At 34.2% G+C, this 72,089-nt stretch overlaps 5 protein-coding genes across 7 annotated transcripts; 2 read left to right on the top strand and 3 right to left on the bottom strand.

The window, feature by feature from the left end:
- Positions 1 to 18,364: 18,364 nt before the first annotated feature.
- Positions 18,365 to 18,802, bottom strand: LOC139483199 (uncharacterized). Its single transcript, XM_071267231.1, has one exon. The coding sequence runs from the start codon at positions 18,800 to 18,802 to the stop codon at positions 18,365 to 18,367; it is 438 nt and encodes a 145-aa protein (XP_071123332.1).
- A 1,837-nt stretch (positions 18,803 to 20,639) lies between these two features.
- LOC139483198 (uncharacterized) lies at positions 20,640 to 20,990 on the bottom strand. The gene has a single exon (XM_071267230.1). The coding sequence runs from the start codon at positions 20,988 to 20,990 to the stop codon at positions 20,640 to 20,642; it is 351 nt and encodes a 116-aa protein (XP_071123331.1).
- Positions 20,991 to 25,462: 4,472 nt separating this feature from the next.
- Positions 25,463 to 25,903, bottom strand: LOC139483197 (uncharacterized). The gene has a single exon (XM_071267229.1). It carries the CDS (start codon positions 25,901 to 25,903, stop codon positions 25,463 to 25,465), a length of 441 nt encoding a protein of 146 aa, XP_071123330.1.
- Positions 25,904 to 31,156: 5,253 nt separating this feature from the next.
- LOC139481733 (alpha-L-fucosidase-like) lies at positions 31,157 to 43,774 on the top strand. Its single transcript, XM_071265221.1, has 8 exons — positions 31,157 to 31,692; positions 33,687 to 33,793; positions 34,894 to 35,024; positions 36,354 to 36,487; positions 36,900 to 36,997; positions 37,674 to 37,806; positions 41,004 to 41,174; positions 43,206 to 43,774. Exons 1-8 carry the CDS (start codon positions 31,337 to 31,339, stop codon positions 43,465 to 43,467), a joined length of 1,392 nt encoding a protein of 463 aa, XP_071121322.1. The 5' UTR covers positions 31,157 to 31,336; the 3' UTR covers positions 43,468 to 43,774.
- Positions 43,775 to 47,006: 3,232 nt separating this feature from the next.
- Positions 47,007 to 54,160, top strand: LOC139481732 (transmembrane protein 45B-like). Of its 3 annotated transcripts, XR_011654674.1 has the most exons (3): positions 47,011 to 47,109; positions 50,587 to 50,781; positions 51,999 to 54,160. XR_011654674.1 is itself a non-coding variant. In XM_071265219.1 (2 exons), exon 2 carries the CDS (start codon positions 52,008 to 52,010, stop codon positions 52,773 to 52,775), a length of 768 nt encoding a protein of 255 aa, XP_071121320.1. In that variant the 5' UTR covers positions 47,007 to 47,109; positions 51,999 to 52,007; the 3' UTR covers positions 52,776 to 54,087. The 3 variants fall into 3 exon arrangements, 2 of the variants coding, with proteins under 2 accessions (XP_071121320.1, XP_071121321.1); XM_071265219.1 differs by lacking the exon at positions 50,587 to 50,781 and having other exon boundaries at positions 47,007 to 47,109; positions 51,999 to 54,087; XM_071265220.1 differs by lacking the exon at positions 47,011 to 47,109 and having other exon boundaries at positions 50,644 to 50,781; positions 51,999 to 54,087.
- The last annotated feature ends 17,929 nt before the right edge of the window (positions 54,161 to 72,089 follow it).

The following is a 72,089-nucleotide window of genomic DNA, read 5'->3' as shown; positions in this document are numbered from 1 at the left end:
CGGTCCAATCTATATAAAAAACTAGAAACGAGAAACACTTATGAACCACACCAACAAACGACAACTACTGAACATCAGTATAACTTAGAAAAGAATAACAGTAGTAAACACAAGACATATTTCAAGTGATGACACTAGCGTCGGTGCAACAATCATCTACACAGAAAAGGGAACAAGACGATTACAGTGTATCACTGATTGAGGATATTTACGGAGACAGATCCATTTTACAGTATACATAGCAAAACATTTCACAGCTTTGACATATTTTTGGCATCTTTAAACATTTCTTTAAAAAAACAAAAGATATAAAGTGTGCATGTGTAAACACCATTAATCTTAAATGTGTCTGAAAATTAATTGCGTCATAGTTAAGCCAATAAAATGGTTTTCAGTGTTTTGAGGTGTGGCGATATTTATGTTGGGGAACATACATCCTTTATAACATTATATCAACTTGAGCATAGTTAATCTTATAACACAGCACTATTTAACTTAGATTGGTTTGTATAAAAGAGGGACGAAAGATACCAAAGGGACATATATAGTATAACTTGCTAATCGGTTTGACTTTTAAAAAGCTTACCTATGCTTTGTTTTACCAAAATATGAGAGCTTACTTCTTACGAATCAAAAATAAGTGCACAATCACTTGCTATTGAAACGGGGTGATACACAGTTTACATAAAGCACTAGCAACTGAAATTTTCTGTAAATTTTGCGGAGATAACGCAGAATATTGTGCGCATTTCCTTTTATAATGTCTCCAATATAAAAACCTTCGGGAGAATTTATGTTTAAGTTTTCAAAAATTGGTTAAAGTTAATGGTATCAAATCAGTATCATATTTAATTAATCAAAACAAAATGGCTGATGCCAACCAAATTTGTAAATATATGAGACAAGCATTTGAATATAATAAAAAGGAGATGTCAGATGTGGTGTGATTGGCAATAAGACAACTATCCACCAAAGTTCAAATGAAGTGGATATAAGTACATTGTAATTACAGGCAACCGTACGGTCATTAAATTAACAATGAGAAAACCACAATTTAAAGTTAAAAACAATGCTTAGTGTCAGTAAGTCTACCATAAATAAATGAAGAACTATACAAAAATAGACTTGTAGTTATATATACAGGATATAATAAATTTTCTCTTATTTTGCATTATGTTTTATTAACATTATTTGTCATGTTGCATATGTCATGTTTGTTGAAGTACACTTGGAATACGCAATGCCATCTCTTTTTTTAATATGTGCTTAATCCAATGAAATATTTTATTTGATCTAAGATGACCAACCGAAAATAAGTAAATCTGACATGAATTTTGTAAAGTATAGTGCTGTTTTGCAAAAACTGAAAGTTTTCTTCAAAACACTGCAAAGTGATTGACTAATTGAATAGCGCAAAACTTCCTTAGGACGTGATCATCATTATGACGTTACGTCATGTCATATAAATAACGTTATTTTTTGAAAAAAATAAACATCTGTACTTTATGTTTCGTAATTATTTAATTATTTGAGTTAACATGCTGTTATACAAGTCTGAATAACAATTTACTGTTTTGGGTATTTTTTACTGAAATTGACCCGTTTCTGGACAATGTTTTGAAATTTAGCTACGCACTAAGAGGGTTAAGTTCATTTTCCCTTTCTAATTCCTTAAACTGTCGATGTCTTACCGCCTGGACTACGTCAACTTCCAAGCAAGGACTGTCTGAAGCTCATAAACTCAACAATCAGGGAAATTCCTAACACTTTTCTTTATAAACAATATTTGTTACATATTTTTTTAAATTTTTTTATCGATTTCAGTATAAAGACAATATACATAGAATCTATAGTGTCTTGAAATATAAAATTTATTTGTATATGGCACGATAAAACCTCGCATTTCCCCCGTTTCTAAGACTCATACAAATAAATTTCATATTCTAACATGACGTCCTTCAAACGCTTTGAGTACACACCCGTGGTAAAATATGAATATATTGCCAGTGCTGTTCCGATTGTACTCCCACGTCATATGCTTTTTTATGAATGAGATACCCGACGTCATAGAACAATGACGTTAGAATGTAAGCATTTTACGGGAAAATACACGCTTGTGAATCCGAAAATCATCACAAGGAAACATACACACATGATGCTAAAATGTGGCAAAAGCCCTTTATTGTACATCATATAAGACATATAAATAAATTATCATTCAAGTTCATCCAAAACTGTCTAAATACATTATTTTAAATAGTTTAAGCATGTCACTAATGCAGTTTGCTCCGTTCTTTTACGCTAGTTTATTAGTGCGTTTATTTATGGGAACGACAAATATTTGCCTACACCTAGAGCGCTTCGATCCAAAAGAATTGCCGTATGTGTCCTATCAGAATCGAAATAATTCATGGGGGCTTGAATATATCTAGATTTTACCACGGGTTGTCCCTTTATGCCGATATTTTACCCCTCGCTATCGCTCAGGGGTAAAATATTTGTCATAAAGGGCCAACCCGTGGTAAAATCACGATATATTCAAGCCCCCATGAATTATTTCTTAATTTCAAGACACTATACGTATATTGTCTATATTATAAGTTATCTACGTTCATATCCGTAGATATGGATATTTTAACACCGTGAAGTACCCCAGTACACCATAAGGCGTAGCCGAAGGGTGTACAGGGTACTGAAGGGTGTTAAAATATCCATATCTACGGATATGAACGTAGATAACGAATTTATCCCCGGTCTTAGTTCGAATCGGGCGAGTTTTATGAAAATTCGGGTACAAAGTGTAACGTGAAAACAACGTTTTTTTCATTATCTAAAAAAGTTTAATTGAAATTTGGAAATTTTACATATTTTTTACGGGGTGTAGGGTACTACCTGTGGTAGAACCCTACAGGTAGTCAAATATAAGACTTTTTTTTATAACGGAGACAGAGAAACTGGATTGAGTCAAATTTGGCGCTCAATGTTGTGAGAGTGACGTCATAGATGGTATGCCGTCAACGTGGGTCATTTGCATAGCTAGGTCAGTAGTCCCATTCCTTGAAAATGTGGCAGTCAAGTGATGCATTTAATAAAATGAGTGTAAATGATTGGCATAATAGGACAATATCGTTAATGAATTAAATATTTAATTACAAACATCATGGATAATCTACAGAATTCAATATTTCGCAAGGAGCTATAATGGAACTAAGGAAAACTTGCGTGAAGTTCCCCGGGGTAATGGTTAGCAACGTCCGGGGATATGGGTTAGCAACACCCAGGGGCTATGGGTTTTGTAACGACGTGCGTTAACCAATCAAAATCCTAGATATATATACTAAGCCGGGGATAAATGTATATGTAAGCGTAACACAACGTCGTCGACTTCTTTTTACGTTTATGTGATTGACCATAAATACGTGTTTCTTTGTTTTTGTTTAGAGTAAGAAATAGAAACAGGGAATGTGTCAAAGAAACAACAACCCGACCAAAAATGTACAAAACAATCAACGGCCAACAAAGGGTCTTCAACACAGTGAAAATTCCCGTATCCAGAGGCGAACTTGAGAAAGACCCGAAACACTATAATTGATGTATTGGTCGGGGAAAATGTTTGTTTGTATGTGAACAACACAACTTTTTTTCTTTTTTTCTATAAATATGATCAGTATGTGACAAACAATTATTTTAATTCCTTCATTGTTGATTTATATTGTATGAAAAAAAACGAAAGCAAGAATCGGGAGCTAGCTTGTTTGGAACGTATCGCTTATCGCACATGTATTTACAATTTCTTTTTCACTTTAACATGTATTAAGGACATTCCAAGGATATGTACTTCTTAATCTATATTTATTTCTTTTGTGAATAAATCAAAAGATTATAATTTGCCATAGTAAACTTTATTACATTATCTATGCTCAACTTTCCATTTCATCTAGTACAGATAGTATGTCCAGATGCACGGTTTCGGGAAGAGTAAGTGCAAATCGAGAATTCACTCTTAACTGTTGTGTAACAGATGCCTCTGGTACAATTGCCTTTTTTCATCTAATTAATTTATATGACAGTTCTGATCTATTTAAGTCTGATTTGAAGTACTGTCCTCGAATGATTTTGGTGTTTTTTCTAAAAGAAACACCCCAATCTTCAACTTCACTTGTTCTTAGTTTTTCAGGTCAAGAAGATGCGCGCAACAAATAAAACTCGACATTATTGTCATCAGTATAAAGAGCGAGTACTGTTCCCTCTACAATCAAGTCGGACATTGTATATTCATTGTCGTTTTCGTCGTCGTCGTCTATAGTACCTTTGTCATCAGGTCTAATAGGCACGACCTCTTTGCGACCAATGGCGTTGTTTGTACACATGTTATAATTAAGAAATAATTCATGGAAGCCATAGATTATTGGAAATTTACACATGGCCTGGGCCGTGATATTCGAATTTAATCCTGAGCGTTAGCGAGGGATAAAATCAACGAATATCACGGCCCAGGCCATGTGTAAATTTCCAATAATCTATGGCTTCCATGAATTATTTCGATTCTAATAGGACAAATACGATCATTAAAAACCTGAAGCGAGGGTGGGGAAAGCTGTGTGTGTGGCTGTTCTGTTTTACTCCCTGTTAGATAAAGCTCAAACATTCTAATAAATCCGTAGCTTGCATAGATTATTTCGTGAACAACCGCTAAAATAAAAATCTGTTTCATTCTAAAAACCAACAATTGTCATTTTGATTTACATGTTTTTCTCGTAAGTTACCGTCAAATCCAAAGTTGACATTTCGTAACCAAGGAGCCGCCATGTTGACTTGCTGAAATCAGTAAATATGCGAATAATGCACTTGAATAGAAAATCAAACAAAACCTACCTTGATAATCAATTTTAATACAATAGTTAACAACATTTCAAAGGTTCACATAACAGAAAACTTTCTACTCTAGCGTTTTCATTTGTATGACGTCATGTTTTGAAATGACTTAAATGCGGCAAAACATTAATAGACTTTCGCGGAATTTTATTTTATTTCTATTTTGTTGGTTTCTCCGGGGTCTTGTGCATTACTTCTTTTTATTATGCATCCGAATAAGAATAAAAGTGATTTTTTCTTTTTTAATTCCAATTTTTAAAACAATAAAATCGGCAAAGGGTTTGCAAATAGGTTTCAATACATGTGGATTTACGTGGGAAGTATATTGTAACAGCCATTATTATGTACACCACGGAGTCTGCGCTAAGTATAGATATATCGAGAATTGTATCACAGTGTTGTTTACAAAGCGAAAGAAGCACGTCATATTAGAATTTCCATTCACACATACTTCACACGAATAACATGACATATACCTAGCTGTTAGTTTTTCCGGTTCTGAATTTAAAACTTGGTGTAAACATTTTATACCCGGGATAGGTTTATATGCTTTAATTGAATCACAATTAATTATATCTACAAAGCGAAATATTCCCCTACTACAATAATGTGACTTCGTATCCTTTAGGTTTTTTTTTTTACAGTAGTTAAAAAAATCATGCGCATTTTGAACAACGGCGCTGCCTCGCAAAACTGCCAAATCGAAGTGATTTAAAAGAAAAACCTCCAGCAGCGTCCTAAGGCCCCTTTGCGTGACTTGTTTCAAAATTGTTCCTTATAAATAGATCGTAATTATTTTCAACACAAATATTTCGCAATGTACCGAAACAATTGCGAGATTTATATTGCACGGGAACCCGTCCGTAAATTCGTGAAAAACATTCACATTGTAACTAATCGAATCAAGATATTATTTAACCAAAGACTGAACTTTACTAGTAAAACACTGGTCATGTTTTTCATCAGAACTGATTACGAAGAAAATGTTCGGTTACGATGCAGGGATCATCGGGAAAACTTTCAACACCATCAAGCTCTAAAACAGGATGTCTATACATTTGTGTAAATGATTGAAACATGAATCGTGACTTCTGTTCTCTGAAAATATGTCGATTGCACCTCCACCCTTTCCTTACATGCATAGTTTTATGAATAGTCATGAATCACAATACAATTATTTTGGGGTAAATTTTCCTTTAGAGATTTGAATTTTTGCCAGTATGCGCGAAATTGATGACCTGCAAAATTATCTAAAACATGTTTAAAGTGTGCAAAAGTTTCAGACGGCTTTGAGCATTTTCGTACTAATGTGAGTTTTCTTTTATTATGCACTGTTATATACTCATATTTTTCCAACTTACAGTTGGAGCCTCTGGGTGGTCACTAAGATCCTGATCGGAGAAATCAAGTAAGCGCACACCACATTTGGTGCATTTTTATTAAGACAGGCTTTATTAAAACAGTCATTTGTTGTGTCTTTGCCACACAAAGTAGCAACCGCTATGTCGGTAAGATGCTCATATACGGGGAACTTATTTTTTTCTTCTTCCGATAATTGCGGGTGAATATGTTTCTTTCTAAACTCCATACACTTCAGAAATAAGGACTTAGCCTCGACATGATAACGACAGCAACACGTGAGTCTGTCCATTGGAGAAGCTGCTCTAACGAAAAATGTTTTCAAACGTTCAAAAGTTCTTTGGTTCATTTGATCTCAGGATATTTAATTTTGAATTCATGAAATATTTTTTTTGGGTTTTATCCAAAAAATTTGTATAAAATTGAGAAAGGAAATGGGAAATGTGTCAAAGCGACCACAACCCGACCATAGAGCAGACAATTTTTAGAATTGTTTTGTCTGTTTTATTTGGGGACGGCCGGGAATTGTTGGGGTGCAACCAAAAGTCATATGCCATTTTCTTTTTATTTCATGGGAAATTGCGTCTTTTCTGGTTTTCCATTGAATATATTTCCAACCTCTTCTGAACTTAAAATTTTGGCTCTCACATTTTTTCCGCCGGAAATTCGTTTTACAGGAAGTCTCATTTTTTTGGCTAATAAAACTTTTTTCTTTTCATTTTGAACATTTGAACCATTTGTAGACGCCGTTATGATGCTGATTGCAGTTCTTGCACCCTCTAGTTCTTAATAACTTGGTTTTGTCGACATTTTCACGTAAATCGTGGATAACCGACTTTCCTAGATGTATGTCGTTTTATCTTCTGGCGTTACAACAACATTCATTTTTTCCAAAATTGTCTGTGATTTTTTACTGCTTCAATAAGAAGCCATTACTATAGTTCTTTGGTTCGGCGTTAATGGTAAAGATTGTTTTAATTTTTTTAAGGCGCGACTTTTTTCCGTTCTATTGGCGAAAGTATTCCAATATAGGAATACTGATTTGCTCAATTACGGCAGTTTCCTTCGCAGATTTGCGATAGGATTGTTTTCTTTTTGTTTCCTTTTCTCTTTTCTTCGTTTTATTGTAGAATTTGTCATTGAAAGTGTTTGATTTGGCTGTTTTGTTTCATTACTTAGTTTCTTTTTCAAATAATAATTTTTGTTTTTTTACCTTCATTTTCTCAATTTTCTTTGCTTTCCAGAGTTTTATTCTATCTGCGGCAGAAATCTTTACTTCTGTAAATAAAAGTTTATAGGGTCTCGGTCAAAGTTACATCTATTAATACAAATATCAACTGAAAGTATTTAAATATAACAAATATTCATACCAAAAACAAAAACAAAAACAAAAGAGTTTAAGTGATCAGTTCCACGGTTTAATTCTGAATCAGTATGATACGATCACATTAAAAAAGAGGGACGGAAGATACCAAAGGGACAGTCAAACTCATAAATCTAAAACAAACTGACAACGCCATGGCTAAAAATGAAAAAGACAAACAAACAACAGCACACATGACACAACATAGAAAACTAAAGAATAAACAACACGAACCCCACCAAAAAACTGGGGGTGATCTCAGGTGCTCCGGAAGGGTAAGCAGATCCTGCTCCACATGCGGCACCCGTCGTGTTGCTTATGTGATAACAAATCCGGTAAATGGTCTAATTCGGTAGGTCACATTCATGAAAGGGAAGGGGATTGTAGTTACGACGTAAGTAACATATCCGATATCATTTGTGAAACGGTTATTCCATAACGGTCAACCAACTCGTGATGGCGTCCGCAAAATTTACGAAGGTTAATCTGGTTTATCTGGGAAAGTGGCGGATATCCAGTTGAATTAAACAAGAAATTAAACTCTTTGACAGAGCAGAGAAAGTAAAAAAGCAAAATGGTGTATTTAAATTGTTTACATCTGTTTCTATAGGCTTTAAAAGTTTAATAAAGGAGCATATAACTTTATCTTTATGGAGCTTCGAGATATTTGTAAACTTTTAAATTATAGACAAATTTTCATTAAACAGTCTAGTGTAGCCGGTTCAATTCAAAGTGGATCTTTTTGTGCATAAGTATAAATTCCGCCGAAAAAAAAATCCAAAGAAAGATAATAGATTTATCTTTCTTAAACATTAATTTGCATCTCTGCACCCAAAGGTAGTTTTTTTAAGGGGGGATCCTATAAATGGACAATACTTGCATCGAAAAGATACTGTCTTGAAACGTATAAAACAAAAATATTTGCTACATCATCTCGCTTCAGATTCTATTATTTTTATATGATTACGCTGCAGGTTGATTTAAAACATTAAAACTTCAAAGTACTTAAAAATGAAATATTCTGGTCAATTACCGTACTGAGTCATAACAGCAGAATAGGTGTGTTTGCATAACATTTTTTTTTACTAAAAGTACTTGACGACAGACTTTACAACTGGATCTTAAAAATGCATCTAAAATGGGGACTAACTGTGCACCACTTATTGCGGACCTGTTTTTGTATTGTTATGAGTTACAATTTATGACAAAAATAAGCAAAGACCCATCGAAACAACATCTGATAAACAAATTTAATAATACTTTTAGATATTTGGATGATATTTTGGCTCTCAATAATGACGACTTCAGTATGTATATTAATGAAATTTATCCTGTTGAACTTACTTTAAATAAAGCTAATATTAACAATGACCACTGCCCTTTTCTCGATCTTGATATCTATATCACTAATGGAAAGCTGAATACTAAAATTTATGATAAAAGGGATGATTTTTCATTTCCTATCGTTAATTATCCGTTTTTAGATGGTGACGTTCCCTTGTCACCATCTTACGGTGTTTATATATCTCAACTTGTACGATTCGCTCGTGTATGTAACAATGTTTTCGATTTTAACGAGAGAAATTTATGTATTACTGAAAAATTATTACACCAGGGTTTTCGATATCACAAACTAGTCAAAACATTTACTAAATTTTATCATCGGTATAAAGACTTCATTCGTAAATATAGCTCAACATGCAGACTTCTAATACGTTCAGGTATTTCACATCCAATTTTTTATGGTAATATTCTTTATAAAGCACAAAGGTGTCAGTATTCACCTCAGAAACTTACAAAACCTTTGAATAGACTTATTAAGAAGGGATATAATTACGATACTGTTGTCAAGTCATTAAAGATTGCATATTTTGGCGTTAATATTGAGTCACTGATAAGGTCTTTGCATCGGAACTAAACACATTTATTCTAAAAACAGTTGTTGGCATGACACGGGTTATGTTCTTCTCATATATGTTATGATGGTATGATACTAAACCCCTAACGGGAAGGATTGTGCCTGATGTTCATATGATGAAATCATAATCTTTCAGTCAGTTTAATTGAAGTCTGGAGCTGGCATGTCAGTTAACTGCTAGTAGTCTGTTGTTATTTATGTATTATTGTCATTTTGTTCATTTTCTTTGGTTACATCTTCTGACATCAGACTCGGATTTCTCTTGAACTGAATTTTAATGTGCGTATTGTTATGCGTTTACTTTACTACATTGGTTAGAGGTATAGGGGGAGGGTTGAGATCTCACAAACATGTTTAACCCCGCCGCATTTTTGCGCCTGTCCCAAGTCAGGAGCCTCTGGCCTTTGTTAGTCTTGTATTATTTTAATTTTAGTTTCTTGTGTACAATTTGGAAATTAGTATGGCGTTCATTATCACTGGACAAGTATATATTTGTTTAGGGGCCAGCTGAAGGACGCCTCCGGGTGCGGGAATTTCTCGCTACATTGAAGACCTGTTGGTGACCCTCTGCTGTTGTTTTTTATTTGGTCGGGTTGTTGTCTCTTTGACACATTCCCCATTTCCATTCTCAATTTTATAACTTCAAAAAAACTTCATTTGTTGTGTGTGCTATCTGTCCGTCTGTCTGGATTAGGGTACATTGTTTGTCTAACTATCTTCTCCTACGGTTTTGAAGATACAGTCAGCTTTAATATTTTGTAAGATGTTCAAATATAGAAAGGAGATGTGCATGGCCACAGGATTTTATTTTATTTACAAATTTTCTGGACAAGACAGGCAGTTGAACTATTGGTTATTTGTTGTACTACATGTAGCTGCATAAACAGATAATGGTTTGTCCTCCTTCAGTTACATCAACAAAGTGTTAAATTTATATTTCCTATGGTCAGGCGGGGGCATCATTTGTGTCTTATAGATAGCTTAACAATTTGAAGTTGTATGCCCACATCTCACTGTCTGTCTAATCTAAAATATGTGGAACTATACTCGTTGATATGGCAGAGCAGAAAGTCGAATGGGGCCATCATGGGGGTCTTGCCAATATCTAGTTTGCGGAAAAAACAAAGTTTTCACAGCAATTCCAACTGTCATACAGCCAAAGAGTTAACCAATTAGAAATCCTCAATGTTGCAACATTACAGACAGGAATTTAATGAGGATATTATCAAAATCGCCATACACTGTCACAATACGAGAGAGGGGCGAAAGATACCAGAGGGACATTATCCTTCTCCAAAACGTGAGAAAGTAGAAGGGCAAAAAAAGCGCTCACTATTCATTGCAACCAAATGTTTGTTAACAGTAATATATTTTCCTTCGCCTAAAAAGGGAATACAAAACAAAAGACAAAACGTGCACTCCGTAGTCCATCAAAATTACAACCACAGACCTTAAATGTGATCTTATTATACTGATTCGGAATTAAACCGTGGAACTGATCACTTAAACTCTTACTTTGTACACTGATCATTTCTTGACAAAAGAAATATTATTGCGTTCAGCTCGCAAAAATGTCAAAAATATACATCGACGCTAGTTTATATGAATGAATTAGTAAATTTGTATATTTTTCTGCGTTTCGTAGTATAGTAGAAAAATAATGTATTGCACGGTTCATCAAGACTAAGTGTAGTCACGTGTTCAGAATGACCAATGGTCAAGGTTTTTTATGGTTTGGCGCCAAATGTATTGTCCGTGTTAAGGTCTTCATTCTAGCCGTGGACGTTCGATAGTAAACAACACAATGGACGAGCCGGCGATTAAACAGTTAATAGCAAACGAGGTGCATAACGCTGTCCAGAGTTCTCAGAATTCCATGCTTTCCAGAATCGACAATCTGATGAGTAACAAGCTAGGTTCTTTTGAAAGTTCCATGAAAGAATCCCAGAGGCAGCTGTCCGATAGCCAAATTGCAAAGATAGAAGAATTGACAACAGACAATTACGAGTTCAAACGGAAGAGTAATAAAGAACAGCACAAGATCAACACCAAAATTATCAAGAAGATGAAAGAAGCCCAATCTAACCTTCAAGACAGTCCAATGCGAAACGATCAGATAGATTCAGCAACCCAAAGAATTGGTGAAGGTATAGATTTGCTAACACATAGGCAAAAACTTGTGAAGATGGCTGATCAATCAGAAAGCGGGTGGAAGACGGTAGAGGAATACCAGACGAACAGTCTAGCAGATAATTCCGAAGACGAGAAAAGAATACGCAGAGCTGATGTTAGAGCTGCACAGAAAATGAAGGCAGAGAGAAAGACTAAGAAGAGTAGATTTACCCCCATTTCGCACCCCACATCAACCAGATCGAGTGCACCCATACCTGTTCAGACATCATTACCTGTACACAGACCAGGGAAATGTTACGAATGTGGAAAATCAGGTCATTGGCGTAAAGATCACGCTGCAATGAAGCAGAGCTTTGATAAGATAAGTATTGACTTTGAATATTTATCAGATTGTCAAGATTTCGAAGAATTCGGTATTTCCGATTCTGAAAATATAAAGTATGATTGTTTAAACAAGTCTAGATTTCTAAACGAAAACAACATGTCGATAAGTAAACAAGTAGATAATAGATCGCCGATAGGCATGCTTAAAAAGGCTTATAATCATTGGACAAAATCAGGTGCTAATGATCACGTATTAGACGTGATCAAGAACGGGTATAAACTACCTTTTTACACTGTACCAAGCATTTGTTTTTTGAAAAACAACAGATCGGCATTAGATAATCCTGAATTTGTACATAGTGAGATAGAAAAATTAATTAGTTTAGGTTGTGTGTCAAAAGTAGATCTCATACCAAAAGTAGTAAATCCTTTGACAGTAGCTAAAAATAAGGATAAGTTGAGATTAGTTTTAGACGCCAGGCATGTAAATCCGCACTTGCATACATTTAGATTTAAGTATGAAGATGCAAGTGATGCAGCAAATTTGTTTAACAAGCAAGATTATCTGTTTTCATATGATTTAAAATCCGCATACCATCATATTGAGATATTTTCTGAACATAAAACATATCTTGGATTTGCGTGGGAAATTTCAGGAAAGATTTCCTATTATGTTTTTAATGTATTGCCATTTGGTATTTCAACAGCTGGTTACATTTTCACTAAAGTTACTAGACCGGTAGTACAGTATTTTAGACAAAAAGGTATAAAAATCATCATGTATTTAGATGATGGCATAGGTGGAGGGGAAAATTATGAGAAAGCATTAGAAATAAGTAATCAAGTGCACACAGAATTGCAAATGTTTGGGTTTCTTATAGCAGAACAAAAATGCAATTGGCAACCTTCTCAGACAGTTAAATGGTTAGGTTTAATATGGGACATGTGTGTTGGTAAGGTTTATGCGTCACCTGAACGATTAGATAAACTGAGAAATTTTTTAAAACACTTTCTCGAGAAAATTTCTTCAGGAAACTGCTTCTTTAAAGCGAGGCTAGTGGCTTCATTAGTAGGTCAGATAATTTCTATGCAAGCAGCTATGGGTAGTGTGGTTAGATTGAGAACTAGGAGTCTTTATGAATGCATAATGCAAAAAACTAGTTGGGATTCGCCAGTTTTAATTAAAGAAATGGCATTTGATGAAGTCGTTTTCTGGAAGGAAAACGTAGAGTTCCTCAATGGTAAGGAACTGTTAGACGAGAAAGTCTGCACCAGTGTGGTGTACACCGATGCCTCTGGTATAGGCTTCGGTGGGTATATAGTAGAGTATGAAGAAAGCGAAGCAATAGGTTCATGGAAACCTGATGAACAAGTAAAAAGTTCAACTTGGCGTGAACTTGAGGCAGTTTATAGAATGCTTATGTCGAAATTGACCTATTTGAAGGGTCAAAAAGTTCTATGGAGAACTGACAATCAGAACGTTGTACACATATTATGTAAAGGTAGTGTCAAGTCAGATCTACAAACAATCGCAATAAATATTGCAGACATATGTACTAGGGAAAAAAATTCAGTTAAGCCCACAATGGATACCCAGAACTGATAACGTAAAAGCTGATTTATTCAGTAAAACGTCAGATTGTGATGACTGGGAAATCAAAGAATATATTTTCAACCATTTTGATAAAAAGTGGGGTAGATATTCAATAGACAGATTCGCGTCAGATTACAATAAAAAATGCATACGCTTTAATTCAAAACATTGGTGCACAGGTACCGAAGGTATTGATGCGTTTAATTATACATGGGCAGGAGAGAACAATTGGATTGTTCCACCTCCTAGTTTGATTGCAAAATGTATTTTAAAGATACTACAAGAACACGTTACATGTACATTAGTAATTCCCAAATGGACCTCAGCAGCCTTTTGGCCAATGTTGGTGACTGAGGGGGGGGGGAAACTGAAAACTTTTATTGTAGAGTCAGAAGGTTTCTCCTCAAATCATATTTTACGAGGAAGGGAAAAACACGGTATTTGTGGTATGTACAAATCTGTATTTGACATGATGGCATTAAAAATTTGTTTTTAATTCGTTTAAAAACACATGTGTATAGAACATAACAGCTGTTACGAATTGGAACAATTATTTTATGCAACGAAATAGATATTTATGGTTTAATTTATTTTGACAGGGATTCAACTAGGACAAACAATAGAAGACGAAATATTGGCAGCTGGTGTGACGTCAGATAACTTTTCAACTTTAGCCGATCGAATGGTACATTTTTTATTACATTCTAGAAGTGACAATACAACTAAATTATATCATGGTGCTTTTCGGAGATTCGAGAAATTCATCATTTCTGAAGGCGGAGTGGCAATTCCAGCAGAACCTATTCACGTGTCATTGTATTTAACCAAACTTTTAGACAGTGGTTCTTCGCACAGTGTTTTACAAACTGCTTTTTATGCTATTAAGTGGGCGCATAATATAAACAATTTCGATGATCCGACAGATAATAATTTCGCCAAACATTTGTTAGAATCCTCAAAAAGACAAGAGCATAGTCCAAAAGTTAAGAAAGATATTATTGACTCAGCTAATATAGTTAAGCTTTGTGAAAAGTATACTTATAATGAGGACATAGGTGTAATTAGAGATTTAGTTATGATAGTGCTTGGTTACTCTGGGTTTTTACGATTTAGTGAAATCAGTAATATAAAGTACAAAGATGTTAAATTTTGTGAGTCACATATCGATATTACTATAGAAAAGAGTAAAACCGACCAATACAGATTAGGTGACTCGATAGTTATTGCCAAAGGTCAATCCGCAGCATGTCCTTTTATTTTACTAAAAAAGTATTTAAATTTAGCTAAGATTAGTTCGTCAGATGAATTCCTATTCAGACCTATTTTTAGATCAGGCAGATATTATAGTTTGATATATAAAAACAAACCACTTAGTTACACTAGGGCCAGAGAATGTATTGTCAATCGTTTGAAAGAAGTTTGTAAAAATTTGAATATTGGTTTGCATTCACTGAGAGCTAGTGGTGCTACAAAAGCAGCGAATTCCAATGTAAGCGACAGGTGTTGGAAACGTCATGGTCGTTGGAAAAGCGACTCGGCTAAAGACGGGTATGTCGCTGATTCATTAGAACATAGATTAGAAGTGACCAAGCATTTAGGTATTTGATTTTTTAGGAAAAAATGTTTTTTCTAGTGTTTTGTACTAACTATTCTGCGCCCGTTCTCTGTGGATTTCTATAGTTCGTCCGTACGGCAAATGCAATATATATATTTGTTGAGTTATTATTTAGATTTATATAGTTTGAAGTATAGTTCAATTTGTATTTGGTATACTGGTCAGTCAACATTGAGTATGTTTGGTATATATAGTTTGGTATAGTAAATACGTATATTTTTCTGCGTTTCGTAGTATAGTAGAAAAATAATGTATTGCACGGTTCATCAAGACTAAGTGTAGTCACGTGTTCAGAATGACCAATGGTCAAGGTTTTTTATGGTTTGGCGCCAAATGTATTGTCCGTGTTAAGGTCTTCATTCTAGCCGTGGACGTTCGATAGTAAACCACAAATTACAAGTGTATATATTTATATATAAGAATGTTATAAGCAGTGGCTGTTTATTTTTGTATTTGGTTTTTTAAGCGCTGGACTTGACGCTTTCTCTGGAAGTGGTGTCGGCATTACCTCGAGTCACAGGTTTCCATGAATTAAGTTATTTTTTATGGTTTTTCCTGGGTGGCATTCATCACTAATGACGGAGATGAAGATTCAAAGAATAGAATCTTTTATATTGTTTATGAAATAGACAAATCTGTTAGTCTAATGTATCATTTTGGATTGATGTAGTGTAATAAATATGTATCGTCACATAATGTCAGATTATATCATATTAAAAGCCGGCTAGTTCGTCCGTACGGCAAATGCAATATATATATTTGTTGAGTTATTATTTAGATTTATATAGTTTGAAGTATAGTTCAATTTGTATTTGGTATACTGGTCAGTCAACATTGAGTATGTTTGGTATATATAGTTTGGTATAGTAAATACGGGTAAGTTTCTGTACACGATTGGTGAAGATAAGACACGCACATGGATTTACAGTGATTTTACGGTCATATCGTGTACACCATCCCAAACAATCGTCAGCAGGTGAAATAGAATGTGAATGTTCTCTATGAAACCAACAGTGAAATATAACTTTATAGGCATCAAAATATTCGCACGCAAAATATGCATACGATAAGGGGGCTCCTTGGTGTGAACACGATGATATGTACTTCATTTAAAGTTTACATCCAAGCGAACTATAATAATTTGACGGGCGCAATTTTTCCGTGAAACTGATCATGACGAAGTCACGTGTTTCGCGACCGTGGCGGTGATACTATGGGAAAACCAGAAGCCACTAGTCAAAGGTACACAGACAATACCACGACAAAAGAGAAACCGAGGACAAGACAACCTACTGTAACAATAAAAAATATTTTACAGAGAAAACTAAAAGTTGAGCAACACGAGCCCCATAAAACTCCGAAGGACTAATCAGTCCATTCTTGCTCTTTGCAACCGTCGTTGAAACTAACCATGATACAATGTAGTCAGTATATTTCTATGAAGTTATTACTTTAGGCCAACAAAGACTTCAAAATGGCCACCAAGTTAAAGGGGACAATGTAGATAAAAGACAAATACGAATTAAGAGTTAACTAAAGCAGGTATTGTTGTGTATAACAACTTTGTTAAGAATCGCCGTGATATCATATAAATGGTTTATTCCCCATTGTCCCACTTTTTAAAATTTTAGAGTTCTGATAGTCCCACATTATTTTATGAAGTAAAATGTTCTTAGATAAACAAGGTTACTATTGTTTGTTTTGCTAAATAAACAAGAACTAATTATTGTACATTTAATATGAAATTTAAAAAAGTATAAAAAAAAAGTTTTTTAAATCATTAGATAAATGCACTTTTTTTTATTAAAAAAATATATTGAATCTGATATATGAAATATATCTACAATATTATTTTTACGTTATTTATAGGGATGTCAAAAGACAAAGTAGACAATATACATGTATGTATCATCTGTTCCTTAGGAGCTCGTATTTTTTTTATAATACGACTTGTCCATTTATTGGCAACAACAATATTGGACTTCAGGTACTTGTGCTTATTCGTGTTGCTCAGTCTTACTTTTTCTGTGTTTTGTTTTTGCACTATCGTTTATCTGAACTTCTTTTTTTTAGCCATGCCGTTGTCAGTTTATTTTCGACCTACTGGTTTGAATGTCGCTCTCGTTTATATCTTTAAATTGTAAATTAAACAATTATAGTTCAGTTTCAAATACAGAGTGATTAAATTAATTTAAATGTACATCTCATACCAATTACGTTTGTGATTAACAAACAAAGATAAGTGTTTACGGCTTGTGATGAGTTTTAAAATTATTAATCAATGAAAGTGTTGATCCGTTTACAAACACCGTTACAAATATCTCTAATCAGTTCCGTAGGGTTCACCGCAGGTCACTTTCATTTTGTTCTTGTTTAGAAATATGATCGGGTCAACAATTTCAGACGAAAGACTGTTTGACTTTCTATTTTTTGTTACAATTAATGCATATGAAAAAATTACCTCGGAAGGAAAGGACGTTGCTGGTATTGCTATAACAAAACGTAGCCTCAAGATAAATATTTTATGTCGTTAATTAATTTTATTTAGTATTACGAATGGGGTGTTTTAAATGAACTAAAGTGAGTGGGAATGTTTAGAGAAATATCTCAAGATGTATAACAGTCAAACGAGTATCCGAGTACTAAAACTGTACTCGAGTACTCGGCCTTCCGATCGAGTACCCGAGTACTCGACTACTCGTTGCCATCCCTAGTTATTTATAAAACAAATGTCAATACCTTAATTTTAAGTACTTTTTCTCTGTAAAGTAATTATATATATATAGAAATAATGCATGCAATTTAAAAAAATAAAATCATTGACATTCTACACTCTACTCGTTGATAAAGATGTTTCCATTTTTACTAGGAAAGTCAGAGGTCATTTATACAACATTCTCTGCACCGTCAGATGCACCTAAAGACAACAACATTTTTTATTGATAACAAAGCTGCTGTCTAGAATTTTTCCAGATCAGCCTTTCCAAGAATCACTATTAATTAAAGGTTGTTTTTCCAATATTCCGATTGTTTTTGCAGTCAACAGCACATGTTATTTACATACAGTACTGGTGGAATTACTGCGAACACCGCCAATGTCCTCAGCCGAGGCCATCCGTCATCATGTGTTTCGACCCCTAGCTCGGTACACTCTCAGGATGGGGGGTCCACAGTGGTGATCAATCACTGCGCATTGGTGGTGGGTTTCCAGCTACTACTATCTCTCTTCATCCATATCCAGCAAGATGCTTTCTCTGTTGCTTGGCCCAGTTTCTTGATTGCTGCTCTTCTATTCTGGCCAGTCACTCCAACTGCAGAAAACATTCTCCACACTGACTGTGCAGGGAAGCCTCTGCAGCCAACCTCAACAGGAAAGTTCCATGTCTGGCATCCTCTATCTCTGCACTCTGCCAACAGTCCATCATATTTTGCCCTCTTTCTTTCATTTGCTTCGCCACATCTCTCCTCCCAGGGAACTGTCAACTCTATGATTACTACCTTTTTACTGCTTGTAGACCAAAGTACCATGTCTGGTCTTAGGTTAGTTGGTACAATATCAGGAAATTGCATCTTCTTTCCTAGATCAACTTCTAATTGCCAATCCTTCGCCTGATTAAGCATTCCTGATAATATGTTCTTTTTACTTTTCTGGCCTACTTCACCCTCCTTCACAAACTGGATTTTGATAGGTTTGTCTCTAATGTGTTTTGCATCTTTCCTCTGTTTCTCTATCACTTCAGCAAGTTCCCGGAGTACTTGGTTGTGTCACCATGTATATCTCCCCTGTGTAAGAGCGATATTGCACCCTGAAATTTTATATTATATATTGTAGAGTTCCTCCGTTTCCGCACAAGGGACAGTCTGGTGTTTCTGAAAGTTTCCACCTGTGCAGATTTGAAGGTGTTGGTAACACATCATACACTGATCTCAGGAGGAACTGCAGTTGGTATTGCGGATATCGCCATATATCTGACCATGTAAGGGATCGTTGTTCCAAATCCCATCTCGACCAAGCACCTTGGCTCCCTAATTTTACTGTCTTTGCTTGTCTGTTTTCTTCTTCTCTAGATTTTATCTCTCTTTGGACAAGACTTCGTCTTTCTTGGGTGTTAGCGTTCTTCCAGTAGCAACTTTTTGATGTACCAAGGCCCTGTCGTCCTACTGCCACTGTTCCAACAATATCTTTACGTCTCAATCTATTCTCTGCCTCTGAAACTGCTTTTGATGCTGACCATTTTCGTCCTGTTCTTACTTGGACACCTGCTGTTCTTACTTTGTCATCTCTAGATTCTTTCAGTGTCATCACAAGGCGACTTTTGCTAACTTTGAATTCTTCCACTAGAGATGTAAATGGTAGCTGCAACTTTGCGGTCCTGCTGTACAGTCCTACAGTTGTAAAACTTGGAGGGACACCTAACCATTTCCTAAGATGTCTGTTGATGGTTCTTTCAAGCTTCTCAACTGTTGTCAATGTTATTTCATACAGAATAAGTGGCCATGATATCCTTGGCAGGAGTCCATGTTGGTATATCCATGCCTGTAATTTCCCTGGTAGACCTGTCTTGTCGATGTTCCTCATTCCCTCTGAAACCTGTTGTTCAATTCTCTTGATATTGTTTTTATCACTTTGAGAGTCATCATACCATTTTCCTAAGCACTTGATGGGATTGTCTATTATTGATGGAATGACTTCTCCTTGCACCTTCAGTTCGACTTGGTGTGTTCTCTTCCCTTTCCTTATAATTAGAGCTCTAGACTTCTTTGGCTTGAAAGACATTCTTGCCCATGTTACTGTCTCTTCCAAGGCCTTTAATACCCATCTAGCCTGGACATGGGTATCTGTAGTGATGGTTAAATCGTCCATGAACCCTCTATTTGTTGGTTGCCTGATGTCAGTTGATGTTTTCGGGCCTCTAGTTTCTCTTTCTCCAGATTTAATAATCATATTCATTCCCATGACAAACAAGATAACTGAGATAGTACATCCAGTAACTATTCCTTTTTGTAGTTTCTGCCATGTTGTTGTAAATGTGCTTGTTGTAAATCGCAGCTCAATCCCACTGAGATAACTTCTTATAACTTTCTTAAAGTGGTCGGGAATATGGTAATGGTCTAGTGATTGTTGTATCAGCATGTGAGGAACAGTACCATAGGCATTGGCCAAATCTAGCCATACTACTGTAAGATCTTTCTTGTTCACTTTGGCCTCTTGAATAAGTTGTGAAATGATGCTTGTATGTTCAATACATCCCGAGAATCCTGGTATTCCGCCCTTCTGTACTGAAGTGTCTACATAGTTGTTATCTGTCATATATGATGTCATCCTTCTAACCATAATAGAGAAGAAGATCTTTCCTTCTACATTTAGGAGGGAAATTGTCCGAAATTGTTCGATGTCCTCCGATTTTTTTTCTTTTGGAATAAACCATCCCTCTGCTTTCTGCCAACATGATGGTATCTACCCTTTGCTCCAAACTACTTTCAGTAGCCTCCACAGGTGTTTCAAAATTTTTGGGCACTTCTTATATACCTTGTACAGGATGCCATTTGGTCCTGGTGATGATGCAGACCTGGCTTTCTTCACTACATCTGACACTTCTTTCCATGATGGTTCCTTAGTGTTCATTGGTATTTCTGGTTCTGGTACATTTTCTATCCTATCGCAGTTACCTAGATGTTCCCACTGCCTTTCGTCGCTGTGTGTCTCGGATAGATGTTTTTCCACTTCCTCTTTCGTGCTTGTTACTGAACCTGCCTTTGTTACGTCCAGTGTTGCTTTGGTAAACTTGTAGGGGTTGGCAACAAACATTGCTCTCTTCTTCCCTCTTTCTCTCTTGCTTTTCTGAATCTTTCTGCTCTTTGTAGATTGTTTCTTCTTTCCCTCAGTATTGATCTTAACTCATTCAATCCTTCTTTTTCCTCCTCATTTGCTCTTCTTTACTGTTTTGTGACATCATTTATTTCGGTTCTGAGTGTTTGTATTTCTTGTTGACGTCTGTTATGTTTCATGTTACCCTGAGTGCTTTCTCTGGTTTTGGTGTTACTAACTCCAAATCTATCTTGTCCTACTGCATATACAATAGTTGACAATGCTGATATCTTTCTTTGTACGTCTCCAGTAAGTGTGTTATCCAAGATCTTGTCTAGGTCTTCATTAAAGATCTCCCATCTCCTATCATCTGTTGGTGGCCATTGTATCTTTTCTTTCCTGCTGTCTGCTGAAGGTGTCGATATTCTCTGCTGGTTTTGATTCCCTTGCTCCTCCTCAATGTTGATCTGAGTAGCTTCATTAGGTAAGAGGTCCTCAGCATTGTGGTGTGCTTCCTGGCTGTGGTCCTCCGTCGTCTCATCAGTGTTAACTGTGCGTTCCCTTTGCTGCTTCCCAGATCCACACTTAGTTCTTGCCTGGTGTATCTTCAAACCTTTTAAGTTCTTGCAAACCTTCCCACAATGACACTTAGTTTCTGCCGTTGTTCCAGTCAAAGTCCGTTGGATTAGCCGAGTTGTTACCGTTTTGTCCTGCTCAATGGGTCTCTCATCCTCCCCCCTCTCGGAAGACTCTAGGGGTATTGCTCTTTATTTTGTTCTGTAGCTTGGTATGGTGTTCCTTCACAGGAACAGTGTGTTGGGATGCCAACCCTTCACACCCTGGTTTCAGTCTTCCCTGAATGCCATCTGTCTCTCCAGACGTCACCATTCTATTCTTGGTTGTCAACCAGTCTTTCCCAGCAGTCACTGGTAGGTCCAGGTTACAAGTTACTCACATACAGTACTCGTGGAATTACTGCAAACACCGCCAATGTCCTCAGCCGAGGCCATCCGTCATCATGTGTTTCGACCCCTGGCTCGATACACTCTCAGGATGGGGGGTCCACAGTGGTGATCAATCACTGCGCATTGTTGGTGGGTTTCCAGCTACTAATATCTTTCTTCATCCATATCCAGCAAGATGCTTTCTCTGCTGCTTGGCCCAGTTTCTTGATTGCTGCTCTTCTATTCTGGCCAGTCACTCCAACTGCCGAAAACATTCTCCACACTGACTGTGCAGGGAAGCCTCTGCAGCCAACCTCAACAGGAAAGTTCCATGTCTGCCATCCTCTATCTCTGCACTCTGCCAACAGTCCATCATATTTTGCCCTCTTTCTTTCATTTGCTTCGCCACATCTCTCCTCCCAGGGAACTGTCAACTCTATGATTACTACCTTTTTACTGCTTGTAGACCAAAGTACCATGTCTGTTCTTAGGTTAGTTGGTACAATATCAGGAAATTGCATCTTCTTTCCTAGATCAACTTCTAATTGCCAATCCTTCGCCTGATTAAGCATTCCTGATAATATGTTCTTTTTAATTTTCTGGCCTACTTCACCCTCCTTCACAAACTGGATCTTGATAGGTTTGTCTCTAATGTGTTTTGCATCTTTCCTCTGTTTCTCTATCACTTCAGCAAGTTCCCGGAGTACTTGGTTGTGTCGCCATGTATATCTCCCCTGTGTAAGAGCGATATTGCACCCTGAAAGAACATGTTGTAGAGTTCCTCCGTTTCCGCACAAGGGACAGTCTGGTGTTTCTGAAAGTTTCCACCTGTGCAGATTTGAAGGTGTTGGTAACACATCATACACTGATCTCAGAAGGAACTGCAGTTGGTATTACGGATATCGCCATATATCTGATCATGTAAGGGATCGTTGTTCCAAATCCCATCTCGACCAAGCACCTTGGCTCCCTAATTCTACTGTCTTTGCTTGTCTGTTTTCTTCTTCTCTAGATTTTATCTCTTTTATCTCTTTTATCTCACTTGTCTCTGAAAAAAATGTCCTAATTACCTTAACATAACACGTGTTATATTAAGGTATATAGGGGGAAAAATTCTTAGACAAATGCCTGTGGTCAACAGGACTCTTCACCAACTTTAAAGAAAAACCAAACTTCCATCAAAAATAAGATGTGGTATGATTACCAATGAGGCAACTCTTCCAAGGAGACCAAATGAAACAAATTAACAACTATACGGCCTTCAACAATAAACAAAGGCATTACTGCATAGCTATACAAGCCCCAAAATTACAAATGTAAATAAATTCAAACGATAAAACTAATGGAATCATTTATGTACAAAATTAAATAATGAATGAAAAACAAACGACAACCACTGAATTACAGGCTCCTGACTTGGGGTAGACACATACATAATGTGGTGGGGTTAAACTTTTTGAAGGCACTTACCCTCCCAATGGGACAGTGTTTTAATAGTACAACATAAGAATAAACGTGGACGGCTACTAATACATCACCACAAGGCAACACAGACACTAAGATCTGAGAGTATTCGCAGTTACTGAAAGCTAGTTTAAATCCAATAAAAACAAATTAAAAACAAATCTGCATCTAAGACTAAAATTTTATGACTTTTATATTATATTCCATGTTTGATAATACTTCAATTGTACCTTCTATGTGAAAAAAATAAAATATGTAAATATTATTATTTGTTCATGTTTTTTTTCATATTTTATAAGTTACATTGATAAGTAACCTTTAATTAAATGCAATACACTATAAAAACAAATTAATCACTAACATAACAATTCCCAATTGTCCCACAATTAAACTTCCCAATTGTCCCACAAAATTTCATTACTTTTTTACCTGTAATTTCAAAAAGTGGGACAATCGGGAAGACACCATATAAATTGGTTTATTCCCCATTGTCCCACTTTTTAAAATTTTAGAGTTCTGATAGTCCCACATTATTTTATGAAGTAAAATGTTCTTAGATAAACAAGGTTACTATTGTTTGTTTTGCTAAATAAACAAGAACTAATTATTGTACATTTAATATGAAATTTAAAAAAGTATAAAAAAAAAGTTTTTTAAATCATTAGATAAATGCACTTTTTTTTATTAAAAAAATATATTGAATCTGATATATGAAATATATCTACAATATTATTTTTACGTTATTTATAGGGATGTCAAAAGACAAAGTAGACAATATACATGTATGTATCATCTGTTCCTTAGGAGCTCGTATTTTTTTTATAATACGACTTGTCCATTTATTGGCAACAACAATATTGGACTTCAGGTACTTGTGCTTATTCGTGTTGCTCAGTCTTACTTTTTCTGTGTTTTGTTTTTGCACTATCGTTTATCTGAACTTCTTTTTTTTAGCCATGCCGTTGTCAGTTTATTTTCGACCTACTGGTTTGAATGTCGCTCTCGTTTATATCTTTAAATTGTAAATTAAACAATTATAGTTCAGTTTCAAATACAGAGTGATTAAATTAATTTAAATGTACATCTCATACCAATTACGTTTGTGATTAACAAACAAAGATAAGTGTTTACGGCTTGTGATGAGTTTTAAAATTATTAATCAATGAAAGTGTTGATCCGTTTACAAACACCGTTACAAATATCTCTAATCAGTTCCGTAGGGTTCACCGCAGGTCACTTTCATTTTGTTCTTGTTTAGAAATATGATCGGGTCAACAATTTCAGACGAAAGACTGTTTGACTTTCTATTTTTTGTTACAATTAATGCATATGAAAAAATTACCTCGGAAGGAAAGGACGTTGCTGGTATTGCTATAACAAAACGTAGCCTCAAGATAAATATTTTATGTCGTTAATTAATTTTATTTAGTATTACGAATGGGGTGTTTTAAATGAACTAAAGTGAGTGGGAATGTTTAGAGAAATATCTCAAGATGTATAACAGTCAAACGAGTATCCGAGTACTAAAACTGTACTCGAGTACTCGGCCTTCCGATCGAGTACCCGAGTACTCGACTACTCGTTGCCATCCCTAGTTATTTATAAAACAAATGTCAATACCTTAATTTTAAGTACTTTTTCTCTGTAAAGTAATTATATATATATAGAAATAATGCATGCAATTTAAAAAAATAAAATCATTGACATTCTACACTCTACTCGTTGATAAAGATGTTTCCATTTTTACTAGGAAAGTCAGAGGTCATTTATACAACATTCTCTGCACCGTCAGATGCACCTAAAGACAACAACATTTTTTATTGATAACAAAGCTGCTGTCTAGAATTTTTCCAGATCAGCCTTTCCAAGAATCACTATTAATTAAAGGTTGTTTTTCCAATATTCCGATTGTTTTTGCAGTCAACAGCACATGTTATTTACATACAGTACTGGTGGAATTACTGCGAACACCGCCAATGTCCTCAGCCGAGGCCATCCGTCATCATGTGTTTCGACCCCTAGCTCGGTACACTCTCAGGATGGGGGGTCCACAGTGGTGATCAATCACTGCGCATTGGTGGTGGGTTTCCAGCTACTACTATCTCTCTTCATCCATATCCAGCAAGATGCTTTCTCTGTTGCTTGGCCCAGTTTCTTGATTGCTGCTCTTCTATTCTGGCCAGTCACTCCAACTGCAGAAAACATTCTCCACACTGACTGTGCAGGGAAGCCTCTGCAGCCAACCTCAACAGGAAAGTTCCATGTCTGGCATCCTCTATCTCTGCACTCTGCCAACAGTCCATCATATTTTGCCCTCTTTCTTTCATTTGCTTCGCCACATCTCTCCTCCCAGGGAACTGTCAACTCTATGATTACTACCTTTTTACTGCTTGTAGACCAAAGTACCATGTCTGGTCTTAGGTTAGTTGGTACAATATCAGGAAATTGCATCTTCTTTCCTAGATCAACTTCTAATTGCCAATCCTTCGCCTGATTAAGCAACATGAACCCTGCCCTCCCTAAAACTCCGAAGGACTAAGCGGTCCATTTCCACGCGTTACACCCGTCTTGTAACTTATTGCAAGTAAACATTCGTTGATAAGCTGCATTTGTGTAGAATAATGAATAAATGCGCTTTTTAGAATTTAACATATCCTTATATGAACAAAGAAGTTAACAAGATACTAAAAAGGGGAGATAAGACCAATGAGTCAATGACGCAAAGAAAAACAAACTCGCAACAACATGACCACGAAAACCGACGAAAACAAAAACAACAACACATTACACGGAATGGTGAAGATTGCAATGCAAACCCATCAAGTCTTAAAGTCATAAGAAACGAGTGACCGGTGAAAAATAATGTTCTTCCAATTCTTGAACCAATGCAATGCATACAAACATCATAAACTTAGTCTTCTGTGCACGAATTTATCATTTTTTTCGTGTAAATTTCGTATAATCGTTATTTTTTTTTTCAATCGGTCAGTGTTGTTGTGAAAATATGGCAGGTAATTAAAGTTCGTGTTTTGAAGCCGAAGTTTAACGATTGTCACCTGTTTGTCAACAATCAACCAAAAATCAACAAAAAAGCATGGAATTGAGCACGTGTTTAACATGTAAATTCAGATAATAGTTTATTGACATCCATGCGTATTGTGATCACCGGATTTTTATGATATGGGTCAAACTGAGGTCACTTTGCATACGGAAAATATGTCGGGGGGAATTGCTTCCTGGAAGGAAGGAAGCAATTAAAATAAAGTAAACTTCTTCTAAATATGAATAAATAAAAGAATTTTCTTCCGAAAAAAGTATATATACATAAGTTTTACAATGAAAACAATCCATTGAGTTATAAAAAAACGTATGCATTATTATTTTTGATTTGAGGTTTCTTATGACTTTAAGTAACATGAAACGTTTTTCGGCCAGCAATAACCCTTACCGTTTGGCTTTATGTAAAGTCGGGTTGCATATATACACAATAACAAAGAACATGATCTCTTAAGATGTATAGATAAACAGCCACATCCAGACAGAAATGAATCGTTAGATCCTATGTATCGTGCAGAGATAATGCCAGGCTCTCTGTACGCTGAAGAACACCCTGCGAGTTGTCCGTTGGTGGCATGTTCCAAGGTCTGTTGTTATCCAATGCACACCCTCATTTGTGGCAGTTCTAATTTCCCGCCCTTCACTTTGGTTGATCCTTACCTCATAAATCAATAATAAAAAAATGTAATTCGGCCTCGTCCTGAACATGCATAAAATGTTAATCACTGATAATTCAAACGTATAAATCTATGTTTAATGGAAAAACAAATATCGACTGTTTGCTTTACTAAAACAATCAATAATTGTTTTTTTTTTAGTAAACATAGTTCAATACGAGTCAGTGAATTATGTGAAACTTTTTACATTTCTTCCTTTTCCGTCTACGCGTACTCACGGCCGACACTCGGCTAACCGAGATATTGGTCGGTTAATCTATATTGAGTATGTGGCTATATCGGCGGTGGGTCTGTTAATCGGGTTGGCTAAAGTCTGTTAATCAGGTGTTATCGAGGAAATCATTGGAAATTCTGCATGTTTCATTGTATAACTTTTTAAATATATGTTTATAAAAAAAAATTTCATGTCTAACAAAACAATTCAATGTACTGAATCCAGTGGTGTAATTATTATTTTTCTAGCTTCGATGTACGATCTATAAAATGAAAAGGCGTGTTACTCATCAACAAATTTATACACATTTTACACACACAAAATGTACACAAAAAGACACGTTGGTTGAATTTACTTGCATGCGATATTTTGAACATCGAACAAAGACAGGCATTATGTTTGTCAACCAAATTGATATCATTGTGTGAAAAATCTACACAAAAATCTGTATTTTGGTGACATAAATCAATCTTTATTTAAAACTTGGTCTGTTAATGGGTCGGATGTATAAAACCCGGTCTGTTAATTGGTCTGTTAAGAGTTATGAATGGCAAAAAAAGTATAATTTTATTGCTGTATGGGGTGTTATCGGATCAAATGGGTAGGCTCAAGACGAGTGGCTAAAATATACGGAAACAACACATGAGCAATGAAACATAATATATACGGAAACACTGACATGAACAATGAATTTAGGCCATGAATATTGAAAACTGATATACAAAAGTGTAATATTAAAGTATTATCATACATCATGTTAAAATGCCATATTTTGATTGCCTAATACGAAGGTGTTAATTTACTCTATCACATGGCTGAGCGGGTGACAATTTTTTGAAATGTCACCCTCTCGGCTAGACCAATCAAAAATCGGCAGTTTAAACGACAATGAATTGAATCTACATCAGATGACAGTTGTATGTTGTGCTATTTAAGATTGCAAGATATTGTATAGAGTCTTAAATAAAAATCAGTTTTACATGTCTTTAAATTCCTTTACCTAGGAATATGTGCATTGCATTGTGTTGTCCAAATTCATGATCTTCCATAATGTCGAAGGTTTTTTTCTAACCTTTTTCATACCATTCAATATTCATTTGGGACCACCCCCAAATTTTTTTCTGGATCCGCCACTGAAGTTATTTTATAGACAATGCTTAAAGTTCTAATTTACTATACAACGAAGCGTGGAACGACTCAAACTTATTTCTTTTACAATTGTTGGAAAAACGTATTTCACTTGTTAATATTTTTACTTTAAAACCTATAAATCATTGTGTGTTATGCTTATTGTTGATATTAAACGCATTCGTTCACCATCGATGGCCGTTTCAACTGGTGATGTACATTTCATCATGTTCATTGTGATGTATATTTCTCAACCATATATGAGGCCTTTTGAAAGGGGTATTTACCCAAAATTTAAATAAAATAAATAACAATAACAAAATAACAACAATTGAAAATATTTTTTTTCTTGATAGCAGAGATTTTTTCCCGTTTCGGGCCTAATCCTTGTATCGTTTATATGTCAAGTCAATGCACTACTATTGTCTATTTACTTCACTTCCGATGATTTTTCAAATATCCGTTACGCTGTCAAGTACGTGACTACATAGAAAATACTTTATAATAAAACTCGTCTGTTAAAGAAAATGATGATAGGACATTCATTATAATAAATCAAATATCACATAGCTGAGAGGGTGATAGAGCAGATCGGTATCCCTCGAAAAAACATTGTCAACCTTGTCTTCGCCGCGGTTGACAATGTTTTCTCGTTACCCAATCTGCTCTATCATCCTCTCAGCTATGTGTTATTTATATCTTATCACATATTTGTTACGGATACGGATAAATTTTTAAGATTTACCTGTTATGTTTCATTAAATTGTTATAATTGAACTTTTTCCCCCTCTTTTCTGCAACACTTAAATATGTGATAAATAGCTTAAAGATTATAACATGTTTTTCCATATTTGCCCTGGTATCATCCCACGACCCATATCGGCCCACGGCTAAAGCCTCGAGGCCGATATGGGAGTCTCGGGATGATACCAGGGCTAATATAGAAAAGGGCATGTTATAATCTATACATATTGATTTCATCCAAGAATGGTCGCATATATCATGTGGATTATGTTTAGGTTGTCATGAATGACACTCATTTGTATCTAAATTGGTATTAACCAGTATATAAATCAGAGATAAACGTCGTAATGTAACTAAACATCAGTAAGTAAAATATATTGGGATGCTAGAATATATAAAGAATAAAGAAATAATAATGAGTAAGTAGAGAAAAGTAACAGACAATTTAAAGAATATAGAAATAAACAACACCCCCAATCCGGACCCTCATTGTATACACGAGAATCTGGATGGAAACACAGAATATATAGAATAATAGATAAGGACAGTAGGAAGTGATGCATTAATAAAAAAAGATAGAAAAAAAAATAATAACTGTTTGAGAATAAAGACATGAAACACCCCTGGGTGTTGAAACATTAACGGATTGCTCTGTACTCATATTGGTAATAAATGCTAAAAGTTTACATGCGGACAACTGCAGTTCTCCTCTGCACTTATGTAGAAAGGAACTAAACGGAATAAAATGAATTAAAACTTAAGATAACCAAATGTAGCTGCATTCGCTCCTTTCCATTTACTTCTTTAGACTGATTTGTAATCAACAGATGATTCAGTAATAGAAGAAAAGAACCAATCGGATGATGTTGACGATTTAGAGTTTAACGTCCAGTGACAAATACCATGTGCATATGAGAACGACAACACGTTATATGTACCCTGTGTTGTATTAGAAAGACACTTTCGGACGGATTTGAGAACGTGCTACTTTGAACAGACACAAAAATTAAGGCTGAAGAAAACGTTAATAATAGATTCATGCATATTCCAGCAGGCAATCCGTATACATATATTGAAGTGACACACCCCTTAATAAAATGCAAAGGAAGTCAAAATAAAAATGTTCTTACTAGAAGGATACTGTTGCAGCGTATTGTCATTTTTGTTTACCCAAGAGCATCTCATTCTTAACTTTTTCAAAGTGAAAATATAAAGGTAGCACAACTATTGTCGTGGCTAAATAACTCTTAACTGACACAATTTCAATTGTCCAACCCATTAACAGACTTTATTCCCATAATGTTCACTAAAACGTGGTATTACTCACGTTATATTACAATTATGAAATATTTACTAATTTCAATTTATATTTTAGAACCAAAGTACGATTTTGTGTCCTTTAAATGATATCTAAATTGTTTTTTTCGCCTTTCATTACAAAAATTGCTATGCGTATAAGCATAAAAACTACATACTTGCGCGACGCCTTTTAGTTTTACTGAAAACTGCGCAGACTATGAAATGTTTTTACAGTTGGAAAATGTTCTATGATATATATCATTTTGTCAGACACTTTTCTTTTTTTGATTTGATTCTTATAATGTACCTAAAATCTGTATATTAAATAGATTTTAATATTAAAATTGTGCGTTTTACTCTTAACAGACGTATAACCAACCCGATTAACAGACCAACCGCCGATATAGCCGCATACTCAATATAGATTAACCGACCTATCTCTCGGTTAGCCGAGTGTCGGCCGTGGTACTGTATATTAAATATATTGTAAAATATGTTATACATTGTACTTCTTATATGTGCATAATACCCGATTTAGCACTCTCAAAGCAAAGTTTCAAATTTACCTGATGTTTTCATTGATTTTATAAATTACAGTAGAAGAAGGTAATTTTACGATTTAAATAATTTTCATGCTTTACTGATTTTTGGTTTTAAATATTGAGTTCTATTCATGTGACTTGAGCTATTATTAGATGTTTACATGGCAGCTATTTCATTGTCCTGAAACGGAAAACATTAACATTTTGATTTTCCATAAAAGGGATAAGTGTGGCTTTTTGCGAAACCTCATAGTGGATTGATTGTCAACATTTAAAAATGCATCTACGCAATGGGTGTTTTATGACTTTTCTATTACTGTTCGTTTTCATTGCATGTACTTCATGTATAAGATATGAACCGAATTGGGAGTCAATAGACTCAAGGCCTGTTCCTGGCTGGTTCGATGATTCCAAGATTGGGATTTTAATTCATTATGGCGTGTTTTCAGTTCCTTCGATCTTATCCGAATGGTTCGTGGAGCAATGGTTAGGATGGAAAAGTCCTATTCTAATGAAATTCATGAAAGAGAATTATCGACCTGATTTCACTTACGCAGACTTTGCACCACAATTAACAGCAGAGTTTTTCGATGCAAAAGAATGGGCGAATTTGTTGAAACTATCTGGAGCTAAGTAAGTACATTGTATATTTATATATATGTAAAGGGGACATGAGAACTACGTCTTTAAAAAGGTAAATGACCCCCCAAAATGACATACTATTACATGTATGTTCAAAACAATTAATTTGATATTTCAAAGCACATAGAGACCAGTCGTCAAACTAAACAATGACCTTAGGATCAGATTCAGGATTTCAAATTATTGCAAATCTATATTTCGTACATTTGTATGCATAAATATTTTTAAATTTAGAAATGAACTTCAATTTTTAGAATACTATATACAATCATAGAATGATGTAATACTTCATCTATGATACAATGTATACACATACATTGCTTGTCGTCGTCTGCATTGTATAAATGTAGATATTGATGTTCTTATATGTTAACTAGCTTGCATAATTCATAAAAATCGTTCGACCGTTATTGAAATCATTATATTGACCGTTTTTCGAACATATTCAAGTACTTCTATATAAATTGTAATTTCATAAATAAACATTCAGGTTGTAAATAAATTTTTTAAGTGGCCACGTTTCGACTAAGTCAACATCTCTAAGGGTATAGACATATAATGTACACCTGAACAAGTTCTAAGTGCGACAGAATCGAGTTGCATAAACAAAAAATTAAAAGCATTTTGTGTTTCTGAAATAAAAAAATCTTGATTTTTGTATTCTCTTTTGCGTTGGACACAATTAATTAAGGTAGAGAGCCGTGGTCTAGTGGTTAGTGCATCGGACTACTAACACAAAGGTTCCTGGTTCGATTCCCGTTCCGAGATGAAAATTTCAGGGTCTGAATTTTCGGCTCTCCCTTGACACCATTTGCGAGTATGGTTTTGAGGAAACGATGATAGTCCGTCGGAAGGGGACGATAAATGGCTGACCCGTGTTAAGAGAGAGCCATATCTCTTGCACGTAAAAGACAACCTTGTAGATTTCAAAAAAGAGCAGGCTAATGCCGTTCAAAGGCAGCACTCGCACCCGCAAAGTGGAAAGGGATTAATATAAGTTGAAAACGTTGGTTCCCACTCCACTATAAATAAATATGTTTAAACTAAAACTAATCAATTAACTTTATAAAATTGATGTCCCTGAAGTAACCGTTGTTTTTCTATTAGGTTTTGGTTCATATGGACAATAATGTAACCTTAATACAGTAGTAACCGTGACCCTCTTTGTGAGCAAAGGTTTTTAAACTACCCTACATTACTAAAAGATATATATTTTCCTTGATATTTGTCGAGCCTGCGACTGTTGCAGAAAGCTCGAGATAGGGATAGTGATCCGGCGGCGTCGGCGACGGCAGCGACGGCGGTGGCGTTGGCTAACTTCTTAAAATCTTTATATTTTAGAAGGTGGAAGACCTAGAAGTGAGTTTTTTTGGAATGTTAAATTCTCTCTTATTATAAGTAATATGAAACCTATATTTGGTATGTGCATACCTTTCAAGGTCATGCCCGTCAGAGAGTTTTCACTTCACCTTGACCTGATTTCATGGATCAGTGAACACAGTTAAGTTTGAGTGGTCAAGTCCATATCTCGGATACTATGGACTGGTATGTTGGTATACTCGGTGTATGGAAGGACTGTAAGGTGTACATGTCTAGCTGGCAGGTGTCATCTGACCTAGACCTCATTTCATGGTTCAGTGGTCAAAGTTAGGTTTTTGTGTTTTGGTCTGTTTTTCTTAAACTATAAGCAATAGGTCAACTATATTTGGTGTATGGAAGAATTGTTAGCTGTTCATGCCTGTCTGACATGGTTCATCTGACTTTGACCTCATTTACATGGTTCATTGGTCAATGTTTAGTTTTCTTGGTAAATGTTAAGTTTATGTGACAGTTGTAATAAAGCTTTATATTTAGGACTATCAACACACTATCAATGATTAGTAAAGAAGGCGAGACTTTTCAGCGTATGCACTCTTGTTAAATCTAGTTGTTTAGCGTTGCCACTGAAGCTGTTCACATGATTTCTATTTCATATTTATTTACAGGTATGTAGTATTAACGGCCAAGCATCATGAAGGTTTTACCATGTGGCCTTCAAACTTTTCCTGGAATTGGAACAGTATGGATGTCGGCCCTAAAAGAGATATTGTTGGTAAATGTTTTCATATAACTGAAAAAGATTAATGATCCAGAAAGGAATGGTATTAAGTGTCAGTCCAGAAACTAGAACAGCATGAACGTATAATGTCTTCTTGCAAAAAAAAAAAACAGAAGCCGTTTCAAATAATTACACAAAAACAAACTGCTTGCTCTCCCGCTCAAATGAATATAAGCAGAGATACATAACAAATTATTACCCTTGCAAAATAGAAGTCCGTCTGACTGTGCTGGATGTATATGTATAAGTATGTAGCCTTGAGTACGATGCCTCGAGTATAGAGAGTTTCACGCTTTCTGTACAATAAAATCACTTGTAAAACCATTTGAAGGATCCGTAAATTTACTGTACCTATCCCATTTACCAAAAATATTCCAGTGGCAGTCCGAATTCCCTTGACCTTTTATCCGAACGGGCCTCGTTTATAGGAACTAGCTTTTGTATTCATTGCCGGTTAATTTCCTCTCGTTTCAAACACGCATGAAATATTTGCCACTGAACGTTAAGCACATACCAATCAATCGTTTGTTTTGTATAATCATGTAAACAGTTATCTTTAAATAAATCAGGTAAAAGGAACAGTAACTATAAACTGTTATCATAGATTGAACAATTTTCATTTATAAACCGGCAAACACTTGAGAATTGCATGAACTATTTTCCTTTTAAAACATACCGTTACGTAAGAGAGGTCTCGTCTTGTTTGATGTTGTTATAAATTAGTTGTAATTTATTATTAAAAAAAAGTGACTGTGGAACAAGTTTAATTTATTATAACCAACCGATTTACGATGTCAATAATAAACTTGAAATGAAACTATTACATCAATATATTTAAGGAATGACTAAAATGTTTGGTCTGTGTATGCGGAAGAAGTAAAATCTTAAATGTAATGCCCACGTAGCGGGTCACCATAGTTTGGAGTTTTATTTAAATAAACCGAAAAAAAAAAGATTACTATCACTACTTACAATTTAACAATATTATATAATAAATTCAATTTTTAAGGAGTAAATCCCGTAGCTGATCTGACGGTGTCGTGTTACATCCCATATTAAATTATTTTAAATTAGTGTGATATCTTTCATTTTAGGTGAGCTTGCAGACGCCATTAGGGAGAATACAGACCTCCATTTTGGACTTTACCATTCCTTGTTTGAGTGGTTTAATCGACTTTATTTGGAAGATAAGGCAAATGATTTCAAAACCCAAAAGTTTGTTGCTGTAAGTTTTTCTTCTTCTTAAAGAAGTATATGCTCTAAATCAAATAAAATTTGTTTGCACATGCGTATATTGATTTCTTCTGAATAATGAATTTTATCAAATTATCATGCATTTAATATATTTCCTTAACTTTAAAACACTTTCAAACTCTTAAATGATACACATGATGTTACTAATTTATTTATTATTACTGTAATGTGTTGCATTCCGAAATTGACATATTTGACCTAGATACGACAACCGTTCATGCTGGCTGTTCAAACTCCTCCCTCTGAAAAATCACAGTTCCAGCCGTTTGCTTCTTTACAAACAAACAGGGGAGGTTCATGGAAGAGCCTACACTAACGCTTTTACACTAGTCTTATACTTATCGAACATATAAATTACCTTAATTGTCCTAATCAGAATCGAAGTAATTGTATCTCTTGTTGAAAGTTATTGCATTGACAATCTCCTCATTTTTTTTTTAAGTTTTGAAGTATGTGAGTTCGTGGTCTAGTGGTTAAGACCGATGGCTACAGTGCTGAAGGTCCCGAGTTCGTTCCTCACTCGTGGTGCTAAAAATATCAGTACATCAGAAGAGTGATTTTCACCCTCTCACACATATCTCTGGTACTCAGACCGGAGTTTAAACTAGGGTTGGTCAAAGGTGCTCCCGACTTTGACCTGGAGATCAATCTGCTGATATCTCTTCGGTTTGTCTGTTCCCGCCGAGCAGCCCGGTGGTTCTCTTCGAGTACTTCGGCTTCCTCCACCATACTAACAGATTCTGCCCGGTGTCCTAACACTCCCTGGTGTTGGGGTGGGGATTGTCCTTGTAAATATTGAATTTTGTAAATACGTTAGTGACACATCTCCATTAGTCCTGATACACGGATTCCACTGTACCCTCGCAGCTCTCGAGGGGTGCTCCGTAAACGGAGGGATCTACATACATACATACATACATAGTTATGCAAAATAATTTGGTAAGAAAAATTAAATCTGTTTATCCCGAACTTGCAATATTGAACAATTAACAATCTGGTGTATACTACGCGGTAAACACAGACGATAATACGATGTAACGATCAGGATCAATAAATTTTCCATCATTGTTGATTCATTGATTTGTTCATTCGTTTTCTTTCATTTCAAACATAACCAGTCCATTTTGTATACATTTACGTTATTATCCTGGAATCGATCTTAGCTATTTGTATCCGAATATATTTAAATCTACTGAACAAAAGAAGCCATTCTTTATATTATTTTCTACAGTTGAATACCTACATATTTTGGAGCGAGAGAAGGTAGTTTAATTAATTAATTAATTATCATCTTTTGTAGGCTAAAACAATGCCAGAACTGTATGAGATTGTCAATAAGTACAAACCGGAAATCATATGGTCAGATGGTGATTGGGTTGCAAATGACACTTACTGGAACTCCACAAACTTTCTTGCTTGGCTCTATAATGACAGGTACAAAGTGTAAAAAATGATAACTTACGATCTCTTACTTTCAGGTGACTTGTAGGATATAATTAGATTGCAATACCTTGTCCCTTTCATATGTAAAAATATCATTATCAGTATAGTAACAATTTTCGTAACACATACAAACTGAGGCAATTAAGCATGAGTATCTTTAATTTTTCGATAACACTTTCATATAATTATTTATAAACATTTTGCAACGAAGGAATGCATACTATCTTACATAATCATCTCTCTATGTCATTCTGTTGTTTGGAATATACATAGAATTAAGGGGCCTATGTGGCCGAGTTTACTTTAATCTCAATCAAGGTTAAGTAAAATAAAGATGATAAGTTAGAATATAACGATTAAAGAAATTTACTCATGCATACTATTTTATATTATATTATTGTAGTCCAGTTAAAGACTATGTTGTCACCAATGATAGATGGGGTTTCAATGACAAATGCAAACATGGAGGATTTGTTAATTGCGGAGACAAATTTAATCCAAGTAAGTACTATTTGATTTTAATAATTGGCCAATTAGACTCGTGTTTTGAAAATCATTGAATTTCCCAATCGTATTTGATGGTTTGATGGTACATGCACATTACTCAAAGAAACTTTGCGAAATTTCAGATTCGATCCATAGCTCGTCCTAAATATGCATGAACTATTTGCCACTGGACATTATCAAATGCAATTTGAAAAAAGAGACTAACTAAGACCAATAACTCCTGAACACAAATAATTTGTTAATTTGCGTGTTACGAAATTCAATTAAGCGTGTTTAATAGCTCAAAATAAAACGTTTTATTTAAAAGAAAAATGTCCATCATGCAGTGGGGAGTAACGACAAGGATAGTACTACTAGGATCATATTTCACTCAAAAACAAAGTATACAAACAAAACAGTACGTGAATACAATGCATTATACCAGTGTAATAATACAAAATGAAGGTATATTTATATAAAGATGAGTTCTAATGTGAAGTTCCCTGCAGTAAGGATCTGAACGGGAGTACTCGTGGACTTTTCTACATGTGACGCATTGTTACAATTTACTCCACACATCCGTTTCTTAGTTTTCTTAACAAGAGACACATTTATGATATTAAAAACAATTGATGCTAGTACAATGTAGTTCAATTTTAAAAACTAAACACATGTTTTACTTATTTTACAGAGGTACTACATGCGAGAAAATGGGAGAACGTGATGACAATAGATAAACATTCTGCTGGATACAGGAGGAATTCTAAACTTTCGGACTATTTTACTATGAATGAGCTTTTGACACAGGTCGCTCAAACTGTCAGGTGCGTATTTTCATATTTTATATTTATATTGAAAGATTATACTCGACAATGTCATATTAAAAAGGTTAGGTAAGAAGAATAAGTTTTTTTAAATAGAAGACCAAACCATGGACACAATCAGTATTGTGATTAAAATAAACTTCAATAAAATTAAAACATAGATACAAGATACAATTTATTTAGGCAATCACCTATTTTCAACGTGCACTACATAGTCCTTAACACATCTAGCAACCACTGCTAGTCTGTCAAGTTTTACACTTAAGGCAACCACTGCTAGTCTGTCAGGTTTAACACAACTATTGCTTGTCTGTCAGATTTGACACTTAATGCAACGATTACAAGTCTGTCATGTTTGACACTTAAGGCAACGACTGCTAGTCTGTCAGGTTCAACACAAGACAACGACTGCTAATCTGTCAGGTTTAACATAGAGCAACCAGTCTGTCATGTTAAACACAAGGAGACCATTGCTAGTCTGTCAGTTTTAACACAGGGCAACCATTGCTTATCTGTCAGATTAAACACAAGGCAACGACTGCTAATCTGTCAGGTTTAACATAGAGCAACCAGTCTGTCATGTTAAACACAAGAAGACCATTGCTAGTCTGGCAGTTTTAACACAGGGCAACCATTGCTAAGCTGTCAGATTAAACACAGGGCAAGCACTGCTAGTCTGTCAGGTTTAACACCGGGCAACCACTGCTAGTCTGCCAGGTTAAACACATAACACAACCATTTATTATCTGTCAGGTTTAACACTTTTGACAACCATTGCTAGTCTGTCAGGCTTGACACTTAAGGCAACGACTGCATGTTTTTCATGGTTTAACACAAGGCAAAGACTGCTAATATGCCATGTTTAACTCTTTAAGCAACCACTGCTAGTCTGTCAGGTTTTATACTTGAGACAACCAATGCTAGTCTGTCATGTTTAACACTTTAAGCAACCACTGCTAGTCTGTCAGGTTTATCATATAAGGCAACCACTGCTAGCCTGTCAAGTTTTACAATGAAGGCAACCATTGCTAGTTTGTCGGGTTTTATTTTTTAGGTAACCATGATGATGGCTAGTCTGTCAGGTTTAACACTTAGGCAACCATTTCTATTCTGTCAGGTTCAACACAGGGCAAACATTCTTTCAGAATAAACACTTGTGAGGAGATCATTGATAGTCTGGCAGGTTTAACACAGGGCAACCATCGCTTGTCTATCAGATTAAACACAGGGCAACTACTGATAGTTTGTCAGGTTTAACTCGGGGCAACCATTGCTTGTCTGTCAGATTCAACACATAAGACAACCACTGCTAGTCTTGAAGGGTTAACATGAGTCTTTATTGTCCATTGATTCAATCCAAATATTGCTACTTTAAGTCAATACAAAATGTACTTTTTTTCATACATAATTTAACATTGTTTTGTTATGGCGAGCGCATTACGTTTGCGCGCATTTGGGGATTAAAATGTTTTACCTTTTGAGCGCACCTTTCGATTACATTTGCGCGCATTTATCTTACAGGTAAACTCGGGTAAAAAAAGGGAATATAATAAAATATAAATTATATAAAAATATAAATGACTATTATTTTCATAATAAATATGACGATAAATCATTAACTTTGAAAATATATTTTAATTATATATTGTTTATATTAAATTAAAAGACAAATTATAAAGTGTTTATGATAAATACCATTATCTAAAAGCAGGCATGTAACTTTATTGCGAATTTTTCAGAGTGAACAAGTACCCCGAATAGTGATCGTTTTAAATTCGTAAATAATTAAGTTAGTTTGTAAAGTTTTGTCAAGGCACGAACATTTGAAAGTGTTTTTTTAATGCAAATCGGGGTGGGGGGGATCATTAGTATACAATGGATATTATACTTTCCGTATTGATGTATTGATAGATTATAATGCAACCGACGTATCCTGCTTGAAATCCCACTTCCACCTCAGTCCTCGTGGGCGAGTAGGTGTCTTAAAATAAAGACTAACGGAAAGGGTACTTTTACGTAAAATAATTGAATTAATTCATAAATGAATAAGTATTATTACCTGAGCTTACCTGAGTTTACCTGTCAAATAAATGCGCGCAATTGTAATCAAAAGCTGCGCGCAAACGTAATGATTTTTGCGTGCAAATATAATGGTAATGCGCGCAAACGTAATGCACCGGTTATGGCAGGGGTAACCTCACTTTATGACGTGTTTATTGGTTTTGCAATTCATAATTAGACATCGATCATTAATCGTTTAGGGTATCGAGGAGGGTAGTTTATTTTCAAGATGTTTGTTAGATTCTTATTTTTTTTAAAATAAAATAGTTTATACAGTATGGAAGTAAAAATAGCGTTTATTCCTATTTCAAATTAGAAAGCAGATATCGATGAAAAAATGTTGTTTCAGTATATTATTGAAAAAAGTAGCTTGTTTTTATGCCCCACCTACGATAGTAGCGGGGCATTATGTTTTCTTGTCTGTGCGTCCATGCGTCCGTCTGTCCCGCTTCAGGTTAAAGTTTTTGGTCAAGGCAGTTTTTGATGAAGCTGAAGTCCAATCAACTTGAAACTTAGTACACTTGTTGCTTATGATATGATCTTTCTAAATTAAAGCCAAATTAGACTTTTGATCCCAATTTCACGGTCCACTGAACATAGAAAATGAAAGTGGGAGTTTCAGGTTAAAGTTTTTGGTCAAGGTAGTTTTTGATGAAGTTGAAGTCCAATCAACTTGAAACTTAGTACACATGTTCCCTATGATATGATCTTTCTAATTTTAATGCCAAATAAGATTTTACCCAATTTCACGGTCCATTGAACATGGAAAATGATATTGCGAGTTGGGCATCCGTGTACTTTTGACACATTCTTGTTTCAGTTTTAATTGAAATACATTCTTTGTCCCTGAAAATATAACATTTTCTTATATGCAAAATCGGAATGGTTGGTGTATTATTTGTGACAAGGAAATTTTCTTAATTTCTGTTTTCGAAGATGAGATCTGGTGTTTATTATATCAGTGCTAGATTTTGTTTTACACATGGTAGAACCCTTTGAACATTCTATTCTAAGTCGAGTAACCTTCCCTTATAGTGACAGTCAAGACACTTTACCATGCAATAAAGCGCATGTAAACATACCATATTTTGAACTGTACTGTAACTGTAAATTTAATCTTACCGTATGTTTTTCAGTTGTAATGGAAATATACTGATTAATGTCGGAATAACCAAAGAAGGAACCATCAGTCCACTATATCAGGACTATTTATTAAAACTTGGTGCATGGCTTGAGGTCAACGGAGAAGCTATTTATGGTTCTAGACCATGGTTGTATCAAAACGACACTGTGAATGGCGACGTGTGGTAAGAAATTAAGCTACGGTACCCCTTGAACACTTCCGTACATGCGCAATACTGTGTCAATTTGGTATTTAAGGTAGCACAATACAAAGATTTGTTTAACTTCCAATCACTAACCTTTGAAATGCTGTAACTTTATTATGAATGCATAGAAAATAATAAAAGAGGTATATATAGATAGATAAAAGATTAATCTTTTAAATGAATGCAATATTTTTATTATGCAATCATTATGTAATCAATTATTATGTAATTAGTGGCAAAATCTGGGTAAGTTCACTTGAATGAATTTAGCTCTATCATCTCTTTAACTATACAGAAAATTTTAACAAAATCTTAATCAACACATCATGGGCTTCATAAGGGTGTCTCAGATTGTCTCTATGGTATTCCATTCTCTCATAAATCTCTAATTAGTGTAAACATCCTAACTACATAAAAGAAGATAATGTTTAATTAGGTGTAAAATTTGTTCTACACATTCTATCTTAAATCTGAGACACCCTTTTGTAGTTAATGGCCATATGAACAACATATAATAAAATCAACCCTCTAGGGATACCTATGCAGAAGCTAATTTCATTTGAAAGTGAAAATTTGGTGAAAAATATTTTAGACACAGTTAACATTATAATTGGTTACATAATTGTTGCATAATACTAACATTGTATTAATTTGAAAGAGTAGTCTGTTAGCTATCCAAAAGTACTACTTTTATAAATTTTCAAGCATTATTAAGGAAGTTACAGCATTTTAAAACTTGGGAGTTGGAGTTATAAAATCTTTGTATTGTGCTACCTTAATTTAGTTCTTTTGACAATGAACAAGATAAAAGTATTTTCGAGATTTCAATAATTTTAAACACATTTTGATTTATATGCTATGTATATGCTATCATAAAACTATTTTTATAGGTTATTTCAATAACAATAGAAAAAAAACCTACAATTTATCAAAATATTGGACATAACAACAGACCAAAAAAAAAATAACCACCATCGCCAAACTCTCCCAGAAATAAAACATATAAACAATGTCAAACTAAAATGAATAACACATAGTTTAGATTGCCTGCGTTAGTACCGACAACAAGTGTAGTTGTATTAAAGTTTTACATGTATGTGCTTATGCCTCACCCTTTATGTCTTTTGCCGTATACAAAACAGTAAAACACACACTAAAAAAGAAGATGTGGTATGATTGCCAATGAGACAACACTCTCCACACGATCAAATGTCCACAAGACATACAAATTAATTGCCCTTGCCTATGTCAGGTACACTATGAGATTAAGTTATATGACTGTGTTATAGTAGCCTTAGGTAATATGTGCGTTTCATTTTTGTCTTGAGCATTGAATTTTATAAAATAGACAAAAATATAGCTTTATTAGTTCCATCACAAATGTATTCTATAAGCTAATCAACACTATTGTTATAAAACCAAACACTTAAAGACAAAATACGTAAGTCAAAGGGCTTATTTCAAATTAAATTGATTTATAATTGTTAAACGTTGCGTTGCGTCATCACATAAATCGGTATATATCGGGATGATATTTGATTTGATAGTTGAAAGCTTAAAAGCATCATGAACAAAAGGAAATATATATACTTTTACTCGGACTTACTCTTAAACTGAGTTTTACTTATTGTATTGTTGTGCGTTTGTTTTGCTACATTGGCTAGAGCTCTAGGGTATACTGGGGAAGGGGGGGGTTGAGATCTGAAAAAAACATGTTTAACCCCACCGCATATATGCACCTGTGACAAGTCAGGAGCCTCTGGCCTTTGTTTGTCTTGTATTATTTTTAATTTTAGTTTCTTGTGTATAATTCGGAGTTTAGTATGAAGTCCATTATCACTGAACTAGTAAATATATTTGATTAAGGGCCAGCATAAGGACGCCTCCGGGTGCGGGAGGTTCTCACTGCATTGAAGACCCATTGGTGGCCTTAGGCTGTTTTCTGCTCTATAGTTGGGTTGTTGTCTCTTTGACACAATCCCCATTTACATTCCAAATTTTATTTTACAGGTACACGTCCAAGGAGATTGGATCAGATGTCTACGTGTATGCAATTATGGTATCCTGGCCGAAATACAACAACACGTTAGTCCTTGGATCGCCAATTAAGGCATCAACTACAACTGTTATCAACATGTTAGGTTACGATGGCAATTTCTCCTGGAGGCCAAACGAATATGGAGGCATTAATGTTACTATACCAGCAATACCTATTAATATGTTACCAAATAAAGAGGCATGGGTACTCAGGATATCTGGACTGATAAATTAATTCTAAACCCGAATTTTTCAAATGTCAACAAATTCTTTAAATCTTTGTACTGCTGTATATTGTAAACTCAAATTCTTTTAAAGATGACAATTGCTTCAATGTTTTGTACAGCTTCAGTTTTATATTACTTTGAATTCATAGTTTAGTTTTTGTTATTTTGTTTGCAAGTATATTATTCCACATGTTGTTCTCTATGTAGCCTACTAAAAACTTTCTAATTTGAATAGATGTATGACAATTGACAATCATAACCTTTCTATTAATGAAGATTTATTATTATGATAAAATTGAGAATGGAATGGAAAAATATTTTATTTTATTTTGTGTTCATGTTTAGTTTCAATTATCTAAGTAACAATATGTAAAACTAAACAGTTATAGGCCAAAGTACCGTCTTCCAACACCGAATAGCAAGCTAAAACGGTCCCCCAAAATGAGTGTAAAACCATTCAAAAAGGGAAAAACCATCTATAACTAATTGGTGGCCTTCGGCTGTTGTCTGCTCTATGGTCGGGTTGTTGTCGCGTTGACACATTCCCTTATTTCTTTTCTCAATTTTATAATCTATAAAAAATTTAAAAAAAAATCTCGCTGTATATTAAAAAACACTGTCGGTACATGTATCATTTGTATTTTGTTGATTAAGTTCAATTTAAAACTGGACCGCATCTGTCAGTGGTCTCGTGGTAGCGTGTTTGCCTCGAGTGCAGACAGTTGTGCATTAGACGAGTCAAAACAAAGACTTTAAAATTGGTAATAGCTGCTTCTCTGCGAATCATGCGGCATTAAGGAGTAAGAGCATACTTGTCAGACTGGTCGACTCGGAGTCAGAATACAGTGTTCAATTTAGGTGATATATCTACCTGCAGACTGTTACATAGTGCGCTAGCACGTTAAAAATATATCACAGCGTGTCAGTCCAGTAAAAGTAAAATCACAAAAATACTGTACTCTAGCAAAACTCAAAAAGGAAAGTCCCAAATCAAATGGCAAAATCAAAAGCTTCAACCTCAAACGAATGGAAAACAACTACCATATTCCTGATTTGGTTTAGGAATTATCTTATTTAGAAAATGGTGGATTTAACCTGGTTTTAAAGCACGATAAATATTCATCTAACATTAGTCTCGTCATGAATATGCATATGAATTTGCCACTCGACGTTAAGCATCCATTCACCATCATCATCATCTTCATCAATAGAAAAAATAAATAAAAACACAGGTCGTATCACAAATGATGCCTCTGGTTTTGCCCAAAAAATAAATGGCAAATAATCCATTTAATTTGACTTAAACTTATCTCAAATAGATACATTTGGAATAGCAGAAGTTGTTAACGTATGGTGCGTTTAGATTCAGAAGTCGCCGAAATAGAATGAATTGAAATTTTCCCAAAAAAAAAACCCCAACCAATCAGGAAATACATGTGTACGGAAGCCGGTTAGTGTAAGTTGCGATTATTCAATTAAACAAGTTACAGGTACATTTTGTAGACACAATGACTGTAAATAATGTTCCTTTTTAGTTGTACCAAAATTTAAAGAAAACAAACGATAACATTTTTAATTTGATTGCACAATTTGTTTTGTAGAATCATTTTTATAATACTTTACATTTATATTTTATTAACAATGAGCAACAATACAGGTTTACCAAAAGCAATCTTCATGAAAAACGAATATTACTACCGTTATGGTTTCATTGCTCTTCCTTCACGGATATTCACGAATATCATAAGGCATCCTATTTTTGTCTCGTCTGACGGAGTCAAAAAGTGAGACATAGGTATGCTGTTTCCGGCGTCCGCGACGGCGGTGGCGTCAACAATGTATTAGTTTGTGGTTAGGTCTAGTTTATAGAGAACCACCAGATGTAAGTCAAAGATATTTGTTTGCAGTTGTATTAGTATTGGCACATCTCATTACCGTGGAGATGTTTTAGCCCCGCCCCCTCAGTTATGGTCTATTGACTGAAACTTTTGCTTGGTTTTCATGTATTGGTTTGTGATTAGGTCAGTTTATGTGGAACCACTAGTGGCAAGTTAATAATAATTGGTATGCAGTTGTATTAGTATTGGCATATCTCATTATCATGGAGAATATTTGGTCCCGCCCCCTCAGTTATGGTCTATTGACTTTGAAACTTTTGCTTGGTTTTCATGTATTAGTTTGTGATTAGGTCAGTTTATGGGTAACCACTAGTACAATGTAGTAAGTTAATGATAATTGGTAAGCAGTTGTATGAGCATTGGCATATCTCATTTCAAAGGAGAATGTTTGACTCTGCCTCCTCAGTTATGATGTATTCAACTTGAAATTTTGCATAGTTTACATGTATAAGTCTGTGTTTAGGGTTGTTTAAAGGGAACTACTTAAGATAAGTCGATGGTATTTGGTATGCAGTTGTATTAGCATTGGCACATCTTATTTCCATGCACCTTCAGTTATGGTTCATTGACTTTGAATATTTGCAAAACATGCATGTTAAAGTATTCCTATTTTAATTTCAACATTTGCATTATCAAAATTACAAAAAAGCGAGACATATCTCTGTGATAACAGTATATTGAGTCATTTTTGTTCTATATTGATTAACTGTAAAAAAAAAGTCATACCAATAAAACACGGTTTTCTCATTTGAGTTATTCCGCTTTTCCTGACGCACTCTTAAATCTGATTGAAAATGCAATAAAAATTGAAAACAAAATCGCCTCATAAACTTGAATTAGCATTAAACAAAATAATGCATTTCAAGAGCGACATATATTTGAACCCCCTTTATCCTGGGTCAACACTATCAGTATTGCTATGCATATTCAGTTTCTCTCTAAAAGTGGCCTTGCGAGCAAATCACACGATATTTACAAAGTGCAGCCTATAAGATCTAAATAGGTAGAGTAGTTTTAATGGATATTTGGTATTCCGTATAGCCAATCAGAGCAAAGGTTCCGGTTCCACCCTTTTTAATAAATGATTCCAATCCCCAGAACACTTTGAATTAAAAAAAAAGAAAATCCAGGAAAAAAGGAGTTCCTTTATAGCATCGGGGAGTGCAACATCTTGGGAACTTTTTGGGTTTTAAGCGCATCATGATAAATAAAAGTTCAGTCATCATAATAGAGAAAAACGTCATCATAATAGAGAAAAACGTCATCATAATAGAGAAAAACGTCATCATAATAGAGAAAAACGTCATCATAATAAAGAAAACCCTCATCACAATAAGTAAAATACATCTGCATTATAGAGAAAAAGCTCATCATAATAAATAGAGAAAAAGCTCATCATAATAGAGAAAAAGCTCTTCATAATAGAGGAAAGCTCATCATAATAAAGAAAAACCTTATCATTATAAAGAAGGAAGTACCATTAGGAAGTTACGGCGTTCCATACGAGACTGAAATTTACTTTATGCACCTAGATATACCAGTGTCACGACTGGTTGGACAAGCTACATGTATCAATTACAGGGTAAACAAAATGTTACGTCAATTTCATAAATTGTAAATTTGTATCCATGCATGTCGAATAATAATATTTATAGAATACTCACCTGTATCAGAATGATCATCTAAAATTCTTGGCGGATGATATATCACATATTTTAAAATTGAAAACGAATAGAAAGTGTCGAAAAAACTGTAAGTATTTTATATCTCTATATTTATTGCTTTTTTGTAGTTCGAATTAACAATCAAATGTGTTGTGGTAGAATAATCGATTAGTCTTAGTTTTAACACCAACCAATAATATTTTGTGGGTAGAATGATTTTTTTCTTGAAACAAAATACATCGTCTTTAATAAAACACTTTTTTTCCCTAAAAAATACAAGAGTTAGAGATTTGAATAGGGAAACAGATTTGATAAATATAAAAGTATTTTGTAGTGTCTTTCTATGTTGTACACTAGTAATTTTGGGGCCCTTTATAGCTTGTTGTTCGGTGTGAGCCAAGGCTCCGTGTTGAAGGCCGTACATTGACCTATATGCATAATGGTTTACTTTTTTAAATTGTTATTTGGATGGAGAATGGTCTCATTGGCACTCACACCACATCTTCCTTTATCTATATGATGTTACACTATTATTTCAGATAAGGATGAAGGTTTGGTATCATTAAAACTCATACCACATCTTCTTATATATATAAAGTATCATTTTAATCATGTAAACAGATGTTATATTTCCAATTAGAAACTGATGACGCACGATAACCCATGTGTCGTACATTTCACTTCAAAATCACAAATCAGTGTTATTGAAATAATTTGCCTAAAGTAAGATTAGACCTACGCCTGCTTATATTTTTGCAGTTTGAATTGCATAAAAGGTGGCTCGTTAACAGTCTTTCGAAAGGTTTTTCTACGCTTAGCGGTCCAGAAAATGTTACCTTATCTAGAATGAAATATTTGACAATTTCACAAACTTGGTATGCTATATCTGTTCAATTTGATAACATATTGATTGTATTGAAGGGACGTACTTTGGGGAATAAAAACAAAATCTAGAATCTAAAATTGTTAGTATCAGTTAGAATATCATTTTGATTTAGTTTATTCACAGAAAAAGCTAAAAATGTTGATAGGTTTTAAATTTTAAATCTTCTTTTCGATTTTAATTGACTTCTGTTGAATAGTGTGAGAAGGATGACTCAGACTTTTACTTATATGTGACCCGCCACGACATATCAAGACTGTTGGAGGTAGAACGTCATCGTGTGAAAAACGCCATGAACCATATACGATTAGCCACTTTCTGCCTTATGAGGGTACATTGTTTCAAATTTGCTTTGTATATATACATGTATATTTATATAGTTCCATGCTATTATGGAATATTTTAAACAAGTAATTTCGAAAACTGGCATGATAATGAGACTTTCCGACGACGACCTTTTATTATCGAATACGCTAATTTATATTTAGTATGCGACACGTAACAGATTTAAGTATTTGTACATGTTATCATATAACAAATGTATAGACATTTGATACGGTACATAAATTATGTGTATATTTTAGATCCCATTCATGTAAATTTAAAGAGCAGAGTGTTTTGATGTATTTTTTTTATCAATTTAAAAATGTATAAATTCAATTAATAACGTAAAACTTCTCCAGACACTATATGATGTATAGTTCAGTGCCCTCGATAAAGATGCATAGATGAGGTTCGGAACTCTACTTCACAAATGCGTAACAGTATACAATTGAATCTCGATCCAATTATCATTTAGAAGTTTTTTGTTTTTTTTAGCATATATAATTACAAACTGCTGATGAAAGCAAACTTAAGAAAGTGTTTGTTCGGTTTTTATAGAGCAGTTTCAAAATACAATTATTTTGTATATTTATTTTTTTATATTATGCATTTTTTTTAAATATTTTTGAGGATGAGCGAATCAGGTGAGTGGGTGTGTTCGTATGCTTTATCACTTTGTACTTTTTGTTTTGGGGAAGGTTAACTTTCTAGTAGTAAGACCCGTCACGGCCAGGCTAGGAAACCTGATAGGCAAATGCTCACATTAAATCTGTACCGATAAAGTCTGTTAAATGTCTTCTTTTTTACACCATAACCCATGGTGGTGCTCCTTTACAATTTCGATATATGACATGATAATAGGGAATGACGATTGCATTGAAACTTATAACATATATATTCGATATGATATGACTTTAATACATATGAATTCATCTGTAAAATTACGGTAATGATCTTATATTCATTGTTCAATGAACCTCAGAAAATGATAAATAAAGGCAACAGTAGTATACCGATGTTCAAACTCATAAATCCATGGACAAAAAACAAAATCGGGGTAACAAACTAAAACTGAGGGAAACGCATTAAATATAAGAGGAGAACAACGACACAACACTACAATGTAACACACACAGAAACGGACCAAGCAACAGACAAAATTCCACGAGAATAACAAATATAACATCATATATAAAATGAGTGCATTAGCAGTTATACTTTTATTACCTTTGGGTTGGTTTATTAGAACTTAATTTGATATGCTAAGCACAAAGGACAAATAACTCTAGTTGTGTTATTGGAACTATCTATATCTATAATATAGTTTTACTTTAACATGCATCAGTAGCGAATATTATGTTCATTTGAATACAATAAGTAACAATGTTTATTTACAGTCGTTGCATTAGGAACTGTCTGGTAAATCTATATTATAAGTTTATTGAATGTCAGTAAACGGATACTAGAGGATCATTTATTACCCCGTAGTAGATTCCATACGCTGTTTTAAACCAAACCTTTCGGAATCATGGATCTTAAGAGCTCTTCAAATTCGTACTTTTATTGGACCTTTTATTATTTTATTTGAGCGTCACTGATGAGTCTTCTGCAGAGAATTTGCGCGTCTGGCGTACATAATTTAGTACTGGTATCTATGATGAGTTTATATACATCGTTATTTACGTTTCAGATGTATGAATTGCTATTGATGAATTAAAACGGCTGTTTCATCAAGGCCAGGCAATTGTTAGCGGTCATCCGAGTTTGTTTTATATTGATATTTTTATATATCATTAATTGCGACACATATAAATCATCCACCACCGCCTCGAGTGTAGTACAATTTATTTCTCTAATTTTTGTGCAGTTTCCACAATTTTTGGTCGGTGTGAGTAAAATAGTTCTCCTCACTAGTAAAATGTCTGTTCTCGGTAAACGATTGGTCTAAATTAAATTATGACGTCAAATTATCTTGTTTTCCTGTTAATTGTCTAGTGTGACGTCATAAAAAGGCGACAATGTCTGATGACATCACATTTAAAGACCACAACTTTCTGCAAATCTTTGAAAAGAAGGACATACATTATTAAAGAAACAGATTCCACCACTGTTACTCGTGTATCATGATATTTTTCCACTCGCAACAGTTAACTTTTAATGATTTAAAAAGCTGAGCAAGCCTCGCGCTTTAAATATAAAAATGTAATTGTCTCAATTGGAGAAATATTGTAACAAACTTGTTGCAGTGGTGAACTCTATATTTCCCCCTTCGATTCAGGGACATTCTCTTATTTATAGATATCGTACATGTATTGCAAGGAAAAAGGAATTATAATCTGTTTCTTTAATTATTTTCAGAAGATATGCAGACAGACTTAACGTTTTTTGCAAATGATCCGCATACAGATGCGTTCATATAGGTCTTATTATGACGTTATAATAGAAAATGCATAGGAAAGCAAGAACATTTGACGTCATAATTCAAATTTGGCCAACGAAGAACTGAGATCAAACGAACAACACGTTGATTGGATAAAAAAACATAACCAACAGGTCAGGCAAATAGAAAATCGGCTACGAATCTCGAGCCTAGAACTTGAAATATATATATTTTAAACTCTTTTACACATTCAACATCATAAAACAAAAAAAAACCACCCACGTGTCTTACATTTTACCTCGTGAACATATCAGTGATATCGTAGTATTCAGGCGCCCTGAATTTTTAAAAAAGTGTGGCGTGTTATAAAAAAATCCAAATCAACTACTTTGCATCATAAAATCGTTTAAAAAAAAAGTAAAAACACAAAAATACTGAACTCCGAGGAAAATTCAAAAAGGAAAGTCCCAAATCATTTGACAAGTTCAAAAGTTCAAACACATCAAACGAATGGATAACAACTGTCACATTCCTGACTTGGTACAGCCATTTTCTTATGTAGAAAATAGTGATTGAACCTGGTTTTATAGCTAGCTAAACCTCTCACTTGTATGACAGTCGCATCAAATTCCATTATATTTACAACTTTCATACATTGTAGTTTCATGTGAGAAAAGTGAAAAGATACGTAGGAAATCGTTTTATGACCCCTTTCAAATTGTTGTAAATCCATTACATCGTCAACGATGCGTGAACAAAACAAACAGACACAATAGGTAAAAATGTCAAAAATAGGGGTACAGCAGTCAACATTGTGTTATCATCTTAATCACTATGTAACGAAGAAACACAAAAGGCATACATCAAATTAACATCCTCATTTTGCTTATATTATTTTAAAAGGATATAAATTGAGAGTGCACTTGACCATACTGTTATACACGTAACCCCAGTACATATACATAAACGGGAATGATTTTTGTGTTGCATCCTGGCAGATCATGAGAGACTCTAGTGCTGAAATGAAGAGGTAAAACGGTTCCGCAAGAAATACAATCGTGCAAGGACATCCACCAATGGCCATTATACATTGCTGTGAATTATCATATGCAGGAGTAATAAATGCATTTCATAGAAATTTGGTTGAAGATTTCTTTTCAGGCCTCTATTTCGTTGTCCGACAAGTTACTTAACACGAACAACTAGAAACATAGCATTCAATCACAACAGACATCGTCAAGATTCAAATTTAATGATGCAGATATCTAAAACGCCCCGTAAAAAGGTAAAAATAACCATCATGGTAAAATTGTATACATCATTCTTAGCATAAATAAAGCGTTTTTTCACATTTTTAAAATTTTGTTTTGTTTTGTTTTTTTTATTTTAGGTAACCATAATGGGAACTTTTATGGGACATGTCTTTCCAGGGTCAATTTTCATAATCATTGGAATATGGTGGATGGTAAATATATTGAGGACATATTTTGATTGCAAAAACAGCAATGCACCTTTTTCATCAACAGTTACATTCAAGTTGAAGAGGTTTCCTGTTGAGGCAGTGTGTAAAGTATTGTTCATAACAGTTGGACTTATTGATGAATTAACATCAAACAATAAACAACATGCAACAATGTACGCTTTCTTCGGATTAACAGGGATTGTAGATCTTATGGTCTTCTTCAACACACTTCCGATAAAAGATCTCGATTACGTCACATTTAGCTTTGCATTATTGATGGAAGCTATTGTATTCAAATATCATCTTTTTGGACGAGACACTCTCAATGTGGTCTTGCATCATTTGCTTATATTTGTAATCTTGACAACATTTGCTGTTACCTTATTAGAGATGAAGTTTAAAAATGTAGTAACTTTACCATTGTTTCGGTCGTATCTTTTGATTTTACAAGGAACTTGGTTTTATCAAGTAGGATGCATATTATACAAAAATCCATTCTTTGAGCCTTGGAAAAGTAACGACAATAACAGCTTGATGAATACAGGTTTAATATTTACCTGGCATTGTGGAATTATTTTTATTGCATTTATATTTACTGTCTGCGTATTTTCAATACTGTATAAACAAAAAGAACCAATAATACGGACATTTGACCAATCGAACAGCTCTGAGTGTGAAACTGAATTACTTTTAGAAGAAAATTAATTAATATGATCTGAATCGAAACTCTTTATGCTAGCAAATTAGGAATGTTTATATATACTATTATAACAATTTTATTGCAAACATATGAGTCGTTTGGAGTCATAGTGTACGTCTCTGGAATAGACCTGTCAAATTTGATGATAAGAGAGATTGGGAAATAATTGGTATGCTAATTTCAAAGACATACTCACGCAACTTAATGTGAGAGCAAGCAAGTTTTTAGTATGACGTTGTTCGAATCCAGTTTGAAACATATTTCTCTGTTTATGAAAAAAAACCACCAACATTGTAACAACATATGTGAAAGTGAAGGCGAACTACAGATTAGAAACACTCGTTTGATAACGCAATTATCATTTAGTATGAACAAATCTACTGAACGGTCTTTCCTGAAACAACTTAGATGTGAAGTTCTTCCTTTTAGGCTAGAGGCGAAAACATATACAGTGATAACAATGAGTGCGTCTATCAAGTTTGTGCTGCTTGCGCAACAAGCGTCAGATAAAATTTAGATTGAACCCAACAACTTTTTAAATTGAATTAATTTGCTTCTCAAAATTCTGCCAGGGCATCCTTTCCAGGAATCACTATTGAAAGTTTTTTTTTCTCACTCTGCTCAGAATATTTGGAGGGAATTACTGTCAACAGGACTCATCGCCAACTATGAAAAGGAGAATCAGACATTAATTAACTAATACTCAGGATAGCAGTTTTTCCTCTGATACCAAGAATCAGATTGAAAAAGAAAATGTCGGTTACAATGCATTTTAAAACCAGGAAAATTATAACCTATCGGCAAATACCGCTTAGTTTCCGGACTACATCACAACATAATGGGTTTAAGGCAACCGACAGCTATTGAACCATCATCGAGTCGAAGGACCAAGGTTGACGAACAACCTCAAATGTATGCACAGGAGCTTATTCTTTAGTTTTCTATGTTGTGTCATGTGTACTATTGTTTGTCTGTTTGTCTTTATCATTTTTAGCCATGGCGTTGTCAGTTTACTTTCGATTTATGAGTTTGACTGTCCCTCTGGTATCTTTCGTCCCTCTTTTATAGTAACTCTGCATATAATGACAAATTATTTGGTGTTAATTTACTACAGTTATTGGTTTGTATACATTTAAATTGTGTGTACTAGGATGGAAAGGATTATTGCAATGTCATTGATGAGATTAGAATACAGGTGTACTTTACGCTTAGAAAATTCTGTTTTTATATACCTTTCGGAATCCTCTGATGGTGGCGTAATGATACACATGAAGTGTATTTTAATATCATTTGTATAATTATATCTTTCAAAGCCTTTAGTCAAAGTTTTACTTTCATACATAACTTACGAATACTAATCGCTCAAATATAAATTTATTGCCAAACTCTACTTGTTAGTTTAGATAATCAAATGCCCCCTTCCTCGAAGAATCACCATTGGACAGTGAAATTGCTCTGTATCGGTTTGTATGGTGGTAATTTTATAATTGTATAAATATAAATAAGAAGTGTTATGAGTGTCAATGAGACAACGCTCCACCCTAGTTACAATTTGTAATAAGTAAACCATTTTAGGTCAAAGTACAGCATTCAACGCGTAGCCTTCAAGTTGGCTCCCACCAACAGCAAGTATAAGGAACATACGTATGATTAAAGTAATTACACATGCAATTTAACGGTCTAATCTCTAAAAAAAAAGAGAAACACTTACAACTGCACAATGGGCTCCTGAATAAAAGTCTGAATAAGGAAAAAACAAAACTTCCAAAAAATGTCATCAGTTTGATTGGATCATGCTGTATAAAACTGGTGAGAATGCTTGTTAATTATATTGATACTGAATTAATATTATTGTAGGCTGTTTGCTTACCTTTTAATTAGTTGCTGACTTTCACGTCATCCGGACTCTGGTTGATAGTTGTTTATCGGCACCCATACCCAATCTCCTCATTTCTATATTGTTTCATTTTCACAGTTGTAAAAAAAAGTTGTTCTGTGTAGTACAACTGTATGTAGCTCCTCTAAATCCAAAGGGTCATGTGAACCATTCCAGTCACTAAGAGTCCGTCGTATAAATGGTTTCCTCTGGAATATTTAGGTTTCTAGTTGAATAAATGTTTCCCATGATTCCACATTCACACTAGCATAGCTGATATGTCTTAAAATAGATTATAGATAAGACCGTAGATTTCCCGTTTGAATGGTTTTATACTAGTATTTTTGGGACACTTTATAGTTTGCTGTTCGGTGTGAGCCAAGGCTCCGTGTTGAACGCCGTACTATGACCTCTAATGGTTTACTTTTATGAATTGTTACATGGATGGAGGGTTGTCTCATTGGCACTCATACAACATCTTCCTATATCTTTATAGTGGAAACATACATTTTTGTCTTAGGTACATCTTTAATACCATTACCAATATATTTTATAATAAGAAAAGACTAAAATGTGTATAATATAAAAAAAAAGAAGATGTGGTATAATTGTGAATGAGACAACTATACACAAGAGACCAACATAACACAGAAATTAACAACTATAGGTCCTCGTATGGCCTTTAACAATCAGCAAAGCCCATACCGCATAGTCCGATATAAAATGCCCCGAAATGACAATATAAACAATTCAAACGAGAAAACTAACGGCCTAATTAATGTACCAAAAATGAACGAAAAACAAATATGTAACACATGAACCAACGTCAACAACTTAATTACAGGCTCCTGACTTGGGACAGGCACATACATACAGAATGTGGCGGGGTTAAACATGTTAGCGGGATCCCAACCCTCTCCTAACCTGGGACAGTGGAATAACAGTACAACATAAGAACGATCTATAAAAATCAGTTGAAAATGGCTTAACTCATCAGATGGACAAAAATACAATTGGAAGTGGACGTGTACTTGTACATCCTAACAACAAAAAGACACTATGTACATATTTGAGAGTACTCGCAATTAACTGACAGCTAGTTCAAAGTATCTAACAACTAATAAAAAAATCATGCATCTAAGACTTAATGATGGGCTCTGTCTATAGTCTTCAAAACTGTAAAACAACGTCTTATATGAGTACTTGTTTGTACAAATGACGATTTAAATACTATTAAAACACATTTTGTCTAACTAACTATCCTGAACATGATAACGGGTAGTTAGGACAGAAATTATTGCAAAAATGCGACTGTAGCGAGCAAACTGTTATAATGAAATGAAATCTTGTTCATAGAATATGTACCATCAGCTTATGGTTATAGATAAATGATTATCACTCCATTAGCTACTTCTGCCAAAACCCTTCACTAATTCTGTGGCAATTAAATCTTTTTCGAAACCCATTGTATAAAAATAATCGTTCAACGTGTGGTGTGATCTCAGAAGATGATTTGATGAGATAAAGGGTCGTAACCTTTATCAACTCACTGGATGAATCAAAATGTGCTAACAGGTGTTGATATGGTAAATTAAATTGACAAACAAATTTGTGGAATGTGAAAAGCACTCGAAGGGGATTTTTCTTTTAACAAAAAATGAAAATTAATGTTTTTTTCATTAGAGAAATAGATTCTTACATAATATAGTTACTCACCTAGGATCGGACTTTAAAATTGATAATTTTACTACCTCGATAGGATAAACCCGATAATCCACTGGTATCAATATAAGAATCTATTTTGATCAACAGGAACCTTCATACAAGCTAGAGTAACATGATGGGTGGTAATAATAATGAAACTGGAAACGTTCAGTCATTTAGTGTTAACACTATATCGGAGTTCATGTTCCTTAAATAGTTTTCTCCTTTTTTGACGTAAACATAATTGACAAATTGTAATCAATGGTCACTGATAGAATCACCAGGTCATTTGTCAACATTTCGGTGTTGACATGAATATCAATAATGTGGTCATTTTTAGAAATTTCCTGTTTACAAAACTTTGAATTTTTCGAAAAACTAAGGATTTTCTTATTCAAGGCATAGTTTACCTTAGCCGTATTTGGCAAAACTTTTGGGAATTTTGGATCCTCAATGCTCTTCAATTTTGTTCTTGTTTGGCTTTATACATATTTCGATATGAGCGTCACTGATGAGTCTTATGTAGACAAAACGCGCGTCTGGCGTACTAAAGTACAACCCTGGTACCTTTGATAACTATTTAAACCATTGGGTCGATGCCACTGCTGGTGGACGTTTCGTCCCTGTATCACCAGCCCAGTAGTCAACATTTCGATGTTGACATGAATATCAATAATATTGTCATTTTTATAATTTTCTGTTTACAAAACTTTGAATTTTTCGAAAAACTAAGAATTTTAAAATAGTTTACCTTAGCCGTATTTGGCACAACATTTTTGAATTTTGGATCCTCAATGCTCTTCAGTTTTGTACTTGTTTGGCTTTATAAATATTTCGATATGAGCGTCACTGATGAGTCTTATGTAGACGAAACGCGCGTCTGGCGTACTAAATTATAATCCTGGTACCTTTGATAACTTTAGAATGTATGTATTTCTAAGGGCTAATAAAATGTTTAATGCATTTTTATTGGAAGCCACAGAAAATCTGGCGGCCACAGGTCAGAATTTTTAAAACTTAGATCGCTTTCTGTAGTTTCAAAAAATTGATATGGTTTGAAATTCCATTCACAGTGTATGTAAAGTGCGGATCATAAAATACCATTTTCACTGTATATGTCATGCATTTCTGATGTAGAATGGTAAATAAACAGACGAAAAATTTATGATTTTTGAAGAAAATAAAGAAAATTTATCACATGTATTATATTTAGTGATAAATTATACAAGTTATACAAAGCAAGAGATGGGAACGGGTTTTTATCGCACCGAGAGCCATCCATACGTGGAATATATACCGAAATAGGTAAATATTTAGGACGTTTTACGAACAAATCGTGCAGGTGATTAAAAACTAGCAGGAAAGATGTAGTTGCAAAAGAATATTCATTACAACACAATTATTAATGTTGTATAACGTAGACAGGTAGAATAGCTTTTGTTATTCAGTTTTCCCATATTGTATTGCATTCCACTATGATGCTATCTTTATGCTTCAGTGATTCCCTATACAAATTTTTTCCAAGCCCCCCCCCCCCCCCCCCTGGATACGCCTATGCTGGCATAGCTTACCATATGAAGAAAGCATCAGGAACTTTTAATCACATTTGCTCTTTTAATAGTAAAACATTAAAAATGCTTCGCTGACCGCAGAGATCGAACCCTGAACAGTTGGGGAAAATTTGGACATAATATTAAAGCTTGATACTATCTGAATTTGGATTGTGATCAAATTTATGACGTTATATAGGTTTCTGACACAAGGTTAATTTGGTCGAAGATCTTAAATCGTATGCGCAATACTGTGCAACTGAAGGTTTCTTCCCGCCCATAACATTTTGTTTTCCTTCTAGGATAAATAACCATCAAACCAAATCCCAGTCTTTCGTTTCTGGTAATGAACCTTGTAGTACAATTTTAGAGAGGTCCATACACTTGAACACAAGATATTGTCTGGAAACTAGAAAAATGTTTGTTTTGCCATTTCTTTTGCCCCTAATTTCTGCATGTTTGGGGCAATTATCCCCGAATAAAATCCCAGTCTTCCCTTTGTGATAATGCGAAAAAGATCCAAAAACTCTTAAACTGTTAGTACCATAACCCCAAAATGAAACCCAACTTTCTACTTGTGGTATTGAACATTGTGGTACAATTTTAGAACAATCAAAATTCTTATACACAAGTATTTATCCTGAAACTAAAATCATGCTTCTTTTATGCCCCTTTTTCGTAAACGGTTGGAACTATCATCTCCAACATTATCCCAACCTTCCTTTTGTTGTATTGGACCTTCTTTAAAATTTATATAGATCCATTCACTTAAATTAGAGTTGTCCGGAAACCAAATGGGTCTTCGGACGACGCAGACGATAACGACATCATAGCAATATACGAACCGGAAAAAAAACATTGAGGGGAAACATTTCAGTTTACAGTTCACACATGTCAATACTGTGGGAAAACGTATAAATAGCCAGCCAGTTTCTATAGACATATACATGTTCAGCCTCGGTCACACCTTACCGGATAGCTCGAACGGACGCCTAACGGATAACTTGTTTTCAATCCGTTCATGTCCGTTAGACGTCCGTTCTTATCCGTTAGGCGTCCGTCCATATCCGTTGCATGTCCGTTAAGCGTCCGTTTTATCCGTTGACGTCCTTTCTGTTCGGTGGAAAATTTTGAGCATGTTCAAAACTTTGAACGGACGTCCAACGGATAAAATGTCCGTTGAACGTCCGTTAGGCGTCCGTCAGGCGTCCGTTAGGCGTCCGTCAGGCGTCCGTTAGGCGTCCGTTTTGTACGGTACTCGTCCGTTTTGTATCCGTTACGTGTCCGTTATGCATCCGTTGGAGATCCGGTAGACCAATTCACCAACGGACGTCTACCGGACGACTAACGGACACCTAACGGATAAAACGCATATGAAAAGGACATTAACGGAAGGATAACGGATAAAACGGATGACTACCGGATGTAAAACGGACAAATGCCAATTGAAATTTCGCGTTAGAAATGCCAATAATTGGTATGTCCGATTTTCTTGAGTGTCATGAATATTTATTATTCGTGATGGATCTTGGAGTAAGAGCACGTCTTCGCTACCAAACAGCTCTTATTCAGGCTAGACTCAACTTAAATGTAGCAAATATAAACCTTATAGCTGTTGAAAGGAGAAGAAGGAGAAGACAAAGGAGATGGTGGACACGACCATGGCTTAGTCCTGAAAGACGATGCAGTTTTGGTCTATATGACCAACTCATGACCGAACTTAGGCGGGAGGATCGGCAGTCCTTTGTACACTTCCTTCGAATGCCCACAGAGATGTTCGACGAGATATTGCAAGTTGGAACTCGCATAGCCAAGCAGAATACCTTTTACAGAAATCCACTGGAAACAGGACTCAAGTTAGCAATTACACTTAGACACCTTGCTTCTGGAGCAAAATATCGTAGCATGCAGTACGGATGAAGAGTTCCGTATAACACATTATCTGTTTTCATACCAGAGGTACATAATATAAACATGTTCAGAAAATCAACTTAAAACTCTATAAGACTGAATTACCACACTGTTTCTACCTTGATTTTTTTTAAAATCAGAGTAGCTCTATATTTGCACACATATCATGCTAAACAAGACGCAATACAAAATAAAATCAACTAAACCTGTTAACTAAAGTGACCCTCGTGTGTAAAAACGTAAAAAAGAATCGGATAAATTGTTCTATTTGTTTGGTACGTGTGACCTTGATACATGTCCTACTGAACACACTTTCCCAGAAGCAAATATTATAACATATATACATGTACTAGATACAATCATTTGTGTATGTGGTTTATTGCCTTTAATTTTCAGATGGTTTATTGCCTTAAATTTTTAGATGGTTTATTGCCTTTAATTTTCAGATTATTTTATTCATCCGTTTTATCCGTTACGCTTCCGTTAGGTGTCCGTTTTATCCGGTAATCGTCCGTTGGATGTACGTTCGACGTCCGTTCTGTCCGGTACGTATCCGTTTCACGTACGTTCAATGACCGTTGTGTGTCCGTTAGGAATTCGTTACATGTCCGTTAGTAAACCAACAGACTCCCAACGGATACAAATTTTGTCAACGGATAACTTTTTTTTTTAGGCGTCCGTTCGAGCTATCCGGTAAGGTGTGACCGAGGATTATAAATAGATATAAATATTAAAGTAATCAAATAAGTTTTTCATTTGTTGCAAGTCTAATTATAACATTAATCTACAATAAAAATTCATCGCATTTTCAAAAATTCTACATCAGAAATGAATGCCATACAGTGATAATTCATCGCATCTATAGTGAAAATGGATCGCTTTTAATAACTGATATTCTATGTTATGTTGCTTTTATAACACCTATTTCTTTTTGATTTATCTTTTGAACTTTTGTTGAGTTTTCGTTAATATTTAAAAGAAAATGACAATAAAATTGTGAATGGAAATGGGGAATGTGTCAAAGAGACAACAACCCATCCATAGAGCAGACAACAGCCGAAGGCCACCAATGGGTCTTCTATGCAGGAAGAAACTCCCGCACCCAGAGGAGTCCTTCAGCTGGCCCCTAAACAAATATGATACTAGTTCAGTGATAATGAACGTCATACTAAACATCGAAATATACACAAGAATATAAAATTAAAAATCATACAAGACTAGCAAAGGCCAGAGGCTCTTGACTTGAGACAGGCGCAAAAAATGCGGCGGGGTTAAACATGCTTTTGGAGATCTCAACCCTCCCCCTATACCTCTAGCCAATGTAGAAAAAACAAACGCACAACAATACGCATAGTAACACTCAGTTTAAGAGAATTCTGAGTCCGATGTCTGAATAGGTAACAAAAGAAACTAAACAAAATGACAATAATACATAAATGAACAAAGGGCTACTAGCAGTTACTGACATGCCAGCTCCAAATCTCTATTTAACTGATTGAAAGATTATGAATATCAAGCACAATCCCACCCGTTACGGGTTTAGTATAATACCATCATTACATATATGAGAAGAACATAACCCGAATCATGCCAACAACTGGTTTTAGACTATATATGTTTAATTCCGATGCAAAGACCCTATAAGCCAAAATATGCAATCTTTAATGACCTAACAACAGTTTCGTAACTATATCCCTTCTTAAGTCTGTTTAAATGTTTTGCTAGCTTTTGAGGTGAATACTGACATTTTTTTTTTAAAGACTATTGCCATAAAAGATTGGATGTGAAATACCTGAACGTATAAGATGTCTACATGTTGAGTTATATTTACAAAGGCTGTCCATGTACCGATGATAACATTTAGTAAATGTGTATTACTAGTTTGTGATAACGAAAACCCTGGTAAAATAATTTTTCAGTAATGCACAAATTTCTCTCCCTTAAATCTAATACGTTGCTACCTACACGAGCGAATCGTACAAGTTGAGATATATAAACACCATAAGATGGGGACAAGGGAACGTCACCATCTAAAAATGAATAATTCACGATAGGAAATGAAAAATCATCTCTTTTATCATTATTTTTTGTATTAAGCTTCCCGTGAATGATATAGATATTAAGATAGAGGAAAGGGCAGTGGTCATTGTTAGTTATAGCTTGATATAGTTCATCCCAAATATATATAATAAATGCAGTATTAAGTCCATTATGTTGATCATCAATTAAAAGATTTTAAATCAATATTCTTAAAATTTTACTCACACTTTATGACACTGGCCGTTATCTATCTCTTGTGATTTGTCACCACCCCGAAGATCGTTATTAAATAGGGATTGATATTTAAAATCATTTGAAATTCCTGTTTTGGGAAATTTTACAAACATGACATAATTTGAAAAAAAATATCTGAAGACTTTAAAGATTGTTTTACTCGTAGAAAGCATCAACTGCGAAAAGAAGCAAGCAATCATGAAATTTGTGCACAATTGATAAACATATCAATGAATTAAGAGTTTTCTTTCTAGCATTTTTTCTTGGTTAATTGTATCTTCCTACTGTCATTATTTTTTATATTGAAAAAAATAGTTTCTCAAAGATCTAGAATATTATTCTTGTTTTTTTTAGGACGTCCTTCTTATATATTTTATTAAGTTCTTCAAGTATTTCAACGTTGATGACAAACATTATCTGACCAGACAGTACATATTCATGTAACAAATAACCCAAAATATATAAGAATATATTGTTTTAAACAAATTAAAAAAATGTATAGCACGACATACAAAATGCATAATATTCACATAAATATACTTAATTAGACAATGGTTTTATTCGTCATTCTCCTCTTACATTTAATGCCCTTCCCTCGGTTTTGGTTTGTGACCTGGATTTTTTTTCTACCGATTTATGAGTTTTGAACATCGATTAACTACTGCAACAGTTGCCTTTATTGTTCTACATTCACATATATTTGTAAATTTGAGGGTGTACTCATATATTAAACACATAAACAAATTAGATTAAGCAGACAATTAGATTTCTTTTGAAAGATCAATACAAATACAAACACGACAGTATAGCTAGCTAGAGAAAATATTTTACTGATTTATGGTCTATTTATACGCAGTTGATTTTGGATTGCACTTCATTTCAAGTTTTGATAACAGGATCCTATATAATTTTATAGATGTTGCACGTGTTATAACTCATATTTTATGTTATTTGTTCAACAAATAAAACTGTTGACCTTAAATATCGTGTTTTATTCAGTAACATGAACTTTTTCCGTAGTAGTGAAAGTGATTAAGATTAAAACTGAAAATCAAAATTTCTATTTTTTTTATATAACGACCATGTTAAGAGAAGTGTGACTAACCAGATGTGTTCCTCTATGTGAAAATTGCTAGATAATTATTTAGGAATAAAGCAAGCAAATCACTACGCATTTTATCTGATGAATTTGTTGGGAATTTAAAAATTAAATAAAAAAGTATTACATGTGTTATAGCCGATAGGATGCTATGATGATTTTGACAACAGACCTGAGGTCAATAACATGTCAAAGTAATTTATTACAATCCAATTCCATTGATTTTTAAATGTATTTAACTACATCAAACTTACATTGATTTTCACATATAATTAATTACATTACAATTTCATTGTCAATGTAATTAATTACAGTTCAATTACTTTTGTTAAAAAAAATGTAAGAGCTACATCATTAAAATCATACAAATGGCAACGGGTAGAATAAAATGAAACTTTTATATCTACATACAATTTTTAACAGTACAAACATTAGTAAAAGATTCAAATTTTGAATGTATTTGTTACTTATAAAGTTACATTTAATGGTAGCTTTTACCAGAATGGTCTTTTGGCAAGTGAAAATTGTCAAGTACACAACAATGTAAATCAAACTCAATGCTTGTATGCCTTGATAGTTGCTTTTACAATTTTGTAAAAAATATTTCAATAAAATTCATCTTTTAACGTATAAATATGATGGCTTAAAATAGCAATGAACTTCGACCTTCTAGTCAAGGGACCTTCTCGTACTTCATAATTAGTTGAATGAAAGGATTGAAATGTGGCTATGATTGTTGTTAATCGTTACAACAACAAACTTACAATTTGTATGTTAATTTATTTTTTTATTTTTATAGATAGAGGATGATGTGGCATGAGTGCCAATGAGACAACACCCAATTCATGTACAAATATGTACGATTTTGAAAAAGTTAATGAATGAGATACAAATAATGATAAGTGTACATGCTACTTGTTTAATGATTAATGAAATATAAAGAAATGTTATAATTTTCATCATGTTAAAGTAAAAAAATATAAGTTAAACTATAAATAAAACTATTTTCAGTTTCCTGCACGAGTTCTAATCCACATTTTTTTACATAGGAAAACGCCTGTACCAACATTTGACCAAGTCAGGAATATGACGGTTGTTATCCATTCGTTTGAAGTGTTTGAGCTTTTGATTTTGCCATTTGATAAGGGATTTTCCTTTTTGAATTTTCCTCTCAGTTCAGTATTTTTGTGATTTAACCTTTATAATATATAAAGGTATACAGATACGTGGACCTTGTATGGGTCACTATTTTGGAATGCCAAATAAATCAATGAGGTGCAATTTCAAGGATGTAGCAATTGCTAGAAAATTATATGAAATAAAATTGGGAATGGAAATGGGGAATGTGTCAAAGAGACAACAACCCGACCAAAGAGCAAACAACAGCCGAAGTCTACCAATGGGTCTTCAATACAGCGAGAAATTCCCGTACCCGGAGGCATACGTCAGTTGGCCCCTCAACAAAAATGTATACTAGTTCGGTGATAATGGACGTCATACTAAACTCCGAAATAGACACAAGAAACTAAAATTTAAAATCATACAAGACTAACAAAGGCCAGAGGCTCCTGACTTGGGACAGGCGCAAAAATGCGGCGGGGTTAAAAATGATTTTTGAGATCTGAACCCTCCCCCTATACATTGTGTACCTCTAGCCAATGTAAAAAAACCAAGGGCACAACAATACGCACAGTAAAACTCAGTTAAAAATAAGTCCGAGTCCGATGTCTAAATATGTAACAAAAGAAACTAAACAAAATAACAATACTACATAAATTAACAAAGGACTACTAGCAGTTACTGACATGTCAACTCCATACCTCAATTAAACTGATTGAAAGATCATGTCTTCATCATATGCATATCAAGTACAATCCCTCCAGTTTGGGGTTTAGTATTTTACCATCATAAAATATATTAGAAGAACATAACTCGTATCATGCCAACAACTGGTTTTAGAATAAATATGTTTATTTCCAACACAAAGACCCTAAAGGTGAATCAATATTGAAGCCAAAATATGCCATCTTGAATGAATTGACAACAGTTTTGTAACTAGTCCCTTCTTAAAAAGTCTGTTTAAAGGTTTGGTTAGCTTATGAGGTGAATGCCGACATTTGTTTTGATTTGTGAAGAATATTACCATAAAAGATTGGATGTGGAATACCTGAACGTATAAGATGTCTGCATGTAGAGTTATATTTACGAATGATGTCCTTGTCACGATGATAAAATTTAGTAAATATTTTGACTAGTTTGTGATATCGAAAACCCTCGTGTAATAATTCTTCAGAAATATACAAATTTCTCTCGCTAAGTTCTGATAAGTTGTTACATACGCGAGGGAATCTTACAAGTTGAGATAAGATGGTGACAAGGGAACGTCACCATCTAAAATGAATAATTGACGTTTATATACTCGTTTTTCCTGTGTGTATTTGTGTAAAACTGACAGTCGAAATTCTGTTTCTAAATATGTTTTATGTTTTTCCGTAGTGTATATGCATGTAATATTTGCCACTGAACTACACTAACAACTGATCAACCATGTAAGCATACTGATCCAAATAACCAATATATAACTTATATTCGAAAATGACACGAGTTCCCCACATGATAATCTGTGTATCTAATTATAGTTCAATAGTCGAAGCGAAATCATGTACAATTTAACATATTAAATGTTGTATCCAACTGTGATGCTGATTTCAATGTCGCTTTAACCATAAGTCTCATGTTATGCTGTTTGCTATACACTTGTAATCGCACAATATGATTTGTGAGGAAATTGACACTGCAGACTCTGTAATAATCATTTTATTCCCATTATCAATCAATCAGTTAGTATGAGAATATTCGCAGGACATTAAACTGTGAAATTACTGTGTGTCGATATGCTCAAGGCTTACATTGATCTTAAATTTTGTTAAACGATCTCAAAATCAAAACAAAAGAATAAGGCTACCAATCACTTTTGATATTCTTGAACAAATTATAAAGAGATTACGAAAGAAAGTTTTTTCAAAGTTCATTGACCTCATGATTGAAACAGCTAGCGTGATTTCTTTCTTTGGCTTCCTCTGATGCGGAAAAATAACTGCTATCAAATCCGAACATTTTGAACTTGCAATTAATTTATGCATATCAGACATTTCATTCACAGACAATATTGCTAACCTGCACTTGAAACAGTCCAAAACTGATCCATTCCGTAAGGGTATAGATATTCAGTTACACAAAATTAATAGTCATATTTGCCCTTATCGTGTTTTAAAAAGATGTTAAGAGATCAGGAAAACGTTCATATCGTCTTATCAAAACACTGACCCTCTTTTTGTATCAATTGGCAATTTAGCTATGGAAAGAGAATTCTTTATAACAAAAATCAAACATGTTCTAGAGTTATGCGGTTATAATCCTAAAAACTTTTCAGGTCATTCATTTAGAATAGGTGCTGGCACCGCAGCTGGTCAAGCTAACATAGAATATCACATGATTAAAACGTTAGGTCGTTGGTCTTCAGATTGCTATGTGCGTTATATTCGAAATCAACCAATCTATATAAAGCATGCACAACAGCAGCTTGCTGAATCTATTAATCATTGAATAAACAAATATATTTACAGTACAACTGCATGCTCGCTTAATATGTATATTTTGTTTCTTTTATTTACCTTATTATTGTGTAGTTCGTTGACTTATTGAAGGTGGTCCCGGGGGATTCCTTATTCTAAATACTTGGAGGTCAGTCAGACTCATCTGATTTTTAATCATTATTTCGTCAGAGTTTCTTGGCACCTTTTCAAATATTTCACTTATCATTCATATTTGTCAAGCATTTTCCAAGCATTTTTCATTTAACATCTCCAACCTCAACTCAACACCTTAAAACATTGTCGCCCACCGTCACGCGGGGGCTGGTCCACTGCCACGCATGGGTCGTCAGATGAAGCGTCGCTTTGTCATTCTTTTGTCAGTTGTGTTGTTCAAGTTGAGCGTAGTGGCTTGTCAGCTGGTGTTCTTTCCACGAAAGAATCGCTTCCTGACAAAGTCCTGCGGCAAAAATTATTCGTCAGATAGATGAGTGATTTCCCTAGGCCAAACAATTTGATATGTTTTATATGTTTAGTACAGGATATAATAATAAATATATTACATTGAAACCTTTTCGTTTAGTAGCAATGGTTCCATGACAAAGTTATTATTGAATCTACAGTATACTAACACTACACTAAGATAACATTCACCAAACAGGAACCTTTAACACATTCGACCACAGCTTTTTATCAGATGTTAAAGTTTAAAACAGTGAAGCTAATGAGCATATCAACACACAGTAATTTCACAGTTTAATGTCCTGCGAATATTCTCATACTAACTGATTGATTGATTATGGGAATAAAATGATTATTACAGAGTCAATTTCCTCACAAATCATATTGTGCGATTACACGTGTATAGCAAACAGCATAAAATGAGACTTATGGTTAAAGCGACATTGAAACCAGCATCACAGTTGGATACAACATTTAATATGTTAAATTGTACATGATTTCGCTTCGACTATTGAACTATAATTAGATACACAGATTATCATGTGGGGAACTCGTGTCATTTTCGGATATAAGTTATATATTGGTTATTTGGATTAGTATGCTTACATGGTTGATCAGTTGTTAGTGTAGTTCAGTGGCAAATATTACATGCATATACACTACGGAAAAACATAAAACATATTTAGAAACAGAATTTCGACTGTCAGTTTTACACAAATACACACAGGAAAAACGAGTATATAAACGTGAATTATTCATTTTAGATGGTGACGTTCCCTTGTCACCATCTTATCTCAACTTGTAAGATTTCCTCGCGTATGTAACAACTTATCAGAACTTAGCGGGAGAAATTTGTATATTTCTGAAGAATTATTACACGAGGGTTTTCGATATCACAAACTAGTCAAAATATTTACTAAATTTTATCATCGTGACAAGGACATCATTCGTAAATATAACTCTACATGCAGACATCTTATACGTTCAGGTATTCCACATCCAATCTTTTATGGTAATATTCTTCACAAAGCACAACAAATGTCGGCATTCACCTCATAAGCTAACCAAACCTTTAAACAGACTTTTTAAGAAGGGATTAGTTACAAAACTGTTGTCAATTCATTCAAGATGGCATATTTTGGCTTCAATATTGATTCATCTTTAGGGTCTTTGTGTTGGAAATAAACACATTTATTCTAAAACCAGTTGTTGGCATGATACGAGTTATGTTCTTCTAATATATTTTATGATGGTAAAATACTAAACCCCAAACTGGAGGGATTGTACTTGATATGCATATGATGAAGACATAATCTTTCAATTAGTTTAATTGAGGTATGGAGTTGACATGTCAGTAACTGCTAGTAGTCCTTTGTTAATTTATGTAGTATTGTTATTTTGTTTAGTTTCTTTTGTTACATATTTAGACATCGGACTCGGACTTCTTTTTAACTGAGTTTTACTGTGCGTATTGTTGTGCCCTTGTTTTGTTTTACATTGGCTAGAGGTACACAATGTATAGGGGGAGGGTTCAGATCTCAAAAATCATTTTTAACCCCGCCGCATTTTTGCGCCTGTCCCAAGTCAGGAGCCTCTGGCCTTTGTTAGTCTTGTGTGATTTTAAATTTTAGTTTCTTGTGTCTATTTCGGAGTTTAGTATGACGTCCATTATCATCGAACTAGTATACATTTTTGTTGAGGGGCCAACTGACGTATGCCTCCGGGTACGGGAATTTCTCGCTGTATTGAAGACCCATTGGTAGACTTCGGCTGTTGTTTGCTCTTTGGTCGGGTTGTTGTCTCTTTGACACATTCCCCATTTCCATTCCCAATTTTATTTCATATAATTTTCTAGCAATTGCTACATCCTTGAAATTGCACCTCATTGATTTATTTGGCATTCCAAAATAGTGACCCATACAAGGTCCACGTATCTGTATACCTTTATATATTATAAAGGTTAAATCACAAAAATACTGAACTGAGAGGAAAATTCAAAAAGGAAAATCCCTTATCAAATGGCAAAATCAAAAGCTCAAACACTTCAAACGAATGGATAACAACCGTCATATTCCTGACTTGGTCAAATGTTGGTACAGGCGTTTTCCTATGTAAAAAAATGTGGATTAGAACTCGTGCAGGAAACTGAAAATAGTTTTATTTATAGTTTAACTTATATTTTTTTACTTTAACATGATGAAAATTATAACATTTCTTTATATTTCATTAATCATTAAACAAGTAGCATGTACACTTATCATTATTTGTATCTCATTCATTAACTTTTTCAAAATCGTACATATTTGTACATGAATTGGGTGTTGTCTCATTGGCACTCATGCCACATCATCCTCTGTCTATAAAAATAAAAAAATAAATTTACATACAAATTGTAAGTTTGTTGTTGTAACGATTAACAACAATCATAGCCACATTTCAATCCTTTCATTCAACTAATTATGAAGTACGAGAAGGTCCCTTGACTAGAAGGTCAAAGTTCATTGCTATTTTAAACCATCATATTTATACGTTAAAAGATGAATTTTATTGAAATATTTTTTAGAAAATTGTAAAAGCAACTATCAAGACATACAACCATTGAGTTTGATTTACATTGTTGTGTACTTGACAATTTTCACTTGCCAAAAGACCATTCTGGTAAAAGCTACCATTAAATGTAACTTTATAAGTAACAAATACATTCAAAATTTGAATCTTTAACTAATGTTTGTACTGTTAAAAATTGTATGTAGATATAAAAGTTTCATTTTATTCTACCCGTTGCCATTTGTATGATTTTAAAGATGTAGCTCTTACATTTTTTTTAACAAAAGTAATTGAACTGTAATTAATTACATTGACAATGAAATTGTAATGTAATAAATTACATGTGAAAATCAATGTAAGTTTGATGTAGTTAAATACATTTAAAAATCAATTGAATTGGATTGTAATAAATTACTTTGGCATGTTATTGACCTCAGGTCTGTTGTCAAAATCATCATAGCATCCTATCGGCTATAATACATGTAATACTTTTTTATTTAATTTTCAAATTCCCAACAAATTCATCAGATAAAATGTGTAGTGATTTGCTTGCTTTATTCCTAAATAATTATCTAGCAATTTTCACATAGAGGAACACATCTGGTTAGTCACACTTCTCTTAACATGGTCGTTATATAAAAAAAAATAGAAATTTTGATTTTCAGTTTTAATCTGAATCACTTTCACTACTACAGAAAAAGTTCATGTTACTGAATAAAACACGATATTTAAGGTCAACAGTTTTATTTGTTGAACAAATAACATAAAATATGAGTTATAACACGTGCAACATCTATAAAATTATATAGGATCCTGTTATCAAAACTTGAAATGAAGTGCAACCCAAAAGCAACTGCGTATAAATAGACCATAAATCAGTAAAATATTTTCTCTAGCTAGCTATACTGTCGTGTTTGTATTTGTATTGATCTTTCAAAAGAAATATAATTGTCTGCTTAATCTAATTTGTTTATGTGTTTAATATATGAGTACACCCTCAAATTTACAAATATATGTGAATGTAGAACAATAAAGGCAACTGTTGCAGTAGTTGATCGATGTTCAAAACTCATAAATCGGTAGAAAAAAAAATCCAGGTCACAAACCAAAACCAATGGAAGGGCATTAAATATAAGAGGAGAATGACGAATAAAACCATTGTTTAATTAAGTATATTCATGTGAATATTATGCATTTTGTATGTCGTGCTATACATTTTTTCATTTGTTTAAAACAATATATTTTTATATATTTTGGGTTATTTTTTACATGAATATGTACTGTCTGGTCAGATAATGTTTGTCATCAACGTTGAAATACTTGAAGAACTTAATAAAATATATAAGAAGGACATCCTAAAAAAAACCAAGAATAATTATTCTAGATCTTTGAGAAACTTTTGCTTTTCAATATAAAAAATAATGACAGTAGGAAGATACAATTAACCAAGAAAAAATGCTAGAAAGAAAACTCTTAATTCATTGATATGTTTATCAATTGTGCACAAATTTCATGATTGCTTGCTTCTTTTCGCAGTTGATGCTTTCTACGAGTAAAACAATCTTTAAAGTCTTCAGATATTTTTTTTCAAATTATGTCATGTTTGTAAAATTTCCCAAAACAGGAATTTCAAATGATTTTAAATATCAATCCCTATTTAATAACGATCTTCGGGGTGGTGACAAATCACAAGAGATAGATAACGGCCAGTGTCATAAAGTGTGAGTAAAATTTTAAGAATATTGATTTAAAATCTTTTAATGATGATCAACATAATGGACTTAATACTGCATTTATTATATATATTTGGGATGAACTATATCAAGCTATAACTAACAATGACCACTGCCCTTTCCTCTATCTTGATATCTATATCATTCACGGAAAGCTTAATACAAAAAATAATGATAAAAGAGATGATTTTTCATTTCCTATCGTGAATTATTCATTTTTAGATGGTGACGTTCCCTTGTCACCATCTTATGGTGTTTATATATCTCAACTTGTACGATTCGCTCGTGTAGGTAGCAACGTATTAGATTTAAGGGAGAGAAATTTGTGCATTACTGAAAAATTATTACACCAAGGTAGGGTTTTCACAAACTAGTAATACACATTTACTAAATGTTATCATCGGTACATGGACAGCCTTTGTAAATACAACTCAACATGTAGACATCTTATACGTTCAGGTATTTCACATCCAATCTTTTATGGTAATAGTCTTTAAAAAAAAAAAAATGTCAGTATTCACCTCAAAAGCTAGCAAAACATTTAAAGACCAGTCTGTACCAATAATTTCT

The sequence above is a fragment of the Mytilus edulis genome, chromosome 7 (assembly GCF_963676685.1).
Source record: "Mytilus edulis chromosome 7, xbMytEdul2.2, whole genome shotgun sequence".
Classification (NCBI taxonomy): domain Eukaryota; kingdom Metazoa; phylum Mollusca; class Bivalvia; order Mytilida; family Mytilidae; genus Mytilus; species Mytilus edulis.
The sequence above is the reverse complement of the archived record's forward strand: the minus strand, read 5'-3'. Positions and strand labels throughout refer to the sequence as shown.

What these genes read in the sequence shown, in the direction of transcription:
- LOC139483199 (XM_071267231.1), bottom strand. Translation starts at nt 18,802, where the DNA reads ATGCTTAATCAGGCGAAGGATTGGCAATTAGAAGTTGATCTAGGAAAG.
- LOC139483198 (XM_071267230.1), bottom strand. Translation starts at nt 20,990, where the DNA reads ATGTTTGTTGCCAACCCCTACAAGTTTACCAAAGCAACACTGGACGTA.
- LOC139483197 (XM_071267229.1), bottom strand. Translation starts at nt 25,903, where the DNA reads ATGTTGCTTAATCAGGCGAAGGATTGGCAATTAGAAGTTGATCTAGGA.
- LOC139481733 (XM_071265221.1), top strand. Translation starts at nt 31,337, where the DNA reads ATGCATCTACGCAATGGGTGTTTTATGACTTTTCTATTACTGTTCGTT. An exon ending in TTGAAACTATCTGGAGCTAA is followed by an intron (nt 31,693 to 33,686) that starts GTAAGTACATTG and finishes ATTTATTTACAG; the next exon opens with GTATGTAGTATTAACGGCCA. An exon ending in GCTTGGCTCTATAATGACAG is followed by an intron (nt 36,488 to 36,899) that starts GTACAAAGTGTA and finishes ATATTATTGTAG; the next exon opens with TCCAGTTAAAGACTATGTTG.
- LOC139481732 (XM_071265219.1), top strand. Translation starts at nt 52,008, where the DNA reads ATGGGAACTTTTATGGGACATGTCTTTCCAGGGTCAATTTTCATAATC.